Source organism: Cherax quadricarinatus, chromosome 8 (genome assembly GCF_038502225.1).
Source record: "Cherax quadricarinatus isolate ZL_2023a chromosome 8, ASM3850222v1, whole genome shotgun sequence".
Lineage (NCBI taxonomy): Eukaryota > Metazoa > Arthropoda > Malacostraca > Decapoda > Parastacidae > Cherax > Cherax quadricarinatus.
The window spans coordinates 23,968,526-24,040,614 of record NC_091299.1 but is presented as its reverse complement, the minus strand read 5'-3'; the positions used below and the strand labels follow the sequence as shown (position 1 = coordinate 24,040,614).

The 72,089-nt window shown below is 47.1% G+C and overlaps 1 protein-coding gene across 4 annotated transcripts; it reads left to right on the top strand.

Moving 5' to 3' along the window:
* The first annotated feature begins 21,856 nt into the window (after positions 1-21,856).
* On the top strand, positions 21,857-71,820 carry LOC128685480 (uncharacterized). Of its 4 annotated transcripts, XR_008406509.2 has the most exons (10): positions 21,857-22,012; positions 33,406-33,543; positions 34,796-34,906; positions 44,698-44,973; positions 53,371-53,467; positions 53,675-53,881; positions 65,796-65,935; positions 66,607-66,737; positions 70,001-70,887; positions 70,940-71,820. XR_008406509.2 is itself a non-coding variant. In XM_053772038.2 (9 exons), exons 2-9 carry the CDS (start codon positions 33,432-33,434, stop codon positions 70,082-70,084), a joined length of 1,155 nt encoding a protein of 384 aa, XP_053628013.1. In that variant the 5' UTR covers positions 21,857-22,012; positions 33,406-33,431; the 3' UTR covers positions 70,085-71,820. The 4 variants fall into 4 exon arrangements, 3 of the variants coding, with proteins under 3 accessions (XP_053628013.1, XP_053628011.1, XP_053628012.1); XM_053772038.2 differs by having other exon boundaries at positions 70,004-71,820; XM_053772036.2 differs by having other exon boundaries at positions 70,001-71,820.
* Positions 71,821-72,089: the final 269 nt, after the last annotated feature.

Below are 72,089 nucleotides of genomic sequence, written 5' to 3'. Positions count from 1 at the left end.
TACATGGGCACGTATCAGTGGTAGTGAAGTACATGGGCACGTATCAGTGGTAGTGAAGTACATGGGCACGTATCAGTGATAGTGAAGTACATGGGCACGTATCAGTGGTAGTGAAGTACATGGGCACGTATCAGTGGTAGTGAAGTACATGGGCACGTATCAGTGGTAGTGAAGTACATGGGCACGTATCAGTGATAGTGAAGTACATGGGCACGTATCAGTGGTAGTGAAGTACATGCGCACGTGTCAGTGGTAGTGAAGTACATGGGCACGTATCAGTGGTAGTGAAGTACATGGGCACGTATCAGTGGTAGTGAAGTACATGGGCACGTATCAGTGGTAGTGAAGTACATGGGCACGTATCAGTGGTAGTGAAGTACATGGGCACGTATCAGTGGTAGTGAAGTACATGGGCACGTATCAGTGGTAGTGAAGTACATGGGCACGTATCAGTGGTAGTGAAGTACATGGGCACGTATCAGTGGTAGTGAAGTACATGGGCACGTATCAGTGATAGTGAAGTACATGGGCACGTATCAGTGGTAGTGAAGTACATGGGCACGTATCAGTGGTAGTGAAGTACATGGGCACGTATCAGTGGTAGTGAAGTACATGGGCACGTATCAGTGGTAGTGAAGTACATGGGCACGTATCAGTGGTAGTGAAGTACATGCGCACGCATCAGTGGTAATGATCTCAGTAATAGTACCAGTTCCTAGCAACTTCAGACTTGTTAGGTAAGACACATATGCAACAGTTAGGTATCTTTATTGTGAAACGTTTCGCCTACACAGTAGGCTTCTTCAGTCAAGTACAGAAAAGTTGATAGAAGCAGAAGATACTTGAAGACGATGTAATCAGTCCATCACCCTTAAAGTTTTGAGGTGGTCAGTCCCTCAGTCTGGAGAAGAGCATTGTTCCATAGTATGAAACAATATTGTTTCATACTATGGAACAATGCTCTTCTCCAGACTGAGGGACTGACCACCTCAAAACTTTAAGGGTGATGGACTGATTACATCGTCTTCAAGTATCTTCTGCTTCTATCAACTTTCCTGTACTTGACTGAAGAAGCCTACTGTGTAGGCGAAACGTTTCACAATAAAGATACCTAACTGTTGCATATGTGTCTTACCTAACAACCTGTCGGTATTTTATACCATTTTAATGTTCAACTTCAGACTTGCAAGATAGTGTCCAGTTACCTCAAGTGTCCGAGGACGCTCTGACTACCTTGAGTGCTGAGCCTATCCCTGCAATGTCTGCTAGTTCAAGTAGTAGTTTCTCCACAGGGGACGCCTTGTCGGAAAACAATTACTTGCAACTAGTAATGCCATCTCTTGTTGATGTCACATGCCGTCTGCAGAAAGACGTTTCTGTCGCAGCTAGTGCCCTCACCTTCCTCTTGCAGTGTATCTTAGACATTTTTTTTTATTACTTCTGCAGAATTAGTTACATCTCTTTTATTTTAATTTTAACATTTTATATCATTTTTATTGTTCATTATTTTTGCTTTATTTGTTCTTGTGCAACTTCTTTGCCATTACGTCTCACATACGATCAAGTGATACTTTAGTGAATGTCGACACTCAGACCTCTCAGGTTACTGCTGCTCCTGTCATCAGTCCTCACAGTTCCTTATGGACTGACAGACCGACCCAGACACTCAGACACTATAGTTTTACTCGTGATTCCCTTGATGCGTTACCTTTATTCAATGGCCATGTACATAGTCTTGAAGCATGGTTTACTGCCATTCGTTCTCGTGTTAATGCTCTAGTTGACGGTCCTCCTTCTGAGGAAAGTCTTATCAGACTTGCGAAAGAAGCTCTTCATCGATCCTCTGCTGCTGTTCACGTTGTTGATCTCCTTGATATGCGAGACTTCAGGAATCTTACTAAGTGGTCACAATATGAGGAACTGATTCGTTCTTTCCTCGTACCAGTAAAAACAGCTGATCCATATGTCGTTCTTAGGGAACTAGTGAATGCTACACCCATGACTGATGAATCGTTGAGTGCCTTTGCTGTTAGATTAGACAAACTTTTATCATCATTTATCAATGCTGTCCAGTCCTCAGCTTTTGTCCCTGACGAGGATAAACCATCCACAGCGTCGTTTGCTAAAATAGCAGCTTTTGGAGCAATCAAAGAACTAATGCCGCCTGCTTCCGTGTGTGCTTATGAGGCTAATCCTCCAACTGTGACGATGGAACCCCTTACAGCCCTAAGTCATGTACGTTCCTTGTGCCCCCAGGGTACTTTCCCATGTATCAAAAGTAATTTCACACCTATGCCTCAGTCTGCACCACCTCTTGTTTGCTCCACAGCGACAAATCGTGGTCGTCAACCATCTCAGCGATCACCAAGGACCAGTGTACAGAGTCATTATAAACCTCGTAGTATTCATAGTACATTCAGTAACCATAGTCAGCGGACTTGTTACAACTGTGGTTTCCGTGGCCATATTGCAATTAATTGTCCTGATAGTTACCCTAAGAGGCGTCGTACTGATGATGAGTACCAGTCAGATCTTCCCTACTGTTCTTATCATAGAATACATGGACATGACACATCTGAGTGCAATGCTCTCTACAACCTTCAGTACTCTACGTCTTTCCGTGGCCGTTCCAACCGCAGAACCCGTAGAGGAAACAGACACCATGGTTCTCAAAATAACCAGAACCAGGCCCATTCTTCCAATTCGGGGGAATTCGAGCGCCCCAGTCAAACCGTCCCATGGTGACAGTAGGTGATAATGAGTACACCATCCCCGTTCACAATTCCTTTGAAGCCTTAAGCAGTCTCGAGAATGACAATCCTGCTGATGATGTTGCTTCACATGTCTCTGACGTAGATGATTTTGGGGATGAAGTGGAACAAATCTTTGCTGATGACAATCCACCTTTTTGTTTGCACATAACTTCCAATGCAATCATAGGTCCTATAGTGCAAGCATCTGTTCATAATGCGCCCGTTCATTTGTTCATGGACTCTGGTGCGCAAGTCAATATTATCAGGTCTAGTTTGTTTAGGGATAAGCAGTTACGACATGTCCTTCTCGTAGAACCGACTCATGTGTCCTCCCTTAGTGGAGTAGCTGGTTCTCACCTGCGTATCCGAGGTCGGACTTCCCTAACTTTTTCTATCCAAGGTAGAGACTTCACTGTTTCCTTCCTTGTTGTCGACCAGATTACTTTCCCTGGTGACCTTCTACTGGGATTTGCTTCCATGCGAGACTTACGCATTGTGCTCGACCCTTATCGATGGCATGCTCAAATTGATGACTTGATCGTACCATTTTGGGGTTACCAGCTTGGATCCGAGATCTGCCATACTGCCGCAGAGTACGACATTCGAATTAAGTCCTTACAGGCCAGTGCATTTTCCAGTAGCGTACCCAAGCGGTCAGGTACTGATGATCCTGTCATTCCTGTCTATGTTCCTGCAACTTCAGACTTGCAAGATAGTGTCCAGTTACCTCAAGTGTCCGAGGACGCTCTGTCTACCTTGAGTGCTGAGCCTATCCCTGCAATGTCTGCTAGTTCAAGTAGTAGTTTCTCTACAGGGGACGCCTTGTTGGAAAACAATTCCTTGCAACTAGTAATGCCATCTCTTGTTGATGTCACATGCCGTCTGCAGAAAGACGTTTCTGTCGCAGCTAGTGCCCTCACTAGAGTGTCTGTTGTTGTTCCTAGTGTTCCAGATGGTGATAACGTCCTAGTTGACAGTGATTCCTGCAAAGTAAAAGGTCTATTTGTTGACCCATCCTTACATGTTGTAAGAGATAGTAAGATCCATTTCTTCCTAGCTAACACTTCTGGTCACAGTGTTCGTCTCAGAGCAAATACCAATCTTGTTGACCTTGTTCACTATCCTTACCCTGTTCAGGTAGAGGATGAGTTGTCACCTGACCAGTGGGTCGGTGCTATTTCTACCGGGGAGACCTCATCCACTTCACTGAATCAATCTGTTCCACCAGTTGAGGAGAAAGACATAGCTCCCACTGACTTCCCAGATGAAGTCAAGCGTTTGTTGACTCTGTTGAACAAACGTCGTAAAGCCATTGCCTTACCAGGTGAGAAGATGGGTATAACGAACTTATTGTCCCATCGTATTCCACTTGAACCTGGTACTAGACCTATCTATATACCTGCGTACAGAATGCCTCATTCACAAGTTGCTGTCGCAGAAGAATTGATCAATCAAATGCTTGATGATGGCGTTATTGCACCTAGCAATTCACCTTGGAATGCGCCCTTGATCCTAGTACCTAAGAACGATGGTACTTGGCGCCCAGTGATTGACTTTAGGAAGTTAAATGCGAAAACTATTCCAGATCGCTTCCCACTTCCTGTACTGGGTGATCTTTTACGTAACATCGGAGATAACAAAGTCTTTTCAACCCTGGACTTGTTACAAGGGTTTTGGCAAGTCCCTCTTCACGAGACAGCCAAGAGCTAACTGCATTCTCCACTCCTACAGGTCATTATCACTTCCTCAGTATGGTGTTTGGATTACAATCCTCCCCTATCACGTTCTCAAGGCTCATGACTAATATCTTTAGAGGTCTCATAGGTAATGCACTTATGGTGTACTTAGATGACGTAATCATCATGTCTAAAGACGTGGATACACACTTGAAAAGACTTGATATAGTACTTGGTAAGCTTGAAGAAGCCAATTTATAGATCAAACTGTCTAAATGTCAATTTTTCAGATCAGAAATTAAGTTTCTTGGTCACGTAGTCACTCCTAGAGGTGTTACGACTGACCAAAGTAAAGTAACTGCAGTACTAAATTTTCCAACTCCCAAAACTGCTGATGCCATAAGATCCTTTGCGGGCTTAGCAGGTTTTTATAGATCTTTCATTGCCAATTTTTCTTCCATAGCTGCTCCTCTAACTGAGTTGCTTAAGAAAGATGTTCCTTTTGTTTGGACCTTCCTTCAAGAAAGAGCATTCCAAACTTTAAAAGAAAAGCTAACATCTGCTCCAATTTTGAAATTTCCAGATTTTTCTAAGCCCTTCTATCTGACAACTGATGCTAGTTCAATTGGCATAGGTGCCGTACTTGCCATCAGAAGACTGATGGCAAGTACAACGCAGTTGCATTTGCTAGCCGAGTCCTTACGAAGGCTGAACGTAATTATACAGTAACTGAGCAAGAAGCTTTAGCAATAGTATGGTCTTTAAAGCACTTCTGAGACATTATTTATCAGTACTCTGTTCATGTTTTGACAGACCACGCTCCACTGATACCTTTATTCCAGAACAAACAACCTACTGGAAGGTTAGCCAGATGGACCTTGACTATCCAAGAGTTCAATCCCACCTTTGAACACTTACCTGGCAAGTCAAATGTAGTCGCAGATGCTTTATCGCGGCATGTTAGTATAGTAACTGCAGACCCTCCATTTAGTGCTGAAGAGGTAAAGAATGCTCAACGAACAGATCCCATGTGGTCTGGTGTGATTCGATTCCTGCTCCAGGAAGATCTTATTCTGACTGTGAAGCCACCAGCACCCATCAGTGACTTTGTCATGAACCAAGAATTACTGAATCGAACATCCGAGTTGGGTACTCCTAGCAGAAGAGTATACCAGTTAGTAATTCCACAGTCACTAGTGAACTTAGCTCTACAGCTAGTTCACGATGTACCAGGTGTTGCGCACCCTGGTATGGATCGTTCAGTAAAACAAGCCAGATTGAAATACTTTTGGCCTCGTATGGCAACTGATATTTCTGAGTATGTTAAGAAATGTAGTGTCTGCATGCAACATAAAGGTAATGCTAATGGTCCTAATCCAATCCAAGTGTATCCAACCACTAACGAACCTTGGGAAAGAGTTGCGCTAGATTTGTTAACTAATTTCCAATGTTCCCTCCAGGGCAACAAACATCTGTGTGTTATGGTAGACCATTTCACCAGATATTGTGAGTTAGTTCCTATTGCAGATAAGACTGCCGAGACAGTAGCTAAAGCGTTTAAAGAACGCATTATCTGCAGGCATACCACCCCTAAGTCCCTAGTAACAGATAATGGAGGTGAATTCTGTAATGAGATTCTTGAAAATTTGTGCACCTTGCACAAGATCTCTAAATCCACCATTGTTCCTCATCATCCTGCCAGCAATGGGTTAGCGGAACATACCAATAAGAAAGTACTTGATGTCTTGAGAGCCACTATCAATCCCAACAGTGAAACTTGGGATGAAGTTATACCTGATGTGCAGTGTGCTATAAATTCTGCTTACAATGTTTCTATAGGTGACACTCCACATTATGCATTGTATGGTGTAGATAAACGTTTGCCTTATGAGTTGTTATATTCTAATCCAAAACCAAATTACAACCCTGATGATTTCATAGCAACTCGTACCAGCTTAGCTCAAAGTGTTTTTAGAAGAATCCGTGAAACACTTCATAAATCAACAGCAGAATTTACAAGAGTCGCAAACACTCGAGCAAAGCCATCCAAAATCAAAGTAGGTTCGAGAGTTATGCTGACTAACTTTAACAAAACGTCTGCAATGCCTAAGCTTGATCAAAAGTTTGTTGGTCCTTATCGAGTAGTTGAACATATCACTGGTAATAAGTATAAGGTTAGAGAAATTAGTACTGGTCAGTATAAAGAATCGCATTTAGATCATATGGAGTTAGTATGTGATGATAATGATGCTCCAACCCAGACTAATGTGACAGACTCTGACAATCCTCCTGATCCTGTACTCTCTACCTCTGATACTCAGTCAGACGATCAACCTGAATGTCGTTATTCCCTACGTACACGACAAGTATTGAGAAATCCTCAAGTATCATTTGTTACTTCCAATTCAGATTTGCCTCAAATACAGCATGAGTTAGCCAGTGCAACAGAGTTTGATCCTCCCAGAGATGACACCCATTCTGCATATGTCAATCTCACCCTAGCAGAGTTGGGGTCAAATGTAAATAACCTGTATAGATGAATAATTACAGTATCAACTTATCAGTATTCAAGAATTTTTATTCTGAGAATTGACAGTCTAGATTTGAGTGCACCGAATCTGCCTTTCTGTTAAACACTTCTTTCTTTGTATATATTCCTTCCTCAGAATCTGTAGATCACATGAATACAGATCGATCGATCAAATTTTTTTTTTATCACTTCTAATGTGTAATCTCAACGTTGAGTTTCATTTGATGAGTTGTGTTATATTATACCTTATATTGCATTACAGTTTCAGTTACGTAAGCTTCCATTCCAATATTCTACTTATGTATGTTATAATGTTCAATTGTTGTGTACTTTGACATTGTATAGAATCAGCCCAAGCCGTACACCTGCCGTCTCTAGTTTGTATTAGTTGTATGTCAGGACGACATACGTTAGCGTTGCCGAGCTCTCAGTAGTAGTACCAGTTCCTAGCAACCAGTTACCAGTAACCAGTGTACCAGTAGATGACTCACTACCAACCGTCTGTGTGAATCATTGACTGTATTCATATTGCTGCTGACCATAGCAGGATTTCAAGCACCCCCTCACCCATAGGCACTGTGAGTCAGTCAAGATAGGGAGCAGAGAGAGGCAGGTCGGCTGTTGGCGCTTCCCATACTTCCCGATATATATTATACGTACTACCAGCCTACGTGAGTATTCTTACCCCATCCACGTATCGGAAACCCATATGACAGTGAAGTACATGAGTATGTATCAGTGGTAGTGAAGTACATGGGCATGTATCAGTGGTAGTGAAGTACATGCGCACGTATCAGTGGTAGTGAAGTACATGGGTATGTATCAGTGGTAGTGAAGTACATGGGCACGTATCAGTGGTAGTGAAGTACATGGGTATGTATCAGTGGTAGTGAAGTACATGGGTATGTATCAGTGGTAGTGAAGTACATGGGCATGTATCAGTGGTAGTGAAGTACATGGGCATGTATCAGTGGTAGTGAAGTACATGGGCATGTATCAGTGGTAGTGAAGTACATGGGTATGTATCAGTGGTAGTGAAGTACATGGGCATGTATCAGTGGTAGTGAAGTACATGGGTATGTATCAGTGGTAGTGAAGCACATGGGCAAGTATCAGTGGTAGTGAAGTACATGGGTATGTATCAGTGGTAGTGAAGTACATGGGTATGTATCAGTGGTAGTGAAGCACATGGGCAAGTATCAGTGGTAGTGAAGTTCATGGGTATGTATCAGTGGTAGTGAAGTACATGGGTATGTATCAGTGGTAGTGAAGCACATGGGCAAGTATCAGTGGTAGTGAAGTACATGGGTATGTATCAGTGGTAGTGAAGTACATGGGTATGTATCAGTGGTAGTGAAGTACATGGGTATATATCAGTGGTAGTGAAGTACATGGGCATGCATCAGTGGTAGTGAAGTACATGAGCATGTATCAGTGGTAGTGAAGTACATGGGCACATATCAGTGGTAGTGAAGTACATGGGTATGTATCAGTGGTAGTGAAGTACATGGGCATGTATCAGTGGTAGTGAAGTACATGGGCACGTATCAGTGGTAGTGAAGTACATGGGCATGTATCAGTGGTAGTGAAGTACATGGGCATGTATCAGTGGTAGTGAAGTACATGGGTATGTATCAGTGGTAGTGAAGTACATGGGCATGTATCAGTGGTAGTGAAGTACATGGGCATGTATCAGTGGTAGTGAAGTACATGGGCATGTATCAGTGGTAGTGAAGTACATGGGTATGTATCAGTGGTAGTGAAGTACATGGGCACGTATCAGTGGTAGTGAAGTACATGGGCATGTATCAGTGGTAGTGAAGTACATGGGTATGTATCAGTGGTAGTGAAGTACATGGGTACAGATCAGTGGTAGTGAGACGGAGCAAAAGTGAACGTCTTCGGAATGGACACATTCACCAAGCACTAAAATACCCGACTAAAATGTTTTGGGATAGTTTTACTGCTAAAATCCCTGGACACCTTGTTACTATTGAGGGAACGGTGAACAGTGACAAATACAAGGCAATCCTGACAGCTCATTTGTTTCCCATTGTGGATAGAGACTTTACTGATGAAGAAAGCATTTTCCACCAGGATCTTGTTCCATGCTACACTTTCAGAAAAGTACTGACATTCTTCGGAAAGAGTGGGATAAGTGTTCTAAAATGGCCTGGAAACTCTCTGACCTCAACCCAATTGAGAATCTATGGGCAAAACAGGACTTTTCAACTGTGGAGAAGCTAATTGCTGCTTCAGTGCTTGTTACTGAGACAAGTTATCCACCAATAGGTAAAATTAGTCAATTAACAAGAACTCATTTAAAATTAAGTCCTTTCTAATTTTTTTTCTTATACCTAACTTACCTAACCTCATTATAACAAGCGCAATTTAATTTAGCTTAATCCAACTAAATATATTTTAGGTAGGTTTACAATAATTTATTGATAAACAAACACAATTAAATATATTTTTTTCGCTAGATTCAGAATGATTTTTGTGAAATTATTGCATATACTAATTTTCACTTGCCTTATTCGGCAAGAAAACGTTACTATTTAAGCCAAAATCGCAAGTTTTACTTATTCGGCATGACTTATATATGTTGTTAGGTAAGAAACATATGCAACAGTTAGGTATCTTTATTTCGAAACGTTTCGCCTACACAGTAGGCTTCTTCAGTCGAGTACAGAAAAGTTGATAGAAGCAGAAGAGACTTGAAGACGATGTAATCAGTCCATCATCCTTGAAGTTTTGAGGTGGTCAGTCCCTCAGTCTGGGGAAGAGTATTGTTCCATAGTTTCAAACTATGGAACAATACTCTTCCCCAGACTGAGGGACTGACCACCTCAAAACTTCAAGGATGATGGACTGATTACATCGTCTTCAAGTCTCTTCTGCTTCTATCAACTTTTCTGTACTCGACTGAAGAAGCCTACTGTGTAGGCGAAACGTTTCGAAATAAAGATACCTAACTGTTGCATATGTGTCTTACCTAACAACCTGTCGATATTTTATACCATTTTATTGTTCACTCATGACTTTATATATATATATATATATATATATATATATATATATATATATATATATATATATATATATATATATATATATATATATATATACATATATATACATATATACATATATATACATATATATATGTCGTGCCGAATATGTAAAACTGGTCAATTAGCAAGAACTCATTTAAAATTAAGTCCTTTCTAAAAATTTCTCTTATTCGTTTAAAGATATATTTTTTTCATTTATGTTGATGTAAAAATTTATAATTTTGCACCAAAAGGATCTTAGAAAACTTACCTAACCTTATTATAACAAGCGCAATTTATTTTAGCCTAAGCCAACTAAATATGTTTTAGATTTGTTTACAATAATTTAATACTAAACAAACACAGTGAAATATATTTTTTTCGTTAGGTTCAGAATGGTTTTGGCGAAATTATTGCATACACAAATTTTCACTTGTCCTATATGGCAAGATGAGCGTTGCTATTTAAGCCAAGATCGCAAGTTCTGCCTATTCGGCACGACATATATATATATATATATATATATATATATATATATATATATATATATATATATATATATATATATATATATATATATATATACATATATATTTGAGTTCACAGAATAGGCGAAATATTCACAAACACTAATGTCAGGTCGTAGGAGACTCGATGCTACGAACCTTGGAACAAGGTAAGCATTACTCTACCACCGTACCGCACTGGTCTAATACCTTAGCGCCCAGCTAACCCTAGACATTTTGGTCCAAGGCACCCAGACTTCAGGTAGACTTCATCTTTTCATCTCATCTCATATATACATCGACTGATGAGAGATTTTTACCATGTTTAGAATGCGTCTAGTGTTAGCTGAGCCCCTCACCAGCATCAAGGAACCTTGATGCTGGTGAGGGGCTCTTGATCTAGGGAATTGGATCTGTGCTCCAATTCCCTAAATTAATAATAATAATCATAATAACGAGGAGGTTCAGAACACCGCCGCTAGTTGGCACAGAGAATGCCAAACATCCGCTGTGCAGCGCACTGTTTACGTCGCTGTGGAAGCATTTCTTTCGTGCTATGCTTGCATTTTCTACAGTTATTTTGCCAAATTTGTTTTTTCTAACCATGGTCCTAAGAAAGTAAGTGCAAAGAACAGTACTGAGAAGAAAAAGTGGATGATTTCCACTGACAGCATACACCGCTCTGCCTATCTTCCACCCTCAAACTCCGCCATCATCTCTTTTACAAGGTATGTAAATATGTAAGTACACTTTATAAACCAGTTTATTTCTTTACATTCTCAATTATGTTTTATACAATATTTCTTATTTGTAAATATATTGTTTCAATGTCTTCCGTATGAAACTAGTGATCTACTGCAGTTAGCCTCATAAACACTCCGTTTTCTCTTATAATAAGAGCGTGGGAAGATATGGTCAGAGCGAGAGCAGGAATGGAAGCCACCGCTAGTCATATAATGACATTTTATTCATTCTATAGTATATATCATGTTTCTACGTTATTGATATTGTTTATTATGTCATATTAGATAACTTGTGATAAATAAATAAGCTGTAGATTTGATATTAGCGCCATATTGAAGTATTTTGTCTTGCCTCCCAAGAGCAGGAATTCCACTGGAAAGGATTAATGGCATTTCAGTTAATTTAAATGAGAAAAATTGGTTTGATATATGAGCAAATTGAGTTACGAGCTGAGTCACATTGACAAAACATTCACAAAAATAGAGTAGAAAGCAAAACAACCTAGATAACTCAGAGCTACATCTGGAATACTTCGTCCAGCTCCCCGGCAGTGGGCCGCGTGCCCAGAATGCTGCAGGCATTTCCTTTCTGAATTGCAACACTGAGTCTCTGAAAGAGGAAGCTGGTCGCCCTGTGGTTTCTATGATGAGCTTTTCACCCAGCTCTTTGAGGAACTTTAGAGCACACTTGCCCCATGCTCCAAGGGTCTCCGACCCTATTGGGATGAAGTTATAGCAAGGGGGGAGGTCTTTATATTTGCGGATCTCCCTGTGGCTGGCAGCTCCACCCCCCTTCAGCTACGGAGTATGGCAAGTAGGTATCTGCCAATGTGGCGGCACAGGTGTAGTCCCAGGCAATGTGCTTTCCATCCTTCCAGGGTAGCATAGTGGCTCCATCAGGACGCTTTTGACTTCCGTCAGACCTCTGCACTTGAGGTTCCCGTTGAGCTGGGCAACGGGCTGTGGCGAGGCTTCTCATTACAATGTCATTGACCTCCTCGTGTCTGGCATACTTCCCTTTTGTTGTGTGGCACACGAGACCATGAAGTCCAAGCTGTCACCCTGCCGCAAATACACTTATGTTCGGTGAGGATAGGGGTGGCTAGGCGACGAGCAACACCAATCCAAATGGCCTGTGGGTCGAGTCAAGTACCCAGGGAGGAATTGGGAACAGCTAGAAGGAAATCTCCTGAGTGTGGTGCCTTCACTGCCAGGAGACGAGCTTTGTCCTTTCCTGAAGTGTTGGAAAGCATTGTGTTGGAGATTTTTTCCACGATCGGTTTGTCCCAGTGGGACTGTTTGTGCTCTTTGGGAGGAGCTGGTCTACTGGAGGAGTCTGCAAGGGTGTCCCACTGCACTGCATCAGTAAACCTGGGGTCTTGAGCTCCTGCCACATCTCTCAAGCGTTCGGGGACAATCTTCTTGACTAATGCACTGGAAGCCAAACACGAAGACAGAAAAGCAGGTAAAGCTACATGCATTACTCTGTGCACCCCTATACCTCCCAGTCACACTGGGAGGGTTGCCTGATCCCATTACTGATCCTCTAGCGACAGATTCAGGGCCTTCTTAAAGGTTGATCTCAGGTGTGCATCATATTCGTTAAGTGTTGGGTTGTCAAAAGAGAGTGCACACCTCAGGAAGTAAGTGAGTCTTGGCATAATAAGACACCTTGTGAGGAGATACAGAGCATTATGGGCATCAAGATTACTTATTCTCTCCTCCATTCTCATCAAGTCATTCAATTTTTCCTTGAGGACAGTGTCAATGGTCTGGTGACCCAGTGGTGCTCCCAAGAGGGTACTGTTGGACGGAGTGGTAGTAGAGACTTCCGGGAGGATTCTTCGCATGGCATTGATTATTTTCTGGTTCGCTGTGATGATTTCACACTTGGAGGGATTGAGGATAAGTCCCAAGTATTCTCTCTGTGTTTTCACCAGTTGTAGGCCCTCTAACAAGGACTCTTCAGTACCTGCCAGAGTGCCATCATCCAGGTACCAGATATTGAGCTCACTGCATAGGCTGGAAGTTAGTTCTCTTACTGCCAAACAGAAGAGAAGTGGAGCGAGTGGGTCACCCTGCTGAACACCCTCTGATGGCAGAATTTCATGTTCTCCAAACAAAAGAATTGAGGGTTTGTGTAGCCGGCTGAAATGAAGGGAAAAAGGCTGGGGGACCGATCCCGAACAGCCGGCAAGACAACATCTCTCTTCACCATATTAAAGGCATTTTTAAAATCAAGTTTGACTTCGGCCTTGTCTTCTGGTAGGTCCCTGATGTAGGCCCTTGCCGCATGAGCTGCGGCATATATATATATATATATATATATATATATATATATATATATATATATATATATATAGATAGATAGATAGATAGATAGATAGATAGATAGATAGATAGATAATGGCTTATGTTACCTGCAGTGATGTGTTCAGCCAGTGTCTTATCCAGTAAGAATAAATTCGGTAAGTACTTCAGAAGTTAGGAGTGAACCTGATTTCTGAGTGATGGTGTTAGTGGCTGTGATCAGAGCAGATTCTAATCAAAATCGGTTTCGGCTGTCTGTTTCTTTGATATAGGTTGGTGCTGAGGAAGTTCATCATAGGGTTCTCTGTATTGTGGCATGCACTTCTGTGTTCACTGATCCTCGTGTTCAGGAACCTGCAAGTTTCAACAGCGTAAAAATCGTCAGAGTTTCCACGAAGTATCATGTAGACGCTGGCAGTGGGTCACTGGATGCTGTTGTGATGGAGGCTGTGGTGGAACTCCGAGGTCAGCTCTGGTTAAGGACTTGGCATGGTTACTTCTAGTGTTGTTGATAGGTGGAGCTATGCAACTGTTGGGGTTGGAAGCTTGACTGGCATTGTGCAGCATCTACTTTTCTCTTCCCTTGCAGTCAGTGAGGAAATATTGTATACCTCGAGAGTCTTCTGGGGGTAATTGCCCCCGCGGCCCTGTCCAAGACCAGGCTTTGCAGTTTACCTGGAGACCTGTAGAGGGTTTCGGGGGTCAACGCCCCCGCGGCCCTGTCCAAGACCAGGCTTTGCAGTTTACCTGGAGACCTGTAGAGGGTTTCGGGGGTCAACGCCCCCGCGGCCCTGTCCAAGACCAGGCTTTGCAGTTTACCTGGAGACCTGTAGAGGGTTTCAGGGGTCAACGCCCCCGCGGCCCGGTCTGAGACCAAGCCTCATGGTGGATCAGGGTCTGATCAACCAGGCTGTTACTGCTGGCCGCACGCAAGCTGTCGTACGAACCATAGCCCGGTTGGTCAGGTACTGACTTTCTGGAAGATTTTATTAATAAAGTTACATTCTTCTTGTTCTAGGACTGTGGGTGAGGCATATTTCCTGTGCACTCTCAGGAAGAAACAAACGTAAATAACAAAAATACACAATACTGTGACTGGAACAACACACAAATAACCCGCACGTAGGAGAGAGGAGCTTACGACGACGTAAGTGGTCTAAGTCGGACCGAAACGTTGTCGTAAGCTCCTCTCTCCTATGTGCGGGTTATTTGTGTAAAGAAATGAACAATTAGTCTCACGTTTTGTTCTGTGGTAGTGCAGTAAATCATTGTTGTTGTTAGTGGGTTTCCTGTTTACCTTAAAATCAAGTGTGTCCTCTTTCTTGCAGATCTTGACGTCTAGAAAAGGCATCTGCCTATCTATGATTTCTTCAATGGTAAATTTGATTGTTCTGCACGTTCTACCGAGTTTACATTTTTAAGAATGTTGAAGTTGTTGAGGTATGTTGCAACAATCACCAGAATATCGTCGATGTATCTTAGACGTGTTACCTTCTGGTGAATGTGAACTCTCAACTTCTCCTCCAGCAAGTGTTCCATGTACTGGCTGGCCATAACTGAGCTCAGCAGTGAGTTCATGACCATGATAAATGACTGCGTGTATATAAAGTTCTCGAAAGAGAAGTAATTAAAGTTCACACATATCTCAGTCTCATCAAGAAAGTCTTTGGTAGGAGCTGAGAGGTTAAGATCATCGTCAGTTTTCCGATGCAGTAGCACGGCTGTGTAACAAGCACTTCTGTGAATAATGATATGACGTCAGAGCTGCAGTTTCTTGTTTTTGATGTTTATCTTTTATTCTGTTAATGAGATCCTCTGAGTGTCTAAGATGAGCCATGCTGATGGTTCTGCGGAGCTGTGAGAGCTGTTTGCCCAAAGAGCCGCTAGTTGGTGTTCAGGTTTGGTATTACAGGACATCGTGTGCAGGTGACGTTCGCCTTGTTCAGTTCTCTTCAGAAAATAATGGATTTCATGTAAGAAAAGTTTGATGCGTTGTTAGTAAATGTTAAAGTGCACAGGTTCGTGTGTTCTCCTGTGTCACAGTAACTTGTCCATCCTGTGTGTGTAGTCTGTGGGGTCCAGGATCACGACTCCTTCAGAAAGATTAGCCGGATCTAGTAAGGCGTTGTTGTACCTGCAAGGGATGGACGTGGTGCAGGTTTTAGAAAAGGTTGTTGTGGTCAAGTCTTGCGTAAAGCCTTTCTGGAAATTGGTTATGGGATTTAAGTAAATATTCTTTTTGTATATACCAGTGGAAAATTTCTGTCTTAGGCTGACTGTTTCTTACTTGGCTGTGAAGAGGCGCGAGAGGAGATGTTAATGATTTCAAGTCTGCCAGCGTTGTTCCACGGACTGTTGTCGTAAATAATAGTTTGCCCTTTATTTCTCTATGCATTTTAAATATACACTGCATGCAATTCAAATATTTAACACAGAAGAATGGGGCTAATATTACTGAGACAGGGGGGTTAATATTGTTGGGGAATGGGTACCAGTATATATCAATCGACGCGTGCTTACTTTAGTAATAATAATAATAATAATAATAATAATAATAATAATAATAATAATAATAATAATCTTCATTTCTACAAGTACATGTACAAGGTATACAGACCATAGCTGACATCAATGACATACTGCTATGTAGAAAGCCGCTTGTTATGCTGAGCATTTCCCGCAAATTAGGTCAGTTTTGTCCCACACCAGTCGTCTAACACCCAGGTACCTATTTTACCGCTAGGTGAACATGGACAGCAGGTGTCTTGAAGACAAACGTCCAAATGTTGCCACCCGTACTGGAGATACAACCGCGGACGTCAGTGTGTAAGGTGAGTGCGCTGCGTGACTTTCCGTCACACAGACCAAATAATCCTATATTCCTAGTATATCTCCTTTTTGTAACTTATTTTCACACAGTTGAGTTACTTAGCTGTTTTAACTTTTAAGTTTATAATCGTAACAGATTTCTACTGTAACTTACAGATAGGCTTTAAATAATAATATATTACAAGAATCCTAATAGAAATAAGTCAGTTTGTCTGACCTTTTTTGGGGTTATCCTGGGTAATTTACAACTGTTAAACTATGTATGATAATTGTACTTAGGCATAATGTTTGCCAGGAAACAGGACAAGTGTTTCCTGACGCGGGTCTTAGTCATATGACCCACAGCTGGAGATTTTGGTCATCTGACTGAGGACTTCCACTGGCTTACCAGTCCATCCCTTTAAAAATCATGGTTGTAATTATAACCATTTCATGTCTTAATGCAACTGTACTCAAGTGCACCTCTACCTAAATAAACTGCACACTTTCCTGGGACTGACTGTTCTCTCTCTCTCTCTCTCTCTCTCTCTCTCTCTCTCTCTCTCTCTCTCTCTCTCTCTCTCTCTCTCTCTCTCTCTCTCTCTCTCTCTCTCTCTCTCTCTCTCTCTCTCTCTCTCTCTCTCTCTCTCTCTCTCTCTCTCTCTCTCTCTCTCTCTCTACCGAGACTCTGCTGCTTATAATCTGACCTCTGTTCATGAGAGGCCCAGCGCACCCTCCAGCATCAACATTCTTCCAACGTGATTGTGAAGCCATGATTCTCGCGAAACACTTTCTCCATTCCCAGAGTTTCCTCATAACTCCTTGACCAGAAACTGCTGCTCTCTCAGGGAGCCTGGGAGATATGGCCTCGCACTGGCTTCCTCACTAAGTAAGTAAGTAAGTAAGTTTATTCAGGTATACACAAATACAGTTACATAGAATTATCATACATAGCAGCATATGTGTAGAGAACCTAGGATAACCCAAAAAAGTCAGACAGAGTGACTTATTTCCATTGGGGTCCTTTTACCTTATTATTATAATATAAAGGTTATAATATTTTCTTATTATTCTACAATGAAGATAACATCTTATTATCATACTAAAAAGACTATCTACTACACGAGGGTCATTAAGACTATCTACAATACGAGGGTCATTACTAGGAATAAGGTAAAATTTACACTTACATTAGCTAAAAAATAGAAAATCATTCCCCTCCCTTTCTGTAGCTACATTCATCAGACACCTTTTGGCACTCTTCTTGAACTGGTTCATGCTATGACTGGCTTTGACATGTGCGGGTAGTCTGTTCCATTCCTTTATTGCTGTACAATAAAAGGTGTTTGAAGCCTGGCCAATGACTGTGGGTACTACAAAGTTGTGCTCTCTCCCCCTAGTAGTTAGTTTAGTTTAATATTTTTATTATGCACCCCATACCCATCCTGTGGGCGGTAGTCAAAAGATTACAGAGGTACATAATTGGTCCAGGGACTGGACTCCAAAGTTTTGATAGCTGAGCAAGTTACAGAGGTAATGAATTCACAACTTACAAAGGTAATGAACTCACAAATTACAAAGGTAATGAACTCCAGATAGGTCTAGTCACAATCATGACAAGTTACAAAGGTATTTACAGATTACAGAGGTACGTAATGGGTCCAGGGACTGGGCCCCAAAGTTTTGATGGCTGAACTAGGTACAAGGTAATGAGCTCACAAGTTACAAAGGTAATGAATACTGTAAGAATGGTTACTTACGTTTATACATGGCTACAATCATGAACAAATTTTAGAGTAATGAGCAATTCACACTTCCACACCCGGTCACAACTGTAGTGAGTTATTGGTGCAAATGTTGATTGTTGAGTCACACACACACACACACACACTCACACACACACACACACACACACACACACACACACATACACACACACACACACATATACAAATTCATACACACACACACACACACACATAAACACACACACACACACACACATACACAAACTCATACACACACACGCACACACACTCATACACACACACACACACACACACCCACTCATACACACACACACACACTCATACACATACACACGCACACACAAACACACACACACACACACACACACACACACACACACACACACACACACACACACACACACACACACACACACACACACACACACACACACACACACACAGAGGAGCTTGGACTCGACCCCTGCAATCTCAACTAGGTGAATGCACACACATACACACACACACACACACACACACACACACACACACACACACACACACACACACACACACACACACACACACACACACACACACACACACACACACACACACACACACACACACACACACACACACACACATGTGGTAATGCTTTATTTACATCTAGCAAAGTCAGGGTATTTCTCCAGAATGGTCTGTAATATACCACTGTGGATAAAATACTTTGCCATTTCTTGAACATTTCTGAGTGAGTTGTTTCTAAATTCATTAATTTTATCGCACTCCAGTACATAATGACGCAGGGTGTGACAATAGTCCATCTGGAAAAGTTTACATTTCGTTTGGTCTACATCTGGTGGTGGTGATTTAACCTGCCAAAGATACTTGTAACCCAGCCGGAGCCGGGCGGTAGTGACTTCCAAGAGTCTGCTTATTTTGTTGGATGCTTAATAAGCAGACTCTTGGATGTCACTACTGCCCGGCTCCGGCTGGGTTACTATGATTGCTTTGGTTCCCAACCTTGACAAAATTGACAGCAAGATAATCTGGACACTGTTTGTGAGCAATTTTATAAACATGATTTAGCTTCAGTTGTTTTACTCTGTCTTCAACATTCAGCATATCCAACTGCTGTAATTCATCCTGGCCTACATGTTCTCTTGGTCCCAGCCCCAGGATGAATCTTACGATTTTGTTCTGGGTGATTTGCAGTCTATCTTTCAGTTTTTTTGTCAAGGCAGAGTACCATGAAGAGCAAGCGTAATCCATATGGCACTGTATAAATTAGTTTAATATCTTTATTACGCACCCCAAACCCATCCCGTGGATGGTAGTCAAAGGATTACAGAGGTACATAATGGGTCCAGGGACTGGACCCCAAAGTTTTGATAGCTGAACAAGTCACAGTGGTATTAAACTATTTACATGTTTATATCTGGTGACAATCGCTGGCTCCCTGTGTTTTCTTAATGCCAGTCCTCTGAGGTGTTTCTCTCTTGAGATGAGCGTAGAGAGAACACCTGACCTCGACCGTCCTTCAAGAACACTCCTATTCTCCTCACACAGTGTGAGTGACCAGGCCTGGTGTTCCTCACAGTGTGAGTGACCAGGCCTGGTTTTTCTCACAGTGTGGGTGACCAGACCTGGTGTTTCTCAGTGTAAGTGACCAGACTTGGTGTTTCTCACAGTGTGAGTGACCATACTTGGTGTTTCTCACAGTGTGAGTGACCATACTTGGTGTTTCTCACAGTGTGAGTGACCAGACCTGGTGTTTCTCACAGTGTGAGTGACCAGACCTGGTGTTTCTCACAGTGTGAGTGACCAGACCTGGTGTTTTTCACACACTCATCGCTAACCTCTTTAAGAAGCTCATCCAAGAATGGTTCACTTGTTGGAATCACTAACTCAGAGGGTTAGTGATCTTTGTTTGTGATCCTTTTTGTGATCCTTGTTGGGATCACTTGTTGGGATCACTAACTCAGAGGGTTAGTGATCTTTGTGATTCTTGTTGGGATCACTTGGGATCCTTGTTGGGATCACTAACCCAGAGGGCTAGTGATCCCAACAAGGTCCCTAATGGAAATAAGTCACTTTGTCAAACTTTTTTGGGTTATCATGGAGGATATATTACACATATGTAAGTAGGTATGACAACTGTACCTATGTGCACCTGTACTTACATTAACTTATCTACAACATTCGCCTAACACCTAGGTACCTTCTAAGTGAACAGAGGCAGCAGGTGTAAGAAAACATGTCTAGCGTTTCCTATCGTCCCGGGATCAAACCCAAACAAACAAACAGACAGTAAGACAAACAACTGTCACTTTGTTACAGAAACTGAGAGTAAACAGAGACAAAATAAATAAAGGGAACAACTAGGTCAAATAGTTCATAGTTAACCATTAAAACTATTACATTTTCTCTGATGGTGTCCGTCTCCGTTTTCTATGATTGACATCAACGCAGGAGGTATCTTCATCCAAGGAATGGGAGTCACCCTCCCTTACCCGCGTTTCAATCTCATTGGGTCCCCATTCCCTACCTCCTTCCCTCTAAGCCGCTATTATTAGAGCCCCTACGGGTCTAGCTCTCGCCTCACACACTGAGTGTCCGGGTTCAGTCCCCGACACGGGTGGAAACGCTGGGCATGTTCACCTAGCAGTAAATAGGTATCTGGGTATTAGTTACCTTACACCTGCTGTCACTGTTCACCTAGCAGTAAGTAGGCACCTGGGTATCTGTCCCTATCCCGGGTAAAATATCTCATGCCGCAACAATGACTGGATACAGCCTTAATTTGTAAGTAAGTAAGTAAGTAAGTAAGTTTATTCAGGTATACACAAATACAGTTACATAGAATTATCATACATAGCAGCATATGTGTAGAGAACCTAGGATAACCCAAAAAAGTCAGACTGAGTGACTTATTTCCATTGGGGTCCTTTTACCTTATTATTATAACGTATATTCACTGTATTTACAACGAATGTTCACAACGTTCATCATTAACGTATTACATAAATGTTAAGTCATCGTCCTCAACAGTCCAGAGGACATTTTCGGAAAAGATTGTGACTGTGGTCACGTATAATTACCTGTACCGTACCTGTACCGTACCTGTACCGTACTTGTCTCCGTTCTGTGTATTCATTATTAACTGGTTTATTTAAGTACAGGTGAAGATAAATACTATTACCATACATAGTAATATATACAATAATTGCGAACGAGCAACACTAGATGCAAAACAACCACGGGGGGAGTTGAATGATAGCTCTAGGTCTTTCGTGTTTCAATCAACATATCAGGAGCTTGCAATGTTGCAGAAATGAGTAGGAAGTCAATGCAGATTTGTTCCAGGGAACTACTCTAGCTTGGATCGTTCCCCTGAGAGAATCCACCTGGATTTCCTGCTCATTTCTGCTACATTGCAAGCTCCTGATATGTTGATTGCAACTTAGAAGGCCTAGAGCTATCATTCAGCTCCTCCTGTGGTTGTTTTACATAATAATTTGTGTATGAATTACCCTCCACGATAACCCAAAACATGTCAGTGACTTGTTTCCAGTGTTGTCCTTGTTATATCTTGTTACATAAAACATACGTATCACCCATATTTACTAAGCAATTACGTGACCTAGAGTGAAGTTACTGGTGTTTGTATGTGGTGGAGGGTGGCCCTGGGTGGCCCTGGGTGGCCCTGGGTGGCCCTGGGTGAGGGACGGATCGATCAGCGCCAGGATGCTCCAAACAGAGTGCCACCACGCAGTCTAGTGGCACCATCACACCAGGGCACTTCTGGCACTCCTGCACCTCGCTACGGCACTCTCCCAGGCACTCACCAGGACCCCTAACACTCTCAACAGACTCACACAGGTGAGTGTGCTAGTTAGTACAGGGACTTGTGTCTGTATACTAAACAAGGCGATGGTGGCCTCGTTAGTGGTGCTCGGGGCCCTCAGGAAGCCATGATGGTGGACCCCGGACTACCATAGCTACGAGAACCTTCAGGTCTTCATGATGGTAGGCCACAGACCACCATAGCTACGAAGGTTCTCAGGAAGCCATGATGACAGGTCACAGACCACCAAAACTACGAGGATCCTCACGAAGCCATGATGGTGGGCCACAGACCACCATAACTGCTGGTAGGTGCGTCAACACACGCGCCAGCAGCTTCTTGCAACTTCACACTGATTTCGTTGCAGTGTTCACTGGTTTGTGTTGTTGTTGCAACACACCTACCCCCCCCCCCACCCACCCACCACACCCCGCAGTTCAGCGTTGGAGCAGCGTCCAGCTCACAAACGAGTGAACCCGAGTCGAATCCTAGGCGTGGTAAGACGTGGCCAAGAATGCAATCAGTCAGTAGAAGAGATTGATGAGGGATAGAATGTCTCACAGACATAAGCCACATTGGTTGGCTTTCCTGGGTTACCCTGGGATAGCAAAACTGCTGCTAGCTGGGGATTCCCAGTGTAGAATGTAATTATAAAGTCAAATTATACGGTATGTTGAAGATGCATACAACAGGTGTGTACAGGGAGTGCCACTACATGTATGTGACAGGTATAGTATATGTGAGAGGTATAGTATCTGTGTTAGGAGAGTCTTTGACATTCAGGGAACTTGTGTTAGCGTGCTAGGGAGGAGTGAGTGGGGATAAAGTAGGTTTTACTGCGTGTGCTGTTGGAGTGTGAGCAAGGTAACATTTATGAAGGGATTCAGGGAAACTGGTTAGTTGGATTGAGTCGTGGAGGTGGGAAGTACAGTGTCTGCACTCTGAAGGATGGCTGGGGACGTCACAGTTCTGAGGGACATCTGAGCCCTGACGTCAGCACGCTTCTGGCAAGGCAATGATTGACTGAATGACGGTGAATGCGTTTCTTCTTTTAAGGTCTTGCTACCTGGTGGAAGACAGCAAGTGTGCTTAAAAGAGCGCATCACCATGCTGGTTATGCCCATAACTCCGTCGTTCATTGTATCCGGTGTGTACTATATGCACAGTGTCAAGCATCAGCAGCGACAAACACACAAACGCACTCATGTGTATTTTTTTTTTTTTGGAGTTAATATTTTGGAAAAAATAAATGACAACATTCAATTTTATATTTTTACACAAATTTGCACTAAAATTAACTTGGAAAAAAGTTGTTGAAAAACAAAAGGAATAAATATTCTGACCTTTATTTCTGTAGTTAAGTGAATTTTGTTTGTGTGTGCTCACCTAATTGTGGTTGCAGGGGTCGATTCACAGCTCCTGGCTTCACCGCTTCACTGGTCGCTATTAGGTCACTCTCTACCTGCTCCATGAGCTTTATCATACGTCTTCTTAAAGCTATGTATGATACCTGTCTCCACTACATTACTATCCAGACTATTCCACTTCCTGACAACTCTGTGGCTGAAGAAATACTTCCTAACATCCCTGTGACTCATCTGAGTCTTCAACTTCCAATTGTGACCTCTTGTTTCTGTGTCCCGTCTATGGAACATGCTATCTTTGTCCACCTTGTCGATTCCTCAGTATTTTATATGTCGATATCATGTCCCCCCTGTCCCTCCTGTCCTCCAGTGTCGTCAGGTTGATTTCCCTTAACCTCTCCTCGTAGGACATGCCCCTTAGCTCCGGGACTAGTCTCGTTGCAAACCTTTGCACTTTCTCTAGTTTCCTGACTTTCGTGGCCAGGTGTGGGTTCCATACTGGTGCTGCATACCCCAATACGGGCCTGACGTACACGATGTACAGGGTACGGAACAACTTCCTGAGATGTCAGAATGCTGTTCTTAGGTTTACCAGGCACCCATATGTTGTAGCAGTTATTTGGTTGATGTGCTCCTCAGTGGATGTGCTTGGTATATACACACCCTAAGATGTGTGTGTGTGTGTGTGTGTGTGTGTACTCACCTAGTTGTACTCACCTAGTTGAGGTTGCAGGGGTCGAGTCCAAGCTCCTGGCCCCGCCTCTTCACTGGTCGCTACTAGGTCACTCTCCCTGAACCGTGAGCTTTATCATACCTCTGCTTAAAGCTATGTATGGATCCTGCCTCCACTACATCGCTTCCCAAACTATTCCACTTCCTGACTACTCTGTGGCTGAAGAAATACTTCCTAACATCCCTGTGATTCATCTGTGTCTTCAACTTCCAACTGTGTCCCCTTGTTGCTGTGTCCCATCTCTGGAACATCCTGTCTTTGTCCACTTTGTCAATTCCTCTCAGTATTTTGTATGTCGTTATCATGTCCTCCCTATCTCTCCTGTCCTCCAGTGTCGTCAGGTTGATTTCCCTTAACCTCTCCTCGTAGGACATACCTCTTAGCTCTGGGACTAGTCTTGTTGCAAAACTTTGCACTTTCTCTAGTTTCTTTACGTGCTTGGCTAGGTGTGGGTTCCAAACTAGTGCTGCATACTCCAATATAGGCCTAACGTACAAGGTGTACAGAGTCCTGAACGATTCCTTATTAAGATGTCGGAATGCTGTTCTGAGGTAGGCGCCCGTGTGTGTGTGTGTGTGTGTGTGTGAGTGTGTGTGTGTGTGTGTGTATGTGTGTGTGTGTGTGTGTGTGTGTGTGTATGTGCACGCACATCATCAGTGACCAGCTTGAAGCACGGTAGTTTATTGTCCGTGTGAATAAGCGCACCATTTGCATTCCGGATAGCTGCCAGTTGTGCTGAAGGTGTGTCAGTCAGGGTAAGGAGGAGGTCCCCAGGGTAGACTACCTTGCATGTAGGGGCTGCCATGAAGCTTCAGGTCCTCACAAGCCTCGAGCTGCTTAACACCAGAGTTTTCGTACTTATGCTCTCTCTCTCTCTCTCTCTCTCTCTCTCTCTCTCTCTCTCTCTCTCTCTCTCTCACTCACTCTCTCTCTCTCTCTCTCTCTCTCTCTCTCTCTCTCTCTCTCTCTCTCTCTCTCTCTCTCTCTCTCTCTCTCTCTCTCTCTCTCTCTCTCTCTCTCTGACTCTCATCTATGGTTATTGTATTACTAACATCTAGTGAATATTTTCTTCCTCGTCATCATGATCAGTCTTACCCTGGTATCCTACACCAACAGGTACTGGTACTCCATGCTTCTAAAAGTACCTACCTTCCTAACAGTTGTGTTTCATCCTCTCTTTCCCCTTTCCACCCCCCTCTTTCCTTCTCCTGCCCCTTTGTCTTCCCCCTGCTCCTCTACGCTTCCTCTACCCTTCCCCACCACTCACTTCCTATCTCATACAACTTCACCTTTAAGCTTCGATTTTAGCTCTAGTGTGTGTGTGTGTGTGTGTGTGTGGTTACTGGAGGCACTCTGGTCAATATTCTCCTCCTGCATCCACTCCCACACAGCCACACACGTACACAAACGCTCACCCTACATATAAATGCACCTTAATGATTGTGAGAGTGTGTACTTTCCTACTTATGGTTGTAGGGGTCGATTCGCAGCTCCTGGACCCGCCTCTTCGTTGGTCGCTACTAGGTCCACTCTCTCCCTGCTCCAAGAGCCTTATCGTACCTCTTCTCAAGGCTATATATGGATCCTGTCTCCACTGCTTCACTTTCCAGTGTTCCAATTCCTGGCAACTCTAAGGATGAAGAAATACTTCCTAATATCCCTACGTGTGTGTGTGTGTGTGTGTACTCACCTATTTGTACTCACCTATTTGTGGTTGCAGGGGTCGAGTCACAGCTCCTGGCCCCGCCTCTTCGCTGATTGCTACTAGGTCCTCTCTCTCCCTGCCCCATGAGCTCTATCATACCTCGCCTTAAAACTATGTATGGTTCCTGCCTCCACCACATCACTTTCTAGGCTATTCCATGGCCTGACTACTCTATGACTGAAGAAATACTTCCTAACATCCCTTTGATTCATCTGAGTCTTCAACTTCCAATTGTGACCTCTTGTGTCTGTGTCCCATCTCTGGAACATCCCGTCTTTGTCCACCTCGTCTATTCCGCGCAGTATTTTATATGTCGTTATCATGTCTCCCCTGACCCTCCTGGCCTCCAGTGTCGTCAGGCCGATTTCCCTCAACCTTTCTTCATAGGACAATCCCCGTAGCTCTGGGACTAGTCTTGTTGCAAACCTTTGCACTTTCTCTAATTTCTTGACGTGCTTGACTAGGTGTGGATTCCAAACTGGTGCTGCATACTCCAGTATGGGCCTGACGTAGATGGTGTACAGAGTCTTAAACGAATCCTTACTGAGGTATCGGAACGCTATCCGTAGGTTTGCCAGGCGCCCGTATGCTGCAGCAGTTATCTGATTGATATGCGCCTCAGGAGATATGCTCGGTGTTATACTCACCCCCAGATCTTTTTCCTTTAGTGAGGTTTGCAGTCTTTGGCCATCTAAACTATATTGTGTCTGCGGTCTTCTTTGCCCTTCCCCAATCTTCATGACTTTGCATTTGGCAGGGTTAAATTCAAGGAGCCAGTTGCTGGACCAGGCTTGTAGCCTGTCCAGATCTCTTTGTAGTCCTGCCTGATCCTCGTCCGATTCGATTCTTCTCATTAACTTCACATCGTCTGCAAACAAGGACACTTCTGAGTCTATCCCTTCCGTTATGTCGTTCACGTATACCAAGAACAGCACAGGTCCTAGGACTGACCCCTGTGGAACCCCGCTTGTCACAGGCGCCCACTCTGACACCTCGTCGCGTACCATGACTCGTTGTTTCCTCCCTGTCAGATATTCTCTGATCCATTGCAGTGCCTTTCCTGTTATGTGTGCCTGGTCCTCTAGCTTTTGCAGTAACCTCTTGTGAGGAACTGTGTCGAAAGCCTTCTTGCAGTCCAAAAATACGCAGTCGATCCACCCCTCTCTCTCTTGTCTTACTTCTGTCACCTTGTCATAAAACTCTAGTAGGTTTGTGACACAGGATTTTCCTTCCCTGAAACCGTGCTGGTTGTCAATTATACACTTGTTTCTTTCCAGGTGCCCCACCTGTGTGTGTGTGTGTGTGTGTGTGTGTGTGTGTGTGAGTGTGTGTGTGTGTGTGTGTGTGTGTGTATGTGTGTGTGTGTGTACTCACCTAATTGTACTCACCTAATTGTGGTTGCAGGGGACGAGACTCAGCTCCTGGCCCCGCCTCTTCACTGATCGCTATTGGATCCTCTCTCTCTCTGCTTCCTGAGCTTTGTCATACCTCTTCTTAAAACTATGTATGGTTCCTGCCTCCACTACTTCACTTGCTAGGCTATTCCACTTGCTGACAACTCTATGACTGAAGAAATACTTCCTAACGTCCCTGTGACTCGTCTGAGTCTTCAGCTTCCAGTTGTGACCCCTTGTCCCTGTGTCCCCTCTCTGGAACATCCTATCTCTGTCCACCTTGCCTATTCCCCGCAGTATCTTGTATGTCGTTATCATGTCTCCCCTGACCCTTCTGTCCTCCAGTGTCGTCAGTCCGATTTCCCTTAACCTTTCCTCGTACGACATTCCCTTGAGCTCTGGGACTAGCCTTGTTGCAAATCTTTGTACTTTCTCTAACTTCTTGACGTGCTTGACCAGGTGTGGGTTCCAGACTGGTGCTGCATACTCCAGTATGGGCCTAACATACACAGTGTACAGTGTCTTGAACGATTCCTTATTAAGGTATCGGAACGCTATTCTCAGGTTTGCCAGGCGCCTGTATGCTGCAGCAGTTATTTGGTTGATGTGTGCCTCCGGTGATGTGCTCGGTGTTATGGTGTGTGTGTGTGTGTGTGTGTGCTCACCTATTTGTGGTTGCAGGGGTCGAATCATAGCTCCTGGCCCCGCCTCTTCACTGTTCATCACTAGGTCCACTTTCTCCTTGCTTCATTAGCTTCATCATACCTCTTGTTAAAGCTATGTATGGATCATGCCTCCACTATATAACTCTCCAGACTATTCCACTTCCTGACAACTCTATGACTGCAAATTTATCTCTGTCTTCAACTTCCAGTTGTGACCCCTTGTGCTGTGTCCACTCTCTCAATTCCTCTCAGTATTTTATATGTCGTTATCATGTCCTCTATCCCCCCCCCCATGCCTCCTGTCCTCCAGTGTTGTGAGGTTGATTTCTCTTAACCTCTCCTCGTAGGACATTTCTCTTAGCTCCGGGACTAGTCTTGTTGCACAACTTTGCGCTCTCTCTAATTTCTTGACGTGCTTGACCAGGTGTGGGTTCTATAGAAGTGTTGCATACTCCAATATGGGCCTGACGTACATGGTGTACAGGGTCTTAAATGATTCCTTACTCAGGTATCGAAACGCTATTCTTAGGTTTTTCAGGAGCCTATATGCTGCAGCAGTTATTTGCTTGATGTGCGCCTCAAGAGATGTGCTCGGCATTATGCCCATCCCAAGATCCTTTTCTCTGAGTGAGGTTTGTAGCCTTTGATCCCACCTTGCTTGTACTATGTCTGCACTCTTCTTTCACCTTCTCCAATCTTCAAGACTTTGCATTTCTTGAAGTTAAACTCCAGGAGCCAGTTGTTGGACCAGGCTTGCACCCTTTCCAGATCCCTTTGTAGTCCCATCTGATCGTCATCCGCTCGAATTCTTCACATTAACTTCTCATCGTCTGCAAACAGGGACACCTCTGAATCTATTCCTTCCGTCATGTCATTCACATATACCAGAAACAGCACTGGTCCTAGGACTGACCCCTGTGGAACCCCGCTCGTCACAGGCGCCCACTCTGACACCTCGTCACATACCGTCACTCATTGTTTCCTTCCCGTTAGGTATTCTTTGATCCATTGCTATGCTTTCCTGTTATTCTTGTCTACTCCTCTAGCTTTTGCACCAATCTCTTGTTCGGAATTATGTCGAAGGCCTTCTTACAGTCCAAGAAAATGAAGTCTTCCCACCCCCCCCCTCACTCTCTTTCCTGCCTTACTTCTGTCACCTTGTCGTAAAACTTAAGTAGGTGTATATGTGTGTGTGTGTGTGTGTGTGTGTATGTGTGTGTGTGTGTGTGTGTGTGTGTGTGTGTGTGTGTGTGTGTGTGTGTGTGTGTGTGTGTGTGTGTGTGTGTGTGTGTGTGTGTGTGTGTCGGGCAGAAAAGGTAATAGCTTCAGTAACCAGGAAAGGTTCAGGTTACTCCTCTGAAACTCTTATAGAGAACATCGTACTGTCCTCTGCTTTTTGCTTCCCTGAGAAACTTAGATCTTGCAGAGGCTCCTTCTAATACAACGTTTCGCCCAAGGCTGAGCTTCATTAAGTACTCAAGAAAGAGCACACACTCAGAGCGAGAAAAAGACATGTCATACACAAGGTGATTGCGAGAGGTGAGGCTGGTGAGGTCAGGTACTGATGGCAGCGGGAGGTTGGGGGAGGGGTAAGTAACAAGTTTATTATATCAAAATGGTATACAATACCGACAGGTTGATAAGTAAGACATGTGCAACAGTTGGGTATTTTTATTCCGAAAAGTTTCGCCTACACAGTAGGCTTCTTCAAACAATGTTCCAGACTTTGGAACAAAATTCTCCTTCAGGCTCTGAGGGACCGACCACCTCAAAACTAGGTCTTCAAGGGTGTTGGACTGATTACATCGTCTTCACATCCCTACTGCTTCTGCCAACTTTTCTATACTCGACTGAAGAAACCTACTGTGTAGGCGAAACGTTTCAGAATAAAGCTACCTAACTGTTGCACATATGTCTTACTTATCAAGTTTATTATATTTGTTATATGACTCGTAGACAAAGTTGGCAACAAGGTACTGTCAACATGTACATTCCATTGTTTTTATCAATGGTTTTGGTGAGACGGATCACTGTTGCCTTCAAAATTGTGTTTCTGGTACTGTCGCTCTGGTGGTATACCAGCAGTGTTCTTCCTCAGTCCATGACGGTAGAAGGAAAGTTGCAATGGACTACACATGTTTGTTTTATCCTGAAGGTTTATTTGTGTTCCTGAAGGCGCTTCTGAAGGTCTCTGCCGGTTTCCCCAACGTAGAATCGATCGCAATCCCCACACGGTATGCTGTATGCTCCTGTCCACCTGCACTCACCTAGGTTCGTAATGATGAGGGTTGTCCCTGAGTTAACAGGGTTATCAAATTCAAATTCAAATTCAAATTCAAAGTTTATTCTCTATAAGGATTACAATGCTGAGTTTACAGAGCTTACAAAGCTAATTTATTCATTGGGTAACATTGATAATGGGTTGGTCGAATATTTTTTAGTGGGTTTGGGTTTGACAAGTTCTTGCCAAGTATGGGTCAGTAGCCCTGCCGCAGTGTTCCTCCTTTCTTATGTTCTTATATAACTAAGGTTCACCTTCTACACTTGGGTGTTACTACCCCTGAGGATCACCATGTGTCACCTGAAGGTCACCTGCTTCTCGCCTGAGGCTCACCTGACGCTAGCACCTACCGACACAGGCGCATGACGAGCATTTCCTCATTGATTCTTTGAGAGAAAGAGAGAGAGAGAGAGAGAGAGAGAGAGAGAGACTTGTCTCACAATTATTTGACTATGGGAGACGCCTTCAGAGACATCAAACCTATGATATAATCCTTGGCAACTGATACCGACATACATAAGTTTAAAAAAGGCACGCGAGCAAGCACTCGCACACATTGATTACAAAACATTTCGGTCCTGGACCCTTGATCCCTTCAGACATACAAAGATCGAAAAATAACATGAAGTGGCCTGATGAAAAGTGAGGTTTTTTTTTCCCAGAGAGAAAGTCAGGTAGACCCTGAGGTCACGTGATTCCTGTGTTGTGTTGGAGTTTCCAGAATTATGTTTCATGCCATCAGTGATGGCGACTAGCAAATCATCCAGGTACTGAGGATGAGTTATGTCTCGTACCAATTCATCCTGTGGAGTTTCTCTTGCAGGCGCCTCCATGGACCGATAAATTGCTGCCTATTTACACCTTTCTGATTTGTGTTGGACTGATGAAGTCAATGTGTGACGAAACGTTTCCTTAATAAAGACTTACATATGTTGCATAAGTGTCTCAAACTTCTGCATCACTAATGTTAGAAAATGGATGCTCAGTAAATTTAATTTTATCAACCATAGAATTAACTGGTAAAAAGTAAACCAAGAGCTATCAGACATATCCTGGGAATCAGACATAAGAACTCTAAATATCCACCAGTGCTTAGAGAAGCTGAATATACAAGAATACAAGGTAAGTATGAAATACGTACCACTGAGAAAAACCAGATCAAATACAGAAACAGAGCGTAGGAGATGGCACAGAAGAATAAAGCGGGTTACTGAATTGCTTAAAATCACAAATATGTCGCAGCAGAGGAAAGAGTCTTAGCCGAGAGTTCAGTGAATTAGTAAAAACTTAGGATGACCCGGTGGCCTGGTGGCTAAAGCTCCCGCTTCACACACGGAGGGCCCGGGTTCGATTCCCGGCGGGTGGAAACATTTCGACACGTTTCCTTACACTATTGTCCTGTTCACCTAGCAGCAAATAGGTACCTGGGTGTTAGTCGACTGGTGTGGGTCGCATCCTGGGGTACAAGATTGAGGACCCCAACGGAAATAAGTTAGACAGTCTTCGATGACGCACTGACTTTCTTGGGTTATCCTGGGTGGCTAACCCTCCGGGGTTAAAAATCCGAACGAAATCTTATCTTATCTTATCTGTCATACCTAACAGAAGAAGTACAAAGAGAACAAAGGGCCATACAGGATATTGCAAGAAACTCAAAATATTTCTATTCCTACGCAAAATCCAAGCTAAGAACTATCTGTAGAATTGGACCACTATTGAGAGGAGACTCGTATACTGACGATGAACAGGAAATGAGTGAAATCCTAAAAGAACAGCATGAATCAGTGTTCAGCAACCCACTAAATGGCACCAAAGTAGAAAATACAGAAACAATTTTCACTCCAGCAGAAGGCCGCGCAAACCAACTAACTGACATTAGTACAAATCCCATAGTTTTGAAAAAGAAATGGACAACATGCCCACTCACTCAGCACCTGGACCAGATTCATGGAATGTTCTGTTTATAAAGAAGTGCAAATTACCCCTAGCACGAGCCCTCAGTATTCTTTGGAGAAAGAGCTTAGATCAAGGTGAAATACCGGAGTGCAGACATAGCTCCTTTGTATAAGGGAGGTAGCAGAGCACTAGCTAAAAATTACAGATCAGCAGCCCTAACTTCTCACATCATAAAAATCTTCGAAAGAGTGATGAGACGGCAGATTACAAATTTCAAGGACCACCACAACCAGTATATGTAGATGAATGGTTCAGAGAACCGACAAGTTGATAAATTAGACACATGTGCAACACTTGGGTATCTTTATTGAGGAAACGTTTCGCCACACAGTGGCTGTATCAGTCCATACAAAGGAGAGCGTTGAAGAACAGGAGGAGTTTGAGGTAATCAATCCCTCAGCCTTGAGAACCGACAATACAGGGAATTCTTTACTTACCTAACCCTTGGGCACGACCTGCTTCCACACTGGGCAAATGTAACACCACCTACGACTGCTGCAACTCTCCTGCCTACGGTATATAAGGCACTTCTTCGCACATATGCTGTATTCTTTTCAAGATTGATGGACTGACCACATCGACTCCAGGTTGAGGGACTGATTACCTCAAACTCCTCCTGTTCTTCAACGCTCTCCTTTGTATGGACTGAGGAAGCCACTGTGTGGCGAAACGTTGTTCTCGACTTTGATTTGGCATAAGAAAAGAAATATTTTGAGTTTCTTTCAGTTTCATTTTTGGCTTTTAGTTCTTCCTGCGTTTCTTGTCTCGTGTAAGATTCCTTTAGCTTAAGCTCGATGTTTGCTATTTCTGTGACCAGTGTCTCCCTATGTATTACAGTTACGTGTATTGTCCTCTTTTAGCTGCTCTGTGATGTCTTGTCCTGGCGCATTCCACGTTAAACGAGACTTACTAGCTAACTAATCTCACTAAGAGCTTATTCCTATGTATTTTAAGATGTCGTTAGATAAAGGTATTTCTAGAGCAAATATGAGTGTGAATTATATCGCAGGTCTTGATGGAAAGTGTCGGGAAAGTGTCGGTGCCATAGCCAACTGGTAAGTGCATTTCTCTCTACATGTAATCTTACTCTAATTTAAAACTGCTAAGTTATGGTGTTGTCTTGCAAGAAATACGATCCTCTCCATCTCATTAATGGGAGGAGAGAGGCTCACTTGACCCCATCCTGACCTTCGCGTTGCTGTGAGAAAGAGAGAAAGAGGAGGTGGGGCCTTAGCTCCCTGCTGAGGGGTCGCTGCTCCCCTGTGCTGCTACACAATTTGGAGGTAATCTGTGCAGTGTCTATCTGTCTATCACTGTCTACTCTCATCAGGTGCACATGTGTGTACGTGAGACAGCATGATGGACTTACATGCTGGCTCCTGCTTCTCCACCTACTTCCTGCTGCTACTGCTGGTGCTCCTGACACTCCTGCTGGATGGGGCTACTGCTGCCCCTCCCTCCCCAGCAGGTACGTACTCACCCACTTATGCCTACAGGGGGTCGAGGCCTGGCTCCTGGCTCTGTCAAGTGATCAAAGATCAATTATTCATTATATCCCCTGAGTATCTTGTATGTAATGATCATATCACCCTCGGGAATTTTAAAGTTTTTATTGCATATACATCCCTCTACATCTGTGTTTCACTGTAATGTTTATCATATAAATTGTACATGTTGACAAAACAAACAAATACACATGTTTATGTTGATGCTTTAATATACTGATGTTATATTTTATTGATTAGTAACACTGAATTTATTACCAGTAAATAAAATTTGATCAGACACACACACACACACACGCATACACACACACACACACACACACACACACACACACACACACAGTTTGGGAAGCGATGTAGTGGAGGCAGGATCCATACATAGCTTTAAGCAGAGGTACGATAAAGCTCATGGTTCAGGGAGAGTGACCTAGTAGCGACCAGTGAAGAGGCGGGGCCAGGAGCTTGGACTCGACCCCTGCAACCTCAACTAGGTGAGTACAACTAGGTGAGTACATCACGGGTGAAGGATCTCCAAAATAGGGATTTAAGGCCTACGTACGACGACTTCGTCATCAGCAGCTGGCAACTTGTCACCGCACCATTGCAGAGCAAGTTTCATTCGCCTATTTGTGGTTTGCATGTTGACGGCCCTGGCTGGCCTTGCATACTGTTTGATACTGGTCACTCACTCCTGCAAGCTATTACCAGAATTAGAATAGAAATAGCATAGACATAGTGAATATAGTGTTGACGAGTGTGAGAAGGTAGAGTAGTAGAGGAGTAGAGTAGAGGAGTAGAGTAGTATTAATTCCAGTAGTTATTAGCAGTAAGAATACTTAGGAAGCTAGGAAGTCCTCTCCCAATGTGAACATGGAACAGGATAATAACCAGCAATAATTAATACTTAAATCCAGACACACTCACACACACAAGGCGAGTATTACTATAAGCTAGGTGGCGGGACAAACTTTTAAGGGCAACATTGTAAGATGGTGTGGGGGTCAAGTCCCAGGAGGGCTGTGGTCAGGTCACAAGAAGTTGCAGCCAGTCATTACACCGCACGAGACACACACACACACACACACACACACACACACACACACACACACACACACACACACACACACACACACACACACAACACACCCAGTGCTGACTGACTCTGCCCACACTATATTAGCGCTTCTCCTAGGCCTACAAGCAGTGTTGTTCCAGGTACTAAGCGCTCAGTTGAGAACATCGAGTTTGGTAACCAACAGAATCCACCAGTCAGCCTACTGGATGACACAGCCTTACCGGGAGTCTTCCCTTCCAGCGAGACTACTGGTGAGTCTACTGTGTACTGGTGAGTTTCTCTACTGTGTACTACTGGTGAGTCGCTTACTGTGTACTGGTGAATCACTCTTCTGTGTACTGGTGAGTCACTCTACTGTGCACTGGTGAGTCTGCTGTGTATTGGTGAGACTCTCTACTGTGTAGTGGTGAGTCTACTGTGTACTGGTGAGTTTTTCTACTGTGTACTGGTGACTCATTCTACTGTGTACTGGTGACTCATTCTACTGTGTACTGGTGAATCTATGTGCTGGGGGAGAGTACTGTGTGCGCCAGGGTGAAGCTGGGTGCTCCAGGGTGATACTGGGTGGTCCAGGTTACTACTGGGTGCTCCAGGGTACTACTGGGTGCTCCAGGGTACTACTGGGTGCTCCAGGGAGCTGCTGGGTTCTCCAGGATGATGCTGGGTGCTCCAGGGTGAAACCGGGTGCTCCAGGGCACTACTGGTTGCTCCAGGGAACTACTGGGTGCTCCAGCATGATACTGGGTTTTCCAGGGTATTACTGGGTATTCCAGGGTACTACTGGGTGCTCCAGGGCACTAGTGGGTGCTCCAGGATCCTACTAGGTGCTACAGGGTACTACTGGGTATTCCAGGATGATACTGGGTTCTCCAGGGTGATACTAGGTGCTCCAGGATACTACTGGGTGCTCCAGGGTGATACTAGGTGCTCCAGGATACTATTGGGTGCTCCAGGGTGATACTAGGTGCTCCAGCATACTACTGGGTGCTCCAGGGTGATACTAGGTGCTCCAGGGTGATACTAGGTGCTCCAGGGTGATACTAGGTGCTCCAGGATACTACTGGGTGCTCCAGGGTGATACTAGGTGCTCCAAGGTACTACTGGGTGCTCCAGGGTGATACTAGGTGCTCCAGGATACTACTGGGTGCTCCAGGGTGATACTAGGTGCTCCAGGATACTACTGGGTGCTCCAAGGTACTACTGGGTGCTCCAGGGTGATACTAGGTGCTCCAGGGTACTACTGGGTGCTCCAGGGTGATATTGGGTGCTCCAGGATACTACTGGGTGTTCCAGGGTGATACTAGGTGCTCCAGGATACTACTGGTTGCTCCAGGGTGATACTAGGTGCTCCAGGATACTACTGGGTGCTCCAGGGTGATACTAGGTGCTCCAAGATACTACTGGGTGCTCCAAGGTACTACTGGGTGCTCCAGGATACTACTGGGTGCTCCAAGGTACTACTGGGTGCTCGAAGGTACTACTGGGTGCTCCATGGTGATACTAGGTGCTCCAGGGTACTACTGGGTGCTCCAGGGTGATACTGGGTGCTCCAGGATACTACTGGGTGCTCCAAGGTACTACTGGGTGCTCCAGGGTGATACTAGGTGCTCCAGGGTACTACTGGGTGCTCCAGGGTGATACTGGGTGCTCCAGGGTACTACTGGGTACTCCAGGGTGATACTGGGTGCTCCAGGATACTACTGGGTGTTCCAGGGTGATACTAGGTGCTCCAGGATACTACTGGGTGCTCCAGGGTGATATTGTGTGCTCCAGGATACTACTGGGTGTTCCAGGGTGATACTGGGTGCTCCAGGATACTACTGGGTGCTCAAGGATACTTTTGGTGCTCCAGGGTGACTCTGGGTGCTCCAGGGTGCTACTGGATGCACCTGGATACTACTGGGTGCCCCAGAGTGATATTGGGTGCTCCAGGGCACTACTGGGTGCTCCAGGGTGATACTGGGTGCACCAGGGTACTACTAGGTGCTCAGGGGTACTTCTGAGTGCTCCAGGGTGACAGTGGGTGCTCCAAGGTGATGCTGGGTGTTTCAAGTTAGTACTAGGTACACAAGGATGATACTGGGTGTTTCAAGGTGCTACTGGGTGCTCCAGGGTACTACCTGGTGGTCCAGGGTACTACTGAGTGCGGAAGGGTGATATTGGGTGCTCCAGGATACTACTGGATGCTCCAGTGATACTGGGTGCTCCAGAGTGCTACTGGGTGCTCCAGGGTAATACTGGGTGCTCCAGGGTACTACTGGGTGCTTCAGGGTACTTCTGAGTACTCCAGGGTGATACTGGGTGCGCCAGGGTACTACTGGGTGCTCCAGGGTACTACTGGGTGCTCCAGGGTAATACTGGGTGCTCCAGGGTACTAATGGATGCTCCAGGGTACTTCTGAGTACTCCAGGGTGATACTGGGTGCGCCACGGTACTACTGGGTGCTCCAGGGTAATACTGGGTGCTCCATGGTACTACTACTGGGTGCCCCAGGGTGATACGGGGTGCTCCAGGATACTACTACTGGGTGCCACAGGGTGATACGGGGTGCTCCAGGATACTATTTGGTGCTCTAGAGTACTTTTGGGTGCTCCAGAGTACTGCTGGGCACTCCAAGGTACTTTTGGGTACTCCAGGGTGATACTGGGTGCTCCAGGGTACTTTTGGGTGCTCCAGGGTGCTACTAGGTGCTCCGGGGTACTTCTGAGTGCTCCAGGGTGACAGTGGGTGCTCCAAGGTGATGCTGGGTGTTTCAAGTTAGTACTAGGTACACCAGGATGATACTGGGTGTTTCAAGGTGCTACTGGGTGCTCCAGGGTACTACCTGGTGGTCCAGGGTACTACTGAGTGCGAAAGGGTGATATTGGGTGCTCCAGGATACTACTGGATGCTCCAGTGATACTGGGTGCTCCAGAGTGCTACTGGGTGCTCCAGGGTAATACTGGGTGCTCCAGGGTACTACTGGATGCTCCAAGGTACTTCTGAGTACTCCAGGGTGATACTGGGTGCGCCAGGGTACTACTGGGTGCTCCAGGGTAATACTGGGTGCTCCAGGGCACTACAGGGTGCTCCAGGGTACTTCTGAGTACTCCAGGGTGATACTGGGTGCTCCAGGGTACTACTGGGGGCTCCAGGGTAATACTGGGTGCTCCAGGGTATTACTGGATGCTCCAGGGTACTTCTGAGTACTCCAGGGTGATACTGGGTGCGCCAGGGTACTACTGAGTGCTCCAGGGTAATACTGGGTGCTCCAGGGTACTACTACTGGGTGCTCCAGGTGATACGGGGTGCTCCAGGATACTATTGGGTGCTCTAGGGTACTGTTGGGTGCTCCAGAGTACTGCTGGGCGCTCCAGGGTACTTTTGGGTACTCCAGGGTGATACTGGGTACTCCAGGGTACTACTGGATGCTCCAGGGTAATAGTGGGTGCTCCAGGGTACTTTTGGGTGTTCTAGGGTGATACTGGGTGCTCCAGGGTGATACTGGGTACTCCAAGGTACTACTGGGTGCTCCAGGGTGATACCGGGTGCTTCAGGGTACTACTGGGTGCTCCAGGGTATTACTGGGTCCTCCAAGGTTCTACTGGGTGCTGAAGGATACTACTGGGTGCTCCAGGGTACTACTGGGTGTCCAGGGTAATACTGGGTGCTCTTGGGTACTTTTGGGTGCTCCAAGGTGATACTGGGTGCTCTAGGGTACTACTAGGTGCTCCAGGGTGACACTGGGTGCTCCAGGCTACTACTGGGTGTCCAGGATGCTACTGGAACTTTCTGAGGGTTAATCGAGTTGCAAAGTGCTACTGGGAACTCCAGGATGCTACTGGAACCTCCGGGTTGCTACTGGAACCTCCAGGATGCTACTGGCACCTCCGGGTTGCTACTGGAACCTCCAGGATGCTACTGGAACCTCCGGGTTGCTACTGGAACCTCCGGATTGCTACTGGAACCTCCAGGATGCTACTGGAACCTCCGGGTTGCTACTGGAACCTCCGGGTTGCTACTGGAACCTCCGGGTTGCTACTGGAACCTCCGGGTTGCTACTGGAACCTCCGGGTTGCTACTGGAACCTCCAGGATGCTACTGGCACCTCCGGGTTGCTACTGGAACCTCCAGGATGCTACTGGAACCTCCGGGTTGCTACTGGAACCTCCGGATTGCTACTGGAACCTCCAGGATGCTACTGGAACCTCCGGGTTGCTACTGGAACCTCCGGGTTGCTACTGGAACCTCCGGGTTGCTACTGGAACCTCCGGGTTGCTACTGGAACCTCCGGGTTGCTCCTGGAACCTCCGGGTTGCTACTGGAACCTCCGGATTGCTACTGGAACCTCCGGGTTGCTACTGGAACCTCCGGGTTGCTACTGGAACCTCCGGGTTGCTACTGAAACCTCCGGGTTGCTACTGGAACCTCCAGGTTGCTACTGGAACCTCCGGGTTGCTACTGGAACCTCCGGGTTGCTACTGGAACCTCCAGGTTGCTACTGGAACCTCCGGGTTGCTACTGAAACCTTAAGGATGCTACTGGAACCTCCGGGTTGCTACTGGAACCTCCGGGTTGCTACTGGAACCTCCGGGTTGCTACTGGAACCTCTGGGTTGCTACTGCAACCTCCAGGATGCTACTGGAACCTCCGGGTTGCTACTGGAACCTCCAGGATGCTACTGGAACCTCCGGGTTGCTACTGGAACCTCCGGGTTGCTACTTAAACCTCCGGGTTGCTACTGGAACCTCCGGGTTGCTACTGGAACCTCCGGGTTGCTACTGGAACCTCCGGGTTGCTACTGGAACCTCCAGGATGCTACTGGAACCTCCAGGATGCTACTGGAACCTCCGGGTTGCTACTGGAACCTCCGGGTTGCTACTGGAACCTCCAGGTTGCTACTGGAACCTTCGGGTTGCTACTGGAACTTCCGGGTTGCTACTGGAACCTCCGGGTTGCTACTGTAACCTCCGGGTTGCTACTGGAAACTCCGGGTTGCTACTGGAACCTCCGGGATCCTTCTGGAACCTCTGGGTTGCTACTGGATCCTCTGGGTTGCTACTGGAACCTCCGGGATGCTACTGGAACCTCTGGGTTGCTACTGGAACCTCCGGGTTGCTACTGGAACCTCCGGGTTGCTACTGGAACCTCTGGGTTGCTACTGCAACCTCCAGGTGCTACTGGAACCTCCGGGTTGCTACTGGAACCTCTTTGTTGCTACTGCAACCTCCAGGATGCTACTGGAACCTCCGGGTTGCTACTGGAACCTCTGGGTTCCTACTGCAACCTCCAGGATGCTACTGGAACCTCCGGGTTGCTACTGGAATCTCCAGGATGATACTGGAACCTCCGGGTTGCTACTTGAACCTTCGGGTTGCTACTGGAACCTCCGGGATGCTACTAGAACCTCCGGGTTGCTACTGGAGCCTCCGGGTTGCTACTGGAACCTCCGGGTTGCTACTGGAACCTCCGGGTTGCTACTGGAACCTCCGGGTTGCTACTGGAACCTCCAGGATGCTACTGGAACCTCCAGGATGCTACTGGAACCTCCGGGTTGCTACTGGAACCTCCGGGTTGCTACTGGAACCTCCAGGTTGCTACTGGAACCTTCGGGTTGCTACTGGAACTTCCGGGTTGCTACTGGAACCTCCGGGTTGCTACTGTAACCTCCGGGTTGCTACTGGAAACTCCGGGTTGCTACTGTAACCTCCGGGTTGCTACTGGAAACTCCGGGTTGCTACTGGAACCTCCGGGATCCTACTGGAACCTCTGGGTTGCTACTGGATCCTCTGGGTTGCTACTGGAACCTCCGGGATGCTACTGGAACCTCTGGGTTGCTACTGGAACCTCCGGGTTGCTACTGGAACCTCCGGGTTGCTACTGGAACCTCTGGGTTGCTACTGCAACCTCCAGGTGCTACTGGAACCTCCGGGTTGCTACTGGAACCTCTGGGTTGCTACTGCAACCTCCAGGATGCTACTGGAACCTCCGGGTTGCTACTGGAACCTCTGGGTTCCTACTGCAACCTCCAGGATGCTACTGGAACCTCCGGGTTGCTACTGGAATCTCCAGGATGATACTGGAACCTCCGGGTTGCTACTGGAACCTTCGGGTTGCTACTGGAACCTCCGGGTTGCTACTGGAACCTCCGGGTTGCTACTGGAGCCTCCGGGTTGCTACTGTAACCTCCGGGTTGCTACTGGAACCTCCAGCATGCTACTGGAACCTCAAGGATGCTACTGGAACCTCCGGGTTGCTACTGGAACCTCCGGGTTGCTACTGGAACCTCCGGGTTGCTACTGGAACCTCTGGGTTGCTACTGCAACCTCCAGGTGCTACTGGAACCTCCGGGTTGCTACTGGAACCTCTGGGTTGCTACTGCAACCTCCAGGATGCTACTGGAACCTCCGGGTTGCTACTGGAACCTCTGGGTTGCTACTGCAACCTCCAGGATGCTACTGGAACCTCCGGGTTGCTATTGGAACCTCCAGGATGATACTGGAACCTCCGGGTTGCTACTGGAACCTCAGGGTTGCTACTGGAACCTCCGGGATGCTACTGGAACCTCTGGGTTGCTACTGGAACCTCTGGGTTGCTACTGGAACCTCCGGGATGCTACTGGAACCTCTGCGTTGCTACTGGAACCTCCGGGTTGCTACTGGAACCTCCGGGTTGCTACTGGAACCTCCGGATTGCTAATGGAACCTCAGGGTTGCTACTGGAACCTCTGGGTTGCTACTGGAACCTCAGGGATGCTACTGGAACCTCTGAGTTGCTACTGGACCCTCCGGGTTGCTACTGGAACCTCCGGGTTGCTACTGGAACCTCCGGGTTGCTACTGGAACCTCCGGGATGCTACTGGAACCTCTGGGTTGCTACTGGAACCTCCGGGTTGCTACTGGAACCTCCGGGATGCTACTGGAACCTCCGGGTTGCTACTGGAACCTCCGGGATGCTACTGGAACCTCCGGGTTGCTACTGGAACCTCCGGGTTGCTACTGGAACCTCCGGGATGCTACTGGAACCTCCGAGTTGCTACTGGAACCTCCGGGATGCTACTGGAACCTCCGGGATGCTACTGGAACCTTCGGAATGCTACTGGAACCTCAGGGTTGCTACTGGAACCTCCGGGATGCTACTGGAACCTCTGGGTTGCTACTGGAACCTCCGGGTTGCTACTGGAACCTCCGGGATGCTACTGGAACCTCTGGGTTGCTACTGGAACCTCCGGGTTGCTACCGGAACCTCCGGGATGCTACTGGAACCTCCGGGTTGCTACTGGAACCTCCGGGTTGCTACTGAAACCTCCGGGTTGCTACTGGAACCTCCGGGTTGCTACTGGAACCTCCGGGTTGCTACTGGAACCTCCGGGTTGCTAGTGGAACCTCCGGGTTGCTACTGGAACCTCCGGGTTGCTACTGGAACCTCCGGGTTGCTATTGAAACCTCCGGGTTGCTACTGGAACCTCCGGGTTGCTACTGGAACCTCTGGGTTGCTACTGGAACCTCCGGGTTGCTACTGGAACCTCCGGGTTGCTACTGGAACCTCCGGGTTGCTACTGGAACCTCCGGGTTGCTACTTGAACGTCCGGGATGCTACTGGAACCTCCGGGTTGCCACTGTAACCTCCGGGTTGCTACTGGAACCTCCGGGTTGCTACTGGAACCTCCGGGTTGCTACTGGAACCTCCGGGTTGCTACTGGAACCTCCGGGTTGCTACTGGAACCTCCGGGTTGCTACTTGAACCTCCGGGTTGCTACTGGAACCTCCGGGTTGCTACTGGAACCTCCGGGTTGCTACTTGAACCTCCGGGTTGCTACTGGAACCTCTGGGTTGCTACTGGAACCTCCGTGTTGCTACTGGAACTTCCGGTTTTCTACTGGAACCTCCGGGTTGCTACTGGAACCTCCGGGTTGCTACTGGAACCTCCGGGTTGCTACTGGAACCTCCGGGTTGCTACTGGAACCTCCAGGATGCTACTGGAACCTCCGGGTTGCTACTGGAACCTCCGGGTTGCTACTGGAACCTCCGGGTTGCTACTGGAACCTCTGGGTTGCTACTGGAACCTCCGGGTTGCTACTGGAACCTCCGGGTTGCTACTGAAACCTCCGGGTTGCTACTGGAACCTCCGGGTTGCTACTGGAACCTCCGGGTTGCTACTGGAACCTCCGGGTTGCTACTTGAACCTCCGGGTTGCTACTGGAACCTCTGGGTTGCTACTGGAACCTCCGGGTTGCTACTGGAACTTCCGGTTTGCTACTGGAACCTCCGGGTTGCTAATGGAACCTCCGGGTTGCTACTGGAACCTCCGGGTTGCTACTGGAACCTCCGGGTTGCTACTGGAACCTCCAGGATGCTACTGGAACCTTCGGGTTGCTACTGGAACCTCCGGGTTGCTACTGGAACCTCCGGGTTGCTACTGGAACCTCCGGGTTGCTACTGGAACCTCCGGGTTGCTACTGGAACCTCCGGGTTGCTACTGGAACCTCCGGGTTGCTACTGGAACCTCCAGGATGCTACTGGAACCTTCGGGTTGCTACTGGAACCTCCGGGTTGCTACTGGAACCTCCGGGTTGCTACTGGAACCTCCGGGTTGCTACTGGAACCTCCGGGTTGCTACTGGAACCTCCGGGTTGCTACTGGAACCTCCGGGTTGCTACTGGAACCTCCGGGTTGCTACTGGAACCTCCGGGTTGCTACTGGAACCTCCGGGTTGCTACTGGAACCTCCAGGATGCTACTGGAACCTCCGGGTTGCTACTGGAACCTCCAGGATGCTACTGGAACCTCCGGGATGCTACTGGAACCTCCAGGATGCTTCTGGAACCTCCGGGTTGCTACTGGAACCTCCGGGTTGCTACTGGAACCTCCGGGTTGCTACTGGAACCTCCGGGTTGCTACTGGAACCTCCGGGTTGCTACTGGAACCTCGGGGTTGCTACTGGAACCTCCGGGTTGCTACTGGAACCTCCGGGTTGCTACTGGAACCTCCGGGTTGCTACTGGAACCTCCGGGTTGCTACTGGAACCTCCAGGATGCTACTGGAACCTCCGGGTTGCTACTGGAACCTCCAGGATGCTACTGGAACCTCCGGGATGCTACTGGAACCTCCAGGATGCTTCTGGAACCTCCGGGTTGCTACTGGAACCTCCGGGTTGCTACTGAAACCTCCGGGTTGCTACTGGAACCTCCGGGTTGCTACTGGAACCTCCGGGTTGCTACTGGAACCTCCGGGTTGCTAGTGGAACCTCCGGGTTGCTACTGGAACCTCCGGGTTGCTACTGGAACCTCCGGGTTGCTATTGAAACCTCCGGGTTGCTACTGGAACCTCCGGGTTGCTACTGGAACCTCCAGGATGCTACTGGAACCTCCGAGTTGCTACTGGAACCTCCAGGATGCTACTGGAACCTCCGGGTTGCTACTGGAACCTCCAGGATGCTACTGGAACCTCCGGGTTGCTACTGGAACCTCCAGGATGCTACTGGAACCTCCGGGTTGCTACTGGAACCTCCAGGATGCTACTGAAACCTCCAGGATGCTACTGGAACCTCCAGGATGCTACTGGAACCTCCAGGATGCTACTGGAACCTCCGGGTTGCTACTGGAACCTCCAGGATGCTACTGGAACATCCGGGTTGCTACTGGAACCTTCAGGATGCTACTGGAACCTCCGGGTTGCTACTGGAACCTCCAGGATGCTACTGGAGCCTCCAGGATGCTACTGGAACCTCCAGGATGCTACTGGAACCTCCAGGATGCTACTGGAACCTCCAGGATGCTACTGGAACCTCCAGGATGCTACTGGAACCTCCAGGATGCTACTGGAACCTCCAGGGTGCTACTGGAACCTCCAGGATGCTACTGGAACCTCCAGGATGCTACTGGATGCTACATAGTCTTATTTACAAGTTTCATTTCCTGATAGAAGTCACTGACAGCTCTGTGCTTTCACTGTATTTCAGCTGCTTTCACCTGACTGTAGTTGCTTGGGCTACTGGAGGTACCGTCAGGAGCTACTGACAGCTACTTAAAAGTTCAGTAAGGTACCTTGTTGTTGTATTTGCAGATGAGAATACAATAGGCGAGGGTGGAGGAGGAGGAGGAGGGAGACTAGAAATACAGCAGCAAGTGAACGAAGAGCTACAACAGCAGCAGCAACAGCAGCAGCAACAGCAGCAGCAACAGCAGCTGCAACAGCAGCTGCAGAGTGAGGAGGAGGATTCCCAGCAGCAGGACTCACAGGAAGAGGAAGGGAATGAGGAGGAGGAGGAGGTTAGGCATGGAGGTGGAGGCAGCAGCTGGATGTCTCCTGCCTCACCCCGTCTCCATCTGTATCATCCACGTGAGTCATCCACTCCTTGTTCTTCATTCATCCAACTCCTATCCCTTTCCTACCACAACTGTTACCACCACTACTACCACCACTACCACTACCACCACTACCACTACCACCACTACCACTACCACCACTACCACTACCACCACTACCACCACTACCACTACCACCACTACCACTACCACTACCACCACTACCACTACCACCACTACCACTACCACCACTACCACCACTACCACTACCACCACTACCACTACCACCACTACCACTACCACCACTACCACTACCACCACTACCACTACCACCACTACCACTACCACCACTACCACCACTACCACTACCACCACTACCACTACCACCACTACCACTACCACCACTACCACTACCACCACTACCACTACCACCACTACCACTACCACCACTACCACTACCACCACTACCACTACCACCACTACCACTACCACCACTACCACCACTACCACTACCACCACTACCACTACCACCACTACCACTACCACCACTACCACTACCACCACTACCACTACCACCACTACCACTACCACCACTACCACTACCACCACTACCACCACTACCACCACTACCACTACCACCACTACCACTACCACCACTACCACTACCACCACTACCACTACCACCACTACCACCACTACCACTACCACCACTACCACTACCACCACTACCACTACCACCACTACCACTACCACCACTACCACTACCACCACTACCACTACCACCACTACCACTACCACCACTACCACTACCACCACTACCACTACCACCACTACCACTACCACCACTACCACTACCACCACTACCACTACCACCACTACCACTACCACCACTACCACTACCACCACTACCACTACCACCACTACCACTACCACCACTACCACTACCACCACTACCACTACCACCACCACCACTACCACCACTACCACTACCACCACTACCACTACCACCACTACCACTACCACCATCGACATATCCCCATAGTGCAACTTGTATGGTTTCTTCAATATCTTTTTTCAATTATTATTATTATTCTTTATATGAGGAAGTGCTAAACTCGTATGGTGTCACACAATCCCAAGGGAAAATGGAAGATAATGAGGTTTGATCTAAGGAACGGGAGGAGTGTTATATCCACAACCCATCTCATCGTAATGTTAGGGTCACTGACGTTGATCTCCAGTTCAACCCTCTCCCCTCCATCGCTCGCTTCCTTTACCAGGAACTGAACTGCGCCAGATCTTCCTGCATCTGTTGGTTGATCATTCTTAACATCCTCTGCAATAAATGAAGGATCAACTACAACTGCACCAATATGGTCAGACATGGCATCTGTGACTGAGTTTCACTTGCTAAGCAAGTGTGGAGAGGTGGGGGGGGTGAACTCTTGTATGGTCAAGGACCATCTTGCTAGTGGCTCAGTAGATTGTCTGTTCTGGAACAAGGATATTAGTGGAGCATGATGTGTCAAGACGTGGACTGGGTACTGGCAGGTGGTACATTATCTTGGGAATGTTTTAAAGTCCGAACAATAGTTAATTCTTCCTGCTTAGTTACAGAATAGTCTCGTTCAGCCTTGACTAGCTAATGTAACTGTAGTACCACACCTGTAGTACCACACCTGTAGTACCACACCTGTAGTACCACGCCTGTAGTACCACACCTGTAGTACCACACCTGTAGTACCACACCTGTAGTACCACACCTGTAGTACCACACCTGTAGTACCACACCTGTAGTACCACACCTGTAGTACCACGCCTGTAGTACCACACCTGTAGTACCACACCTGTAGTACCACACCTGTAGTACCACACCTGTAGTACCACACCTGTAGTACCACGCCTGTAGTACCACACCTGTAGTACCACACCTGTAGTACCACACCTGTAGTACCACACCTGTAGTACCACACCTGTAGTACCACGCCTGTAGTACCACACCTGTAGTACCACACCTGTAGTACCACGCCTGTAGTACCACACCTGTAGTACCACACCTGTAGTACCACACCTGTAGTACCACACCTGTAGTACCACACCTGTAGTACCACGCCTGTAGTACCACACCTGTAGTACCACACCTGTAGTACCACACCTGTAGTACCACACATGTAGTACGACACCTGTAGTACCACACCTGTAGTACCACACCTGTAGTACCACACCTGTAGTACCACACCTGTAGTACCACACCTGTAGTACCACACCTGTAGTACCACACCTGTAGTACCACACCTGTAGTACCACGCCTGTAGTACCACACCTGTAGTACCACACCTGTAGTACCACACCTGTAGTACCACACCTGTAGTACCACACCTGTAGTACCACGCCTGTAGTACCACACCTGTAGTACCACACCTGTAGTACCACACCTGTAGTACCACACCTGTAGTACCACACCTGTAGTACCACGCCTGTAGTACCACACCTGTAGTACCACACCTGTAGTACCACGCCTGTAGTACCACACCTGTAGTACCACACCTGTAGTACCACACCTGTAGTACCACACCTGTAGTACCACACCTGTAGTACCACGCCTGTAGTACCACACCTGTAGTACCACACCTGTAGTACCACACCTGTAGTACCACACATGTAGTACGACACCTGTAGTACCACACCTGTAGTACCACACCTGTAGTACCACACCTGTAGTACCACACCTGTAGTACGACACCTGTAGTACCACACCTGTAGTACCACACCTGTAGTACCACACCTGTAGTACCACACCTGTAGTACCACACCTGTAGTACCACACCTGTGCTGATGGCGTTAACCTTTAAAATCTGGGAACTATAATAAAGGAGCAGAAGTCAGGTTATCTTTTAATATGTGGAATAATCTGTGTTGATGGAAAGTCCAAGTGAATGGAGCATCTTTCTTTTAAGCATTTCCATCAGAGGAGCTGCAATAGAAGAAAAAAATGCAACAAAACCTGCATAGAAACCTCCTAAGCCTACAAATGATTTTATGGCATCAACAATTTTTGTTGTAGGAGAATTTTGTACATCAGTTACTTTACTTTGGTCAGTCATAACACGTCTAAGCATGACTACGTGACCGAGAAACCCTGATCTCGGATTTAAGAAACTGACATTTAGAGATGATTATCTTTAGACTGGCTTCTTCAAGATTATCAAGTACCAAATCTAGTTTCTTGAATGAGTTTCCACATCTTTTAACATGATTACATTACCTAACTACACCGTGAGGGCGTTACCTATGAGGCTTCTAAAAAAATATTCGTCATTACACTTGACAATGTGATAGGGGAGGAACGAAGTCCAAATGCCATTTTCAGGAAATGGTAGTGATCTGTAGGGGGTAGGAAAATTCTGTTAGTTGTTGGTTGTCCTCATGGAGAAGGACTTGCCGAAACCCCTGTAGCAAGTCTAAGGGAAAGAAAACCTTATTATCCCCTATACTGCATAGTTAGCCACTAGGAACAGGAGGTAGAAAATGACGTGGGATTGTTTTAACATTCAGCTTCTTAAAATCAATCTCCAGGCACTTGGTACTGTTTTCTTGGCTACTAAAATCACTGGCACATTCCAGGATGAATTACTGTGTGTGATGACGCCATCAAACATCTCGTTCACTAACTTCTCTTCAATACAAACTTGAGAATGTGGTAATCTGTATATAAATAGGCCTAGCATCAGGCTCAAATTCTATAGCTTGTCTTTATTTGCTTAATTCCGAACCCGAACCTGACAATCCTGTGTGACGGAATATGACAAGGAAACATTGCCAGCTTGTGTTCCCACTGTGTAACTATCGTAGAGAATAGTGTAGCAACACACTGCTGGTGTTCCCACTGTGTAACTATCGTAGAGAATAGTGTTGCAACACACTGCTGGTGTTCCCACTGTGTAACTATCGTAGAGAATAGTGTAGCAACACACTGCTGGTGTTCCCACTGTGTAACTATCGTTGAGAATAGTGCAGCAACACACTGCTGGTGTTCCCACTGTGTAACTATCGTAGAGAATAGTGTAGCAACACACTGCTGGTGTTCCCACTGTGTAACTATCGTAGAGAATAGTGTAGCAACACACTGCTGGTGTTCCCACTGTGTAACTATCGTAGATAATAGTGTAGCAACACACTGCTGGTGTTCCCACTGTGTAACTATCGTAGAGAATAGTGTAGCAACACAACGCTGGTGTTCCCACTGTGTAACTATCGTTGAGAATAGTGCAGCAACACACTGCTGGTGTTCCCACTGTGTAACTATCGTAGAGAATAGTGTAGCAACACACTGCTGGTGTTCCCACTGTGTAACTATCGTAGAGAATAGTGTAGCAACACACTGCTGGTGTTCCCACTGTGTAACTATCGTAGAGAATAGTGTAGCAACACACTGCTGGTGTTCTCACTGTGTAACTATCGTAGAGAATAGTGTAGCAACACACTGCTGGTGTTCCCACTGTGTAACTATCGTAGAGAATAGTGTAGCAACACACTGCTGGTGTTCCCACTGTGTAACTATCGTAGAGAATAGTGTAACAGCAGACTGCTGGTGTTCCCACTGTGTAACTATCGTAGAGAATAGTGTAGCAACACACTGCTGGTGTTCCCACTGTGTAACTATCGTAGAGAATAGTGTAGCAACACACTGCTTGTGTTCCCACTGTGTAACTATCGTAGAGAATAGTGTAGCAACACACTGCTGGTGTTCCCACTGTGTAACTATCGTAGAGAATAGTGTAGCAACACACTGCTGGTGTTCCCACTGTGTAACTATCGTAGAGAATAGTGTAGCAACACACTGCTGGTGTTCCCACTGTGTAACTATCGTAGAGAATAGTGCAGCAACCCACTGCTCGTGTTCCCACTGTGTAACTATCGTAGAGAATAGTGCAGCAACACACTGCTGGTGTTCCCACTGTGTAACTATCGTAGAGAATAGTGTAGCAACACACTGCTGGTGTTCCCACTGTGTAACTATCGTAGAGAATAGTGTAGCAACACACTGCTGGTGTTCCCACTGTGTAACTATCGTAGAGAATAGTGCAGTAACACACTGCTGGTGTTCCCACTGTGTAACTATCGTAGAGAATAGTGTAGCAACACACTGCTGGTGTTCCCACTGTGTAACTATCGTTGAGAATAGTGCAGCAACACACTGCTGGTGTTCCCACTGTGTAACTATCGTAGAGAATAGTGTAGCAACACACTGCTGGTGTTCCCACAGTGTAACTATCGTAGAGAATAGTGTAGCAACACACTGCTGGTGTTCCCACTGTGTAACTGTCGTAGAGAATAGTGTAGCAACACACTGCTGATGTTCCCACTTCGTAACTATCGTAGAGAATAGTGTAGCAACACACTGCTGGTGTTCCCACTGTGTAACTATCGTAGAGAATAGTGTAGCAAAACACTGCTGGTGTTTCCACTGTGTAACTATCGTAGAGAATAGTGCAGCAACCCATTGCTCGTGTTCCCACTGTGTAACTATCGTAGAGAATAGTGTAGCAACACACTGCTGGTGTTCCCACTGTGTAACTATCGTAGAGAATAGTGTAGCAACACACTGCTGGTGTTCCCATTGTGTAACTATCGTAGAGAATAGTGCAGCAACCCACTGCTGGTGTTCCCACTGTGTAACTATCGTAGAGAATAGTGTAGCAACACACTGCTGGTGTTCCCACTGTGTAACTATTGTAGAGAATAGTGTAGCAACAGACTGCTGGTGTTCCCACTGTGTAACTATCGTAGAAAATAGTGTAGCAACACACTGCTGGTGTTCCCACTGTGTAACTATCGTAGAGAATAGTGTAGCAACACACTGCTGGTGTTCCCACTGTGTAACTATCGTAGAGAATAGTGTAGCAACACACTGCTGGTGTTCCCACTGTGTAACTATCGTAGAGAATAGTTTAGCAACACACTGCTGGTGTTCCCACTGTGTAACTATCGTAGAGAATAGTGCAGCAACACACTGCTGGTGTTCCCACTGTGTAACTATCGTAGAGAATAGTGTAGCAACACACTGCTGGTGTTCCCACTGTGTAACTATCGTAGAGAATAGTGCAGTAACACACTGCTGGTGTTCCCACTGTGTAACTATCGTAGAGAATAGTGTAGCAACACACTGCTGGTGTTCCCACTGTGTAACTATCGTTGAGAATAGTGCAGCAACACACTGCTGGTGTTCCCACTGTGTAACTATCGTAGAGAATAGTGTAGCAACACACTGCTGGTGTTCCCACTGTGTAACTATCGTAGAGAATAGTGTAGCAACACACTGCTGGTGTTCTCACTGTGTAACTATCGTAGAGAATAGTGTAGCAACACACTGCTGGTGTTCCCACAGTGTAACTATTGTAGATAATAGTGTAGCAACACACTGCTGGTGTTCCCATTGTGTAACTATCGTAGAGAATAGTGTAGCAACACACTGCTGGTGTTCCCACTGTGTAACTATCGTAGAGAATAGTGTAGCAACACACTGCTGGTGTTCCCACTGTGTAACTATCGTAGAGAATAGTGTAGCAACACACTGCTGGTGTTCCCACTTCGTAACTATCGTAGAGAATAGTGCAGCAACACACTGCTGGTGTTCCCACTGAGTAACTATCGTAGAGAATAGTGTAGCAACACACTGCTGGTGTTCCCACAGTGTAACTATCGTAGAGAATAGTGTAGCAACACACTGCTGGTGTTCCCACTGTGTAACTATCGTAGATAATAGTGTAGCAACACACTGCTGGTGTTCCCACTGTGTAACTATCGTAGAGAATAGTGTAGCAACACACTGCTGGTGTTCCCACTATGTAACTATAATAGGGAATACTGTAACAACACACTGCTGGTGCTCCCACTGTGTAACTATCATACAGAATAGTGCAGCAACACACTATTGGTGTTCCCATTGTATAACTGTCATATAGAATAATGTAGCAACACACTGCTAATGCATCTATGTTATATGGTGTGTTACATAGTGTGTTAAATAGTGTGTTAAATGGTAAGTTATATGGTGTGTTACATAGTGTGTTACATGGTGTGTTACATGGTGTTACATGGTGTGTTACACAGTGTTACATGGCGTATTACATAGTGTGTTACATAGTGTGTTACATGTTGTGTTACATAGTACTCACCTATTTGTGGTTGCGGGGATCGAGTCATAGCTCCTGTCCCGCCTCTTCACTGATCGCTACTAGGTCCTTTCCCTGCTCCATGAGCATTATCAAACCTCGTCTTAAAACTATGTATTGATCCTGCCTCCACTACGTCACTTGCCAGACTGTTCCATTTCCTGACAACTCAATGACTAAAGAAATACTTCCTAAAATCTCTTTGACTCATGTGAGTCTTCAACTTCCAATTGTGACCCCTTGTTTCTGGAACCTCATACCCTCCATCCGGGACCCCGAAGCCAGGCCACCATCTGGAAAAGACCCGGGCCGGGACAAGACCGGCGAACCTACTACATGCATCTCTGGAACATCATCCTGTCTCTGTCCACCTTTTCAATTCTCGCAGTATTTTGTATGTCGTTATCATGTCTTCCCTAACCCTCCTGTCCTCCAGTGTCTTCAGGCCGATTTCCTTTAACCTTTCTTAACATTCCCTTTGGACTTTCTCTAATTTCTTGACGTGCTTGACCAAGTGTGGGTTCCAAACTGGTGCTGCATACTCCAGTATGGGTCTGATATACACGGTGTACAGAGTCTTGACCGATTCTTTACTGAGGTATCGGACGCTATTCTCAGGTTTGCCAGGCGCCCATGTGCTGCAGCAGTTATCTGATTGATGTGAGCCTCAGGAGATGTGCTCGGTATTATACCAACCACAAGATCCTTTTCCTTGAGTGAGGTTTGCAGTCTTTGGCCGAATAACCTATACTCTGTATGTGGTCTTCTTTACCCTTCCCCAATCTTCATGACTTTGCATTTGGCGGGGATAAATTCAAAGAGCCAGTTCCTGGACCAGGCTTGCAGCCTGTCCAGGTCTCCTTGTGGTCCTGCCTGATCCTCATCCGATTTAATTAATTCTCCTCATTAACTTCACATCATCTGCAAACAGGGATACTTCTGAGTCTATCCCTTCCATCATGTCATTCGCATATACCAAAAACAGCACTGGTTCTAGGACTGACCCCTGTGGGACCCCTCTCGTCACAGGCGCACACTCTGATACCTCATCACGTACCATGACTCGTTGTTGCCTGCCTATCAGGTATTCTTTGATCCATTGCAGTGCCCTTCCTGTTATACGCGCCTGATCCTCCAGCTTTTGCACTATCTATTGTGAGGATCTGTGTCGAAGGTCTTCTTACGGTCCAAGAAAATGCAGTCTACATACCGTTCTCTCTCGTGTCTTACATGGTGTGTTACATGGTGTGTTACAGGATGGGGAATGCCAGTGGTGTACGGTGCAGCTGCCTACCCAGTACGACGCCGTCGCTCCGTGCACTCTCCAGCACGACGTCCTGACCCTCGAAAGGTGTACGTATTCCAGCCAACACTCCTTGTACTCTAACGTTCGATTGATGTTCACAAGGTGTTCAAAATGTGTTCAGATCCCCTAGTTTTCGTATGACGTACAGAAGGTCCTTAGAGAGTGTTATGAATATATATTCGTAAGGTACTCAAAATATGTTCAGAACCCCTTGAGTTCACCTTCACCTGAGACCCTGACTCTCTCCCATACAGGCCCCAGGTGCCACTGAAGGTGCTGAGGGCAGGTCAGCGACACAAGCGTGACCTGAGGCGCTACAGACGTGACCTGGCAACAGGTGGTGACCTGGAGAAGCTTCTATCAGATGTTGATGTTGTTGAACTGCTGGCCATGTTGGCCCGACCCCCTCACCGTGGCCAGGGTGGCTACGGAACCGTCACTTATGCTCCAGCACCACCCAGGTACATCACTGTACCACCCAGGTACACCACTGTACCACCCAGGTACATCCTTGCCACCCTTGTGCTACCCAGGTACACACCTCTACCACCCAGGTACACCCCTGCCATCCTTGTGCAACACAGGTACACTCCTGTACCACCCAGGAACACCCTTGCACCACCCAGGTACACCCCTGCCATCCTTGCACTACCCAGATACACCCATGTACCACCCACGTACAGTGCTGTACCACCCAGGAACATTCCTGAATCACCCAGGTACACTCCTGTACCACCCAGACACACTCCTGTACCACCCAGGTACACTCCTGTACCACCCAGACACACTCCTGTACCACCCAGGTACACCCCTGTACCACCCAGATACACCCCTATACCACCCAGGTACACTCCTGTACCACCAAGGTACACTCCTGTACCACCCAAGTACTCTCCTGTACCACCCAGACACTCCTGTACCACCCAGATATACCCCTATACCACCCAGGTACACCCCTGTACCACCAAGGTACACTCCTGTACCACCCAAGTACACTCCTGTACCACCCAGGTACACTACTGTACCACCCAGTTACACTCCTGTACCACCCAGGAACACTCCTGTACCACACAGGTACACTCCTGTACCACCCAGGTACATTCCTGTATCACGCAGGTACACTCCTGTACCACCCAGGTACACTACTGTACCACCCAGGAACACTCCTGTACCACACAGGTACACTACTGTACCACCCAGGAACACTCCTGTACCACACAGGTACATTCCTGTATCACGCAGGTACACTCATGTACCACTCAGGTACACCCCAGTACCACCCTGGTACACCCAAGTACACCCCTGTACCACCCAGATACACCCCTGTACCACCCAGGTACACCCCTGTACAAGCGGGTACACCCCTCTACCACCCAGGTACACCACTGTACCAAACAGTTACACTACTGTACCGCCCAGGTACACTCCTGTTCCACCCAGGTACACTCCTGTACCACCCAGGAACATTCCTGAATCACCCAGGTACACTCCTGTACCACCCAGACACACTCCTGTACCACCCAGGTACACTCCTGTACCACCCAGACACACTCTTGTACCACCCAGGTACACCCCTGTACCACCCAGATATACCCCTATACCACCCAGGTACTCTCCTGTACCACCCAAGTACACTCCTGTACCACCCAGTTACACTCCTGTACCACCCAGACACACTCTTGTACCACCCAGGTACACCCCTGTACCACCCAGGTACACCACTGTACCAAACAGTTACACTACTGTACCGCCCAGGTACACTCCTGTACCACCCAGATACACCCCACTACCACCCAGGTACACACCTGTACCGCCCAGGTACACTCCTGTACCACCCAGGTACACTCCTGTATCACCCAGGTACACTCCTGTACCACCCAGGTACACACCTGTACCGCCCAGGTACACTCCTGTACCACCCAGGTACACTCCTGTATCACCCAGGTACACTCCTGTACCACCCAGGTACACTCTTGTATCACCCAGGTACACTCCTGTACCACCCAGGTACACTCCTCTTCCACCAAGGTATACTCCTGTACCACCCAGGTACACTTCTGTTACACCCAGGTACACTCCTTTACCACGCAAGTACACTCCTTTACCACCCAGGTACACTCCTTTACCACCCAGGTACACTCCTTTACCACCCAGGTACACTCCTTTACCACCCAGGTACACTCCTTTACCACCCAGGTACACTCCTGTAACACACACGTACACTCCTGTACCACCAAAGTACATTCCTGTACCACCCAGGTACACTCCTTTACCACCCAGGTACATGCCTGTACCACCCGGAACACCTCTATACCACCCAGGTATACTCCTGCACCAACCAGGTACACCCCTATACCACACAGGTACACGCATGTACCACCCAGGTACACTCCTGTACCACCCAGGTACACCCGTGAACCACCCAGGTACACGCCTGTACCACCCAGGTACACTCCTGTACCACCCAGGTACACACGTGTACCAACCAGGTACACCCGTGTACCACCCAGGTACACCCGTGTACCACCCAGGTTCACCCGTGTACCACCCAGGTACACCCGTGTACCACCCAGGTTCACCCGTGTACCACCCAGGTACACCCGTGTACCAACCAGGTACACCCGTGTACCACCCAGGTTCACCCGTGTACCACCCAGGTGCACCCGTGAACCACCCAGGTACACGCCTGTACCACCCAGGTACACTCCTGTACCACCCAGGTACACCCGTGTACCAACCAGGTACACCCGTGTACCACCCAGGTACACCCGTGTAACACCCAGGTACACCCGTGTGCCACCACCACCATTACCATTACCACAACTACCACCACTACCACCATTACTACTACTAGCACTTCCAGGACTACCACTACCACTTCCACCATTACCAGAACCACTACTGTCACTACCACCACTTCCACTACTACCACTACTACCACCACTACCACTACTACCACCAGTACTACAACGGCCACCATGACCTCCACGACCACCACGACCACCACTACCACCACTATCACCATTACCACTCCTACCACCACTACCACCACTACAATCACAACCCCCACTACCACTACCCCTACTTCCAGCGTCCCGTTAACACCTACCACCACTACTAGCGTCCAATTAACACCTAGCACACCTACCAGCGTCAAAATTAACACCTACAACCACTACCAGCACCCCACTAACACCTACCACCACTACTAGCACCCCACTAACAACTACCACCACTACCAGCGTCCCACTAACACTAACCACCACTACCAGCGTCCCACTAACACATACCACCACTTCCAGCGTCCCACTAACACCTACCACCAATACCAGCGTCCCACTAACACCTACCACCACTTCCAGCGTGCCACTAACACCTACCACCACTACCTGCGTCCCACTAACACCTACCACCAATACCAGCACCCCACTAACACCTACCACCACTACCAGCGTTACACTAACACCTGCCACCACTACCAGCACCCCACTAACACCTACCATTACTACCTGCACCCTACTAACACCTACCACCACTACCAGCGTCCCAATAACACCTTCCACCACTACCAGCGTCCCACTAACACCTACCACCAATACCAGCGTCACAATAACACCTACCACCACTACCAGCGTCCCACTAACACCTACCACCAATACCAGCGTCCCACTAGCACCTACCACAAATACCAGCGTCCAACTAACACCTACCAACACTATCAGCGTCCCACTAACACCTACCAATAATACCAGCGTCCCACTAACACCTACCACCACTTGCAGCACCTCACAAACACCTACCAACACTACCAGCACCACACAAACACCTACCACCAGTACCAGCGTCTCACTAATACCTACCACCACTACCAGCACCCCACTAACACCTACCATCACTACCAGTACCCCACTACCACCTACCACCACTACCAGCACCCCACTAACAATACCACCACTACCAGCGTCCCACTAACACCTACCACCACTACCAGCTCCCCACTAACACCTATCACCACTACCAGCACCCCACTAACACCTACCACCACTACCAGCGTCCCACTAACACCTACCACCACTACCAACGTCACACTAACACCTACCACCAATACCAGCGTCCAAATAACACCTTCCACCACTACCAGCGTCCCGCTAACACCTACCAGCAATACCAGCATCACACTAACACCTACCACCACTACCAGCGTCCCACTAACACCTACCACCAATACCAGCGTCCCACTAACACCCACCACCACTACCAGCACCCTACTAACACCTACCACCACTACCAGCACCCCACTAACACCTACCACCAATACCAGCGTCCCAATAACACCTTCCAACACTACCAACGTCCCACTAACACCTACCATCAATACCAGCGTCCCACTAACACCTACCACCACTACCAGCGTCCCACTAACACCTACAACCAATACCAACGTCCCACTAACACCCACCACCACTACCAGCACCCCACTAACACCTACCACCACTACCAGCACCCCACTAACACCTACCACCACTACCAGCGTCCCACTAACACCTACCACCAATACCAGCGTCCCACTAACACCTACCACCAATACCAGCGTCCCACTAACACCCACCACCACTACCAGCACCCCACTAACACCTACCACAACTACCAGCACCCCACTAACACCTACCACCACTACCAGCGTCCCACTAACACCTACCACCAATACCAGCATCCCAATAACACCTTCCACCACTACCAGCGTCCCACTAACACCTACCATCAATACCAGCGTCACACTAACACCTACCACCACTACCAGCGTCCCACTAACACCTACCACCAATACCAGCGTCCCACTAACACCCACCACCACTACCAGCACCCCACTAACACCTACCACCACTACCAGCACCCCACTAACACCTACCGCCACTACCAGTGTCCCACTAACACCTACCACCAATACCAGCGTCCCACTAACACCCACCACCACTACCAGCACCCCACTAACACCTACCACCACTACCAGCGTCCCACTAACACCTACCACCACTACCAGTGTCCCACTAACACCTACCACCACTACCAGCGTCCCACTAACACCTATCACCACTACCAGCGTCCCACTAACACCTACCACCACTACCAGCGTCCCACTAACACCTACCACCACTACCAGCGTTTCCCTAACACCTACCACCACTACGAGCGTCCCACTAACACCTACTACCACTTCCAGCGTCCCACTAACACCTACCACCACTTCCAGCGTCCCACTAACACCTACCACCAGTACCAGCGTCCCACTAACATCTACCACCACTACCAGCGTCCCACTAACACTTACCACCACTTCCAGCGTCTCACTAACACCTACCACCAGTACCAGCGTCCCACTAACACCTTCCACCACTAGCAGCGTCCCACTAACACCTACCACCACTACCAACGTCCCACGAACACCTACCACCACTACCAGCACCCCACTAACACCTACCACTACTACCAGCGTCCCACTACCACCACTACCAGCGTCCCACTAACACCTGCTACCACTACCAGCGTCCCACTAACACCTACCACCACTTCCAGCGTCCCACTAACACCTACCACCACTACCAGCGTCTCACTAACTCCTACCACCACTACCAGCGTCCCACTAACACCTACCACCACTACCAGCGTCCCACTAACACTTACCACCACTTCCAGCGTCCCACTAACACCTACCACTAGTACCAGCGTCCCACTAACACCTTCCACCACTAGCAGCGTCCCACTAACACCTACCACCAGTACCAGCCTCCCACAAACACCTACCACCACTACCAGCGTCCCAATAACACCTTCCACTACTACCAGCGTCCCACTAACACCTACCACCATTACCAGCACCCCACTAACACCTACCGCCACTACCACCACCCCACTAACACCAACCACCACTACCAGCCTCCCACTAACACCTACCACCACTACCAGCACCCCACTAACACCTACCACCATTACCAGCACCCCACTAACACCTACCACCACTACCAGCGTCCCACTAACACCTTCCACCACTACCAGCACCCCACTAACACCTACCATCACTAGCAGCACCCCACTAACACCTATCACCATTACCAGCGTCCCACTAACACCTGCCACCACTACCAGTACTCCACTAATACCTACCACAACTACCAGCGTCCCACTAACACCTACCAACACTACCAGCGTCTCACTAACACCTACCACCACTACCAGCGTCCCACTAACACCTACCACCACTACCAGCGTCCCACTAACACCTACCACCACTACCAGCGTCCCACTAACACTTACCACCACTTCCAGCGTCCCACTAACACCTACCACTAGTACCAGCGTCCCACTAACACCTACCACCAGTACCAGCCTCCCACGAACACCTACCACCACTACCAGCGTCCCAATAACACCTTCCACTACTACCAGCGTCCCACTAACACCTACCACCATTACCAGCACCCCACTAACACCTACCGCCACTACCACCACCCCACTAACACCAACCACCACTACCAGCCTCCCACTAACACCTACCACCACTACCAGCGTCCCAATAACACCTACCACCACTACCAGCACCCCACTAACACCTACCACCACTACCAGCGTCCCACTAACACCTTCCACCACTACCAGCACCCCACTAACACCTACCATCACTAGCAGCACCCCACTAACACCTATCACCATTACCAGCGTCCCACTAACACCTGCCACCACTACCAGTACTCCACTAATACCTACCACCACTACCAGCGTCCCACTAACACCTACCAACACTACCAGCGTCCCAATAACACCTTCCACCACTACCAGCGTCCCACTAACACCTACCACCATTACCAGCACCCCACTAACACCTACCGCCACTACCACCACCCCACTAACACCTACCACCACTACCAACCTCCCACTAACAACTACCACTACTACCAGCGTCCCACTAACACCTACCACCACTACCAGGACCCCACTAATACCTACCACCACTACCAGTGTCCCACTAACACCTACCACCACTACCAGAGTCTCACTAACACCTACCACCACTACCAGCGTCCCACTAACACCTACCAATACTACCAGCGTTTCACTAACACCTACCACCACTACCAGCACTCCACTAACACCTACCAATACTACCAGCGTCCCACTAACACCTACCACCACTACCAGCGTCCCACTAACACCTACCAATACTACCAGCGTCCCACTAACACCTACCAATACTACCAGCGTCCCACTAACACCTACCAATACTACCAGCGTCCCACTAACACCTACCAATACTACCAGAGTCCCACTAACACCTACCACCACTACCAGCACCCCACTAACACCTACCACCACTACCAGCACCCCACTAACATCTACCACCACTACCAGCGTCCCACTAACACCTACCACCACTACCTGCATCCCACTAACACCTACCACCACTACCAGCACCCCACTAACACCTACCACCACTACCAGCGTCCCACTAACACCTACCACCACTACCAGCGTCCCACTAACACCTACCACCACTACCAGCGTCCCACTAAGACCTACCACCACTCCCAGCGTCCCACTAAGACCTACCACCACTACCAGCACCCCACTAACACCTACCACCATTACCAGCGTCCCACTAACACCTACCACCACTACCAGCACCCCACTAACACCTACCACCACTACCAGCACCCCACTAACACCTACCACCACTACCAGCGTCCCACTAACACCTACCACCACTACCAGCACCCCACTAACACCTACCACCACTACCAGCGTCCCACTAACACCTGCCATTACTACCAGCACCCCATTAACACCTACCACCACTACCAGCGTTCCACTGACACCTACCACCACTACCAGCACCCCACTAACATCTACTACTACTTCCAGCGTCTCACTAATACCTACCACCACTACCAGCGTCCCACTAACACCTACCACCATTACCAGCACCCCACTAACACCTACCGCCACTACCACCACCCCACTAACACCAACCACCACTACCAGCCTCCCACTAACACCTACCACCACTACCAGCGTCCCAATAACACCTACCACCACTACCAGCACCCCACTAACACCTACCACCACTACCAGCGTCCCACTAACACCTTCCACCACTACCAGCACCCCACTAACACCTACCATCACTAGCAGCACCCCACTAACACCTATCACCATTACCAGCGTCCCACTAACACCTGCCACCACTACCAGTACTCCACTAATACCTACCACCACTACCAGCGTCCCACTAACACCTACCAACACTACCAGCGTCCCAATAACACCTTCCACCACTACCAGCGTCCCACTAACACCTACCACCATTACCAGCACCCCACTAACACCTACCGCCACTACCACCACCCCACTAACACCTACCACCACTACCAACCTCCCACTAACAACTACCACTACTACCAGCGTCCCACTAACACCTACCACCACTACCAGGACCCCACTAATACCTACCACCACTACCAGTGTCCCACTAACACCTACCACCACTACCAGAGTCTCACTAACACCTACCACCACTACCAGCGTCCCACTAACACCTACCAATACTACCAGCGTTTCACTAACACCTACCACCACTACCAGCACTCCACTAACACCTACCAATACTACCAGCGTCCCACTAACACCTACCACCACTACCAGCGTCCCACTAACACCTACCAATACTATCAGCGTCCCACTAACACCTACCAATACTACCAGCGTCCCACTAACACCTACCAATACTACCAGCGTCCCACTAACACCTACCAATACTACCAGAGTCCCACTAACACCTACCACCACTACCAGCACCCCACTAACACCTACCACCACTACCAGCACCCCACTAACATCTACCACCACTACCAGCGTCCCACTAACACCTACCACCACTACCTGCATCCCACTAACACCTACCACCACTACCAGCACCCCACTAACACCTACCACCACTACCAGCGTCCCACTAACACCTACCACCACTACCAGCGTCCCACTAACACCTACCACCACTACCAGCGTCCCACTAAGACCTACCACCACTCCCAGCGTCCCACTAAGACCTACCACCACTACCAGCACCCCACTAACACCTACCACCATTACCAGCGTCCCACTAACACCTACCACCACTACCAGCACCCCACTAACACCTACCACCACTACCAGCACCCCACTAACACCTACCACCACTACCAGCGTCCCACTAACACCTACCACCACTACCAGCACCCCACTAACACCTACCACCACTACCAGCGTCCCACTAACACCTGCCATTACTACCAGCACCCCATTAACACCTACCACCACTACCAGCGTTCCACTGACACCTACCACCACTACCAGCACCCCACTAACATCTACTACTACTTCCAGCGTCTCACTAATACCTACCACCACTACCAGCGTCCCACTAACACCTACCACCACTACCAGCACCCCATTAACACCTACCACCACTACCAGCGTTCCACTGACACCTACCACCACTACCAGCACCCCACTAACATCTACTACTACTTCCAGCGTCTCACTAATACCTACCACCACTACCAGCGCCCCACAAACACCTACCACCAGTACCAGCGTCCCACTAACACCTACCACCACTACCCGGACCCCACTAACACCTACCACCACTACCAGCTTCCCACCAACACCTACCACCACTACCAGCGTCCCACTAACACCTACCACCACTACCAGCGTCCCACTAACACCTACCACCACTACCAGCGTCCCACTAACACCTGCTACCACTACCAGCGTCCCACTAACACCTACCACCACTTCCGGCGTCCCCCTAACACCTACCACCACTACCAGCGTCCCACTAACACCTACCACCACTACCAGCGTCCCACTAACACCTTCCACCACTACCAGCGTCCCACTAACACTTACCACCACTTCCAGCGTCCCACTAACACCTACCACTAGTACCAGCGTCCCATTAACACCTTCCACCACTAGCAGCGTCCCACTAACACCTACCACCAGTACCAGCGTCCCACGAACACCTACCACCACTACCAGCACCCCACTAACACCTACCACTACTACCGGCGCCCCACTACCACTACTACCAGCGTCCCACTAACACCTACCACCACTACCAGCGTCCCACCAACACCTACTACCACTACCAGCACCCCACAAACACCTACCACCACTACCAGCGTCCCACTAACACCTTCCACCACTACCAGCACCCCACTAACACCTACCATCACTAGCAGCACCCCACTAACACCTATCACCATTACCAGCGTCCCACTAACACCTGCCACCACTACCAGTACTCCACTAATACCTACCACCACTACCAGCGTCCCACTAACACCTACCACCACTACCAGCGTCCCAATAACACTTTCCACCACTACCAGCGTCCCACTAACACCTACCACCATTACCAGCACCCCACTAACACCTACCGCCACTACCACCACCCCACTAACACCTACCACCACTACCAGCCTCCCACTAATACCTACCACTACCAGCGTCCCACTAACACCTACCACCACTACCAGCGCCCCACTAACACCTGCCACCGCTACCAGCGTCCCACTAACACCTACCACCACTACCAGGACCCCACTAATACCTACCACCACTACCAGTGTCCCACTAACACCTACCACCACTACCAGAGTCCCACTAACACCTACCACCACTACCAGCGTCCCACTAACACCTACCAATACTACCAGCGTCTCACTAACACCTACCACCACTACCAGCACTTCACTAGCACCTACTAATACTACCAGCGTCCCACTAACACCTACCACCACTACCAGCGTCCCACTAACACCTACCACCACTACCAGTGTCTCGTTAACACCTACCACCACTACCAGCGTCCCACTAACACCTACCAATACTACCAGCGTCCCACTAACACCTACCAATACTACCAGCGTCCCACTAACACTTACCAATACTACCAGCGTCCCACTAACACCTACCAATACTACCAGCGTCCCACTAACACCTACCACCACTACAAGCGTCCCACTAACACCTACCAATACTACCAGCGTCCCACTAACACCTACCAATACCACCAGCGTCCCACTAGCACCTACCAATGCTACCAGTGTCCCACTAATATCTACCAATACTACCAGCGTCCCACTAACACCTACCAATACTACCAACGTCCCACTAACACCTACCACCACTACCAGCACCCCACTGACACCTACCACCAATACCAGCGTCCCACTAACACCTACCACCACTACCAGCACCCCACTAACACCTACCACCACTACCAGCGTCCCACTAACACCTACCACCACTACCAGCGTCCCACTAACACCTACCACCACTACCAGCGTCCCACTAACACCTATCACCACTCCCAGCGTCCCACTAACACCTACCACCACTACCAGCACCCCACTAGCACCTACCACCACTACCAGCGTCCCACTAACACCTACCACCACTACCAGCACCCCACTAACACCTACCACCACTACCAGCACCCCACTAACACCTACCACCACTACCAGCGTCCCACTTACACCTACCACCACTACCAGCACCCCACTAATAGCTACCACCACTACCAGCGTCCCACTAGCACCTGCCATTACTACCAGCACCCCATTAACACCTACCACCACTACCAGCGTTCCACTGACACCTACCACCACTACCAGCACCCCACTAACACCTACTACTACTTCCAGCGTCTCACTAATACCTACCACCACTACCAGCGTTCCACTAACACCTACCACCACTACCAGCGTCCCACTAACACCTGCCATTACTACCAGCACCCCATTAACACCTACCACCACTACCAGCGTCCCACTAACACCTACCACCACTACCAGCACCCCACTAACACCTACCACCACTACCAGCGTCCCACTAATCCCTACCACCACTACCAGCACCCCACAAACACCTACCACCAGTACCAGCGTCCCACTAACACCTACCACCACTACCCGGACCCCACTAACACCTACCACCACTACCAGCTTCCCACCAACACCTACCACCACTACCAGCGTCCCACTAACACCTACCACCACTACCAGCACCCCACAAACACCTACCACCACTACCAGCACCCCACTACCACCTACCACTAGTACCACCGTCCCACTAACACCTACCACCACTACCAGCGTCCCACTAACACCTACCACCACTACCAGCGTCCCACTAACACCTACCACCACTACCAGCGTCCCACTAACACCTACCACCACTACTAGCGTCCCACTCACACCTACCATCACTTCCAGCACCCCAGTAACACCTTCCACTACTACCACCACCCCACTAACACCTACCACTATCTGCCAGGTACGCACCACAACCCAAGCTCTTCCCAGACTACGAGGATGAGGAGAGTGAAGTAGAGGAGACTGAGGAGGAGAGTGGAGGAGCAGGAGGAGTGTCTCTCTTGCCACAGTCTGTAAGAGCTACACACCTGCCCCAAGCAGGTGTGTACTAAACTCTGTTGTACAAGCCTGATACTATACCACTTTACTGCTCCTACTGCTGGTCTTGTAATACTAACATGTTGTTTCTGAAGTGTGTGTGTGTGTGTATGTGTGTGTGTGTGTGTGTGTGTGTGTGTGTGTGTTTGTGTGTGTATGTGTGTGTGTGTGTATGTGTGTGTGTGTGTGTGTGTGTGTGTGTGTGTGTGTGTGTGTGTATGTGTGTGTGTGTGTGTGTGTGTGTGTGTGTGTTTGTGTGTGTATGTGTGTGTGTGTGTATGTGTGTGTGTGTGTGTGTGTGTGTGTGTGTGTGTGTGTGTGTGTGTGTGTGTGTGTGTGTGTGTGTGTGTGTGTGTTTGTGTGTGTATGTGTGTGTGTGTGTATGTGTGTGTGTGTGTGTGTGTGTGTGTGTGTGTGTGTGTGTGTGTGTGTGTGTGTGTGTGTGTGTGTGTGTGTGTGTGTGTGTGTGTGTGTTGATTCCATGTATAAGAATTCTTTCCTACGAAGAAAGACTTAAGACACTTTTACTCATCTGTGTCTTTAACTTTCAACTGTGCCCTCCTCTACTCATTTTTCGCCTCCTCAGGGTATTTTGTACAGTGATGTCAGGTCTTCCCTGGTCGTTCTGATTGAGTTTGCAAGAATAGAGCTCTAGCTCTTTGTGTGTATTGCAGTGATGGTTCCAGCTGGAGGTCGCGTGTGGAGGAGGTCTGGAGGTTATGGCCTCTCATCGATTCCAGGCTTCAAGAGGTCAAGTTCAGCCTTCAGAGCCAACAAGCCTCGTCCTCCTCTTCAAGGCTTCACTGTAAGTCTAGTTATTACTACTATTATATCATAATTAGGGGGTGAAGCCACCTCTTTTTCTATGGGGAGATGTGCCTTGCTACAGCACTAACAAGCGGGTGGAACACAACGTGCACTACCCGCTTCTTCAGTCCCAGATAATTCCATAGTATTAGGTGACAGAATATACTGTGTGTGCACTACTGTGTTGCTGTGTGTGTGTCATGTGGGTTCGATAACGTGGATGGGGTAAGAACACTCACGTAGGCTGGTTAGTACATATAATTATAACGGAAAGTATAGGAAGCACCATCAGCCGCCCTGCCTCTCTCTGCTCTCTATCTCAGACTGACCCACCAGTGCCTAGGGTGAGCGGCATTCAAAAACATGTTTTGGTCAACAGCAACATGAATAACAGTCAGTGATTCACACAGACGGTTGGTAGTGAGTCATTTACTGGTAACTGGTTACTGGTAAGTGGTACTACTGAGAGCTCGGCGACGCTAACGTATGTCGTCCCGACATACAGCTATGCAAACTAGAGACGGCAGGTGTACGGCTTGGGCTGATTCTATACAATGTCAAAGTACACAACAATTGAACATTATAACATAAGGAGAATATTGGAATGGAAGCTTACGTAATTGACTATAATGAAACTTACTGTAATGAAACTCTAATGCATTACAAGGTATGATATAGCACAACTCATAGAATGAGACTCAACATTGGGATTGCGCAATAGAAGTGATAAAAAAAAACTTTTGATCGATCGATCTGTATTCATGTGATCTACGGATTCTGACAAAGAAATATATACAAAGAAAGAAGTGTTTAACAGAAAGGCAGATTCGGTGCACTCAGATCTAGACTGTTAACTCTCAGAATTCAGAGAGAACGTGAACACAAAAAAAAATTCTTGAATACTGATAAGTTGATACTGTAATTATTCATCTATACATCTTATTTACATTTAACCCCAACTCTGCTAGGGTGAGATTGATATATGCAGAATGGGTGTCATCTTTGGGAGGATCAAACTCTGTTGCACTGGCTAACTCATGCTGTATTTGAGGCAAATCTGAATTGGTAGTTACAAATGATACTTGAGGATTTCTCAATACCTGTCGTGTACATAGGGAATAACGACATTCAGGTTGATCGTCTGACTGAGTCTCAGAGGAAGAGAGTACAGGATCAGGAGGATTGTCAGAGTCTGTCACATTAGTCTGGGTTGGAACATCATTATCATCACATACTAACTTCATATGATCTAAATGCGATTCTTTATACTGACCAGTACTAATTTCTCTAACCTTATAAGGACCAACAAACTTTTGATCAAGCTTAGGCACTGCAGACGTTTTGTTAGAGTTAGTCAGCATAACTCTCGAACCTACTTTGATTTTGGATGGCTTTGCTCGAGTGTTTGCGACTCTTGTAAATTCTGCTGTTGATTTATGAAGTGTTTCACGGATTCTTCTAAAGACGCTTTGAGCTAGGCTGGTACGAGTTGCTATGAAATCATCAGGGTTGTAATTTGGTTTCGGGTTAGAATATAACAACTCATAAGGCAAACGTTTATCTACACCGTACAATGCATAATGTGGAGTGTCACCTATAGAAACATTGTAAGCAGAATTTATAGCACACTGCACATCAGGTATAACTTCATCCCAAGTTTCACTGTTGGGATTGATAGTGGCTCTCAAGACATCAAGTACTTTCTTATTGGTTCGTTCCGCTAACCCATTGCTGGCAGGATGATGAGGAACAATGGTGGATTTAGAGATCTTGTACAAGGTACACAAATTTTCAAGAATCTCATTACAGAATTCACCTCCATTATCTGTTACTAGGGACTTAGGGATGGTATGCCTGCAGGTAATGCATTCTTTAAACGCTTTAGCTACTGTCTCGGCAGTCTTATCTGCAATAGGAACTAACTCACAATATCTGGTGAAATGGTCTACCATAACACACAGATGTTTGTTGCCCTGGAGGGAACATTGGAAATTAGTTAACAGATCTAGCACAACTCTTTCCCACGGTTCGCTAGTAGTTGGATACACTTGGATTGGAATAGGACCATTAGCATTACCTTTATGTTGCATGCAGACACTACATTTCTTAACATACTCAGAAATATCAGTTGCCATACAAGGCCAAAAGTATTTCAATCTGGCTTCTTTTACTGAACGATCCATACCAGGGTGTGCAACACCTGGTACATCATGAACTAGGTGACAGAATATACTGTGTGTGCACTACTGTGTTGCTGTGTGTGCACTACTGTGTTGCTGTGTGTGCACTACTGTGTTGCTGTGTGTGCACTGAGAGCAGCATTATAGACACCAAGAGGTGCAGTGAGGCATCTATGAAGACAAGGAACTTTATCCAAGGAGGTAAAAGGGAGAATGAGACATAGTACAATTGTATCAACACTGTTGTATGGGTGTGAAGCTTGGGTTTTTAATGTTACAGCAAGGAGGAGACTGGAGGCAGCGGAGGTGTCATGTTTGAGGGCAACTTGTGGTGTGAATAATGTACAGAGAATTCGTAGTCTAGAGATTAGACAGAGGTGTGAAGCTACCACAATGTTAATCAGAAGGCCGAGGAGGAATTATTGAGGTGGTTAGGACACTTAGAGGATGGAGAAAAACAGAATGACATGGAAGGTGTATAATGTTGTGGTAGAAGGAAGGATGGGTAGGGATCTTCCTAGGAAAGGTTGAAGGGAAGAGGTAAAGAAGGTTTTGAGTGCTAGAGGCTCCGACATTCAACAGCCTTGTGCAATCATGTTAGATAGGAGTGAATGGAGGCAAGTGGTTTTTATGATTTGACGTGTTATCGAAGTGTGAGGAAGCTAACATTTATGAAGGGATTCAGGGAAACCACTTAGCCGACTTGAGTCCTGGAGGTGGAGAGTGACCATTCCGAAGGAGGATGGTGGTTTGGAAAGGCATCTCAACTGTGATGTTGACATACTTCTTGCAAGACAGAAATTGTGATGGTGGAAGCGTTTTTTTCTTGGCTGGATCACTTGCTCTAGTGGTGGGTGGTCAAAATGTTTATGTATATATATATATATATATATATATATATATATATATATATATATATATATATATATATATATATATATATATATATATATATATATATATATATGGAGTTTTTCACAATTGGTTATAATTTATCACAGTAATTTTTAACAGTATCACATAGAACCATTTCAGGATATGAAAATGATTCAGTAGTGTGTATCAGAGTTATCCCTTCCAGCAGGGTGATCTATACTCCTTGGCCGCCATGTTGGGTGCAGAGCTGGACCCTGTCACCCACCGACTCCGTCGAGCTGCCATGTAAGGTGCCACCCCCTGGCACTTATCATCTCTGCTGAAGAGTGCCACACTTTTACCCTCATCACAGCATCTTTACAAAAGTCATTGGTACCAGTCCAGACCAAATGGCATCCAGTGGTCGCATCATCAAGGCGTTATAATAATAATAATAATAATAATAATAATAATAATAATAATAATAATAATAATAATAATAATAATAATAATAATAACGATAATGATAATAAATAGTTTTCCGTACTCCCTGGAGTTGATAGCTCTCTGCTTCACCTCTTCTAGCCAGCCTGATCCCTCTCATAGTTGACCTACTCACATATACAGTATTACTCAAGTGTTGTATTACTCAGACATACAGTATTACTCAAGTGTTGTATTACTCAGACATACAGTATTACTCAAGTGTTGTATTACTCAGACATACAGTATTACTCAAGTGTTGTATTACTCAGACATACAGTATTACTCAAGTGTTGTATTACTCAGACATACAGTATTACTCAAGTGTTGTATTACTCAGACATACAGTATTACTCAAGTGTTGTATTACTCAGACATACAGTATTACTCAAGTGTTGTATTACTCAGACATACAGTATTACTCAAGTGTTGTATTACTCAGACATACAGTATTACTCAAGTGTTGTATTACTCAGACATACAGTATTACTCAAGTGTTGTATTACTCAGACATACAGTATTACTCAAGTGTTGTATTACTCAGACATACAGTATTACTCAAGTGTTGTATTACTCAGACATACAGTATTACTCAAGTGTTGTATTACTCAGACATACAGTATTACTCAAGTGTTGTATTACTCAGACATACAGTATTACTCAGACATACAGTATTACTCAGACATACAGTATTACTCAGACATACAGTATTACTCAGACATACAGTACTACTAACACTGTGTTGCATCGCTCAAACACACTAAAAAATAAATGTTCTTTTATAATGGCTGAGATAATGTGTGAAAAACAATGTCGACATTTTGAAGACAATGTTGATTATCAGATCCTGAATATATTACTTGAAGTTATCAGAGTAATTAATGAAATCTAAGAGAATGTGACACAGAAAGACACCAGCTGATGGTATCAACAATCAGATGAATACCGATAACCAGTAGTATCATATACTATCATGCAATTATAAATATGTATGATTTAAGGGTATAGAAAGTCACTTTTGCCTTTCTTATTCTGTCTGATTTCTACCTCTGTCTGACTGTATAATATCAGTTTATATATACTGAGACACACTCATACACCAGTTATAATCCTTCACACACACACACACACACACACACACACACACACACACACACACACACACACACACACACACACACACACACACACACACTCACATTTCACAAATCTACTGAATGGAAACAGTAATAATTATCAATGTTAATAAGATGGAAGGTCTACCTGTCTGTATTGAGAAAAATTAAGAATAAAGTTGAGTGTAGGTTGTGATGATATGTAAGATGTGCTTCTATGTACCTTGTATCTTTCTCTGTATTATCCCTGTACAGGAGTTATCTTGTGTTCTGTAATAGGTCACAGCCTCTCTGATAGGATGACTTGTATGTCCTGAGGATGAGACATATATCCTGGGATATCACAGACTATGAATAAATCAGTTAGTCAGTACTGGAGGTATGCCCAGGGGTATGAGACATAGCCTTGGTATATTCCAGTGATTTAATATAATCCTTTAATTATTGAGTGGTGTTTTGGTTCTAGCCTTAAACCAGGGTACGGGTGCGGCCTGAACTCACGGCGAGTCGTAAGCCACTAGGCCAGCATGTAAGCCACCAGGCCAGCATGTAAGCCACTGGGCCAGCATGTAAGCCACTGGGCCAGCATGTAAGCCACCAGGCCAGCATGTAAGCCACCAGGCCAGCATGTAAGCCACTGGGCCAGCATGTAAGCCACCAAGCCAGCATGTAAGCCACCAGGCCAGCATGTAAGCCACCAGGCCAACATGTAAACCA

Coding starts and splice junctions, on each gene's coding strand:
- LOC128685480 (XM_053772036.2), top strand. CDS start 33,432: ATGATGGACTTACATGCTGGCTCCTGCTTCTCCACCTACTTCCTGCTG. Junction 53,468..53,674: donor CGTCCTGACCCTCGAAAGGT/GTACGTATTCCA, acceptor TCTCCCATACAG/GCCCCAGGTGCCACTGAAGG. Junction 65,936..66,606: donor TACACACCTGCCCCAAGCAG/GTGTGTACTAAA, acceptor TGTGTATTGCAG/TGATGGTTCCAGCTGGAGGT.